At 46.7% G+C, this 57,558-nt stretch overlaps 2 protein-coding genes across 2 annotated transcripts; one reads left to right on the top strand and one right to left on the bottom strand.

The window, feature by feature from the left end:
- Positions 1 to 329: 329 nt before the first annotated feature.
- Positions 330 to 21,240, bottom strand: LOC116984393 (endoplasmic reticulum-Golgi intermediate compartment protein 2-like). The gene is made up of 12 exons (XM_033038549.1): positions 21,132 to 21,240; positions 20,150 to 20,258; positions 19,015 to 19,061; positions 17,159 to 17,229; positions 15,870 to 15,910; positions 15,675 to 15,776; positions 13,364 to 13,459; positions 11,932 to 11,987; positions 10,563 to 10,661; positions 5,387 to 5,484; positions 2,040 to 2,208; positions 330 to 504 (listed from the first exon to the last, which is right to left on the bottom strand). Exons 1-12 carry the CDS (start codon positions 21,238 to 21,240, stop codon positions 359 to 361), a joined length of 1,143 nt encoding a protein of 380 aa, XP_032894440.1. The 3' UTR covers positions 330 to 358.
- Positions 21,241 to 28,466: 7,226 nt separating this feature from the next.
- On the top strand, positions 28,467 to 56,928 carry ovch2 (ovochymase 2). Its single transcript, XM_033038818.1, has 11 exons — positions 28,467 to 28,692; positions 35,640 to 35,749; positions 38,793 to 38,884; positions 42,318 to 42,490; positions 43,639 to 43,734; positions 45,854 to 46,005; positions 49,659 to 49,854; positions 51,093 to 51,125; positions 52,867 to 52,996; positions 54,349 to 54,488; positions 56,578 to 56,928. Exons 1-11 carry the CDS (start codon positions 28,599 to 28,601, stop codon positions 56,730 to 56,732), a joined length of 1,371 nt encoding a protein of 456 aa, XP_032894709.1. The 5' UTR covers positions 28,467 to 28,598; the 3' UTR covers positions 56,733 to 56,928.
- The last annotated feature ends 630 nt before the right edge of the window (positions 56,929 to 57,558 follow it).

The following is a 57,558-nucleotide window of genomic DNA, read 5'->3' as shown; positions in this document are numbered from 1 at the left end:
AACGGACGGAGTGTCACCACAGTAATCTGACACCACTGATTCTTTCTGCACACAGGCTGCCAGTTACATTGCGGGAGGCTATTGAAATTGACAAGCAGTTGCTTCGATCAATACTTGTGCAATGATAGTCTGTTAAACAAGGTAACAAACGGCCTTTAGTACTCTTAGTTTGCAGTAACAAAAATACATATTTATCTGTTAAAAAGGACTTCGAAAACAATTTGTTTCTTTACAGAGTGACCTCTAGGTGGTTGAAGTGAATCCCTTACTTGGTTATAGTGGACAATGGGCAAAAACGAACATAATTTCCCCTCCATCTTCTGTAATAACGAGGATTATATGGACTTCCATTGGGTTCTTAGTTTAATTTAACATGATTGAGGTTGCTCGAACAGAACTGCAAGAAATTTGAATCTGTTTTCAACTCACCATTGTATTCGTTTCTGGATTTGCACTGGCAGCAAAGAAGATTGATAATAAATCCACAAATATTGTGCAGAAGCCCTGGAAGGACAAGTGCAAAAGTATTGAGATATGTTGCCCCTTTTATCCGATTGAGCCCACCACACGTATCGACCTGAGATCAGTAGTAGCGGTCTCACTCAAGTCAAATCTGTGGGTTCAGTTCTTGAAGCTTGTGCATAAAACACCTGGTTTACAGTGGCATTGCAGGCAGTGAGGGAGTGCAGCATGGTTGATGTAGTCTAATGCACCCACCTTGGTGTGCACACAATGACATTCAACTCCTTGCTTCACTCATCCTTTCCCACCCAGCCTCTCCCCAGGTACTTTCCGTGACAACTGTAGGAGATGTCACCCCTGGCCCTACGGGCGGCATGGTGGCACAGCGATAGACTGGCTGTCTTACAGCGACTGAGATTGGTTCGATCCTGACTACGGGTGCTGCTTGTCCGTTCTCCCTGTGACCGCATGGTTTTCTCCGGGTGCTCTAGTTTCCTCCCACATTCCAAAGAAGTACATGTTTGTAGGTTTATTGGCTTCAGTAAAATTGTAAATTGTCCCTAGTGTGTAGGATAGTACTAGTGTGCTGGTTGATGCGGACTCGGTGGGTGAAGGGGGCAGTTTCTGCGCTGTATCTCTAAAGTCTACACCAGCTCCCTCAATGCCATCCAGGGATCTCAGCAGCACTTCTAGATGAGACAGAGGTTCACAGTGGTGCAGCTGGTACAGCCGTTGCTTCTGCGCCAGGGACCCGGGTTTGATCCTGACCTTGGAACCTGTCTGTGGAGAGTGCACATTCTCCCAGTGACTACATGGGATTCCTCTGTGTGCTTCGGTTTGCACACACATCTCAAAAATATACTTTAAACGTTAGATTTTAGAGATATAATAAAGTGGAAACAGGCTCTTCAGCTACTGAATCTGCACCGACCAGCCATCAGCACTATCCTACACATTAGGGAGAATTTACAATTTTTTGGGAGTCCATTTAATGTACAAGACGTGCAAGTGTGTAGGTTAATTGGTCTCTGAAAATGTCCCGCAGTGTTTTGGGAGTGGATGAGAAAGTGGGATAACATAGAACTAGTGTGAACAGATGATTGATGGAAAGTGTGGACTTGGTGGGCTGATGGTTCTGTTTCTACACTATCTTTCGATCAATGAGGAGAGTGTACTAAAGTAGAACACTCACCTCCCATTCTCGAACCTCTCCCTTTCACCTATATCCCTCTGTCTTTACATGTCACCGCTCCTCTTTATACAACACCCTTTTGTCTCCTATTCCCCTCGAGCCTTTGTCATTATCTCCACCCACCTGCTAATCAACCCCCCCCCCCACCTCTTCACCTCTATCCACCTATCACTTGCTGGGCTGTGTCATACTCCACCCCTCTTTGCAAGCTTTCTTCCCCTGACCTGAGACGTGGACATTGCATTCCCTCCACAGACGCTGCATGACTCGCTGAGTTCCTCCAGCACTTTGTGTTTTGCATGGGGTTGAATGCTGTTAGATGCACCGGGAGCAGAGTGTGTGACATTTGTTTTTCACGTGTTCCAACTCTCGCACAGGCACCCACCTGCAGTTGAAAATATTCCACCTACGACACCGCAGAGGCGAATTAGAAACCGGCTGAGGGACATTCCTTCCTCGCAGATCAAAATCTTAAGACAGCTGAGATCATATTTCACCAGGATTCCTGGCACCTCGTGCTTCCTAATCATTCCCGTGAGGCTTTTTTCCTGCAATTATACAATAGACCAAAAGCTTGACAATTCCGACCTGTTGAACTACTATCTACCTCTTTGGTGACCCTCAGACTATTCTTGATCGAACTTTGCTTTATCTTGCACTAAATGTAATTCCCTTATCATGTATCTATACATTGTAAATGGCTCGATTGTAATCATGTATTGTTCACGGGGTGGAAGATTGCAACCTTCATGTGGTCTGCCCTGTTTCGACTAATGCAATCAACTCGACGTGCACACACAGAAGATCAAATAGAACAAGTTGTCCGACAACTTTAGGCTGTGCACGCCATACGCAAGAAGATGTATTGTCCACAACATTCATGCTGAGCATGATGCCAAGTTAAACTAATCTCTACCTGGATGTGATCCACATCCTTCCATTCCCTGCATACTTGTGCCTATCTAAAAGCCTCTTAAATCTCACTATTGTATTTGCCTCCACCAGCACCCCTGGCAGCGTGTTCCAGGCACCCACCATTCTCTGTAAAAACAAAATTTGCCCCGCACATCTCTTTTGCCCATCTCATCTTAAAGTCTTTGATATTTCCCTCCTGTGATTTGTGTGTCTATTCTGTATGTGAATTTCCATCATCTAAATGGCCTTAACATGGGGCTGCCCGCATTACATTGTACACCAATTTCCGTCTCATGCAGTGCATGACAAGCTTTCATATCATTTCCACTCCCACTCTTGAACTATGAGTCTATAGCTTCTTGCACGACGCTTGACAAACCGTGCTTCAATTCTATGGACATGCTGCACCCTTCAGGATTTAATTGAATTTTAGTTACAATTTGTTGTTTAGTATTGGAATGTTATTGCCACGTGCACCGAGATGCAGTGAAAAGCTCTTTTGTTTGTGCGTTTCAGCCAAATAAATTGGATAATACTAATAATGAAACCATATGCAAGCACAGGAGGTAGAGAAAGGAGAAAGATACCAGAGTGCGGAATATAGCTTTTCAACACAGTAGCATGACAGTACCAGTGGAAAAAATCCAATGCTTGCTATGAGTTAGGTTGGAAGATTCGGACTACACCCTATCTTATGGGGGAACCATGCAGAAGATAACAGAGGGGAAGGTGTTTCTGGGTCTGGTGTTATGTTCTATCAAGCTTTTGACTGGGGAGGGGAGAGAGGGAACGACCCCTGGAGTCAAAAAAATCCTTGATTATGTTGGCTGCTTTCCTGAGGTAGCATGAAGTGTAGTTGGAGTCGGAGATTCCAGATATTATTATTATTATTATTATTATTAGATGGGGAGTCTGGTCTGTGTGATGGACTGGGCCACATCCACAACTCTGCAGTTTCTCGTAGTCTTGGGCAGAGCTCTTCTCAAATCAAGCTGTGATGCAACCTGATATGCTGTTTGTATACAGTTTGTGTTCTGGTATGTTCAACAGTAAGGTTATGGATCGGTAATGTTAGCCCAGCTTTTCGTCCTGCTGCTTATGCACTGGGCCTTTCCAGCATTCTTGTGGTTTCAGGTTTCAATAACCCTAGACTCTCCCTAGAGATTTTTTTGGCAAATTTTTTTTTTCTGCTTAGCAATTTCCAAGTAACATTAAAGTGATTCTCCAGCTCTCAATCAAATTGCAATGTAACTAATGCAAACTGCATAATACAGAGAGTGTTTCCTCATTCATCAATCACGTTATGTCCAATCCTAACTGAGCCTTCCCGACATGTCATGGGCCTAACAACGAAACACCAGTGAAGGGAGGTGCCCACTTGCTGACCCCAATGATATACTTGCATCTACATGATGAGTTTATATGTGCATGTTAACCTGTCGATAGCATATTGCAAATAGAGTTAGTTATTGTCCTTAGCAGAAGTGTGTATAAGCAGTTTAGATACTGCTTTGGGCTTTGGGTTTTCTTGGTTGAGCACTTCTCCTGTTTTTTATAGCACAAGTACTTTGTGTTTTAATAGTAATTTATGGAAATATGGGTTATGGCAGAACCCCCTGTATACAGTTCAGACCAATGTTGAAAGGACAGGTTAGATCATCTTCTTGCGTTTGGCGTGCACAGCCTAAAGTTGTAGGACAACTTGTTCTATTTGATTGTGCACGCCAGGTTGATTGCATTTGTCGAAACAGGGTTGACCACGTGAAGGTTGCAATCTCCCACCCCACAGGTTAGATGAACTTGACCATGCACCCATTCCAGCACAGTAATAATAATAATAATACATTTTATTTATGGGCGCCTTTCAAGAGTATCAAGGACACCTTACAAAAATTGAGCATGTAGAGGAAAAACATGTAAGGGGAATGAAATAAATAGTAGAGACATGACTAGTACACAAAGTAAAGACAGAATTCAATACAAAACACAGTACGAGGCAATTAATGCACAGATGAAAAGGGACGGGGACGTGGGGCTAAGGATAGGCAGAGGTGAAGAGATGGGTCTTGAGGCGGGACTGGAAGATGGTGAGGGACACGGAATTGCGGATCAGTTGGGGGAGGGAGTTCCAGAGCCTGGGAGCTGCCCTGGAGAAGGCTCTGTCCCCAAAACTGCGGAGGTTGGACTTGTGGATGGAGAGGAGACTGGCTGATGTGGATCTGAGGGACCGTGAGGGTTGGTAGGGGGAGAGGAGGTCAGTGAGATATGGGGGGGCCAGATGGTGGAGGGCTTTGTAGGTGAGGACCAGGATTTTGTAGGTGATCCGGTGGGAGATGGGAAGCCAGTGAAGTTTTTTGAGGACTGGAGTGATGTGATGCCAGGATTTGGTGTGGGTGATGAGTCGGGCGGCTGCGTTCTGGACCAGTTGGAGTCGGTTGATGTAGGTGGAGTTGATGCCAAGGAGAAGTGAGCTGCAATAGTCCAGTCGGGAGGAGATGAAGGCATGGATGAGTCTTTCAGCAGCGGGAGGTGTGAGAGAGGGTCTGAGTTTGGCGATGTTGCGGAGATGAAAGAAGGAGGTTTTAATGACATGGCGGATGTGAGGCTCAAGGGAGAGGGTGGAATTAAAGATCACGCCAAGGTTGCGGGCCTGGGGAGATGTGGGGAGTAGTGCTTCAGCGACCCAGGTCTCACTCTTGGACTCTGGTGCTGAATTGCACTGTGCGCTAAATGAAAGAAGCCCTGGATGTGAGTGCGTGACGTTTCCCCAACGTGCTGAGGTGTGAGATGGTGAAGACCCATTAACATTTTGCTCACGTGCTCCGAGACCGAGAATTGGTGGGTGCTGGTGGAGAACTTGTAGGTGCTGATCTCAGTGGGCACCACGATCAAGAAGTATTGGAACATGTACAGATCTGTGAAAGGAAACAAGACCAGTGTCATGCCTGTGCACCAGGACTTCAGAAGCAAAGCGTTCTGAACAGTTAAAATGACAAACACAGAAAACGGAATCATTTAAACTAATTTGTGGGATGTGTGAGTTAGTGGCCAGCATTTATTTTTTATCATCCCTCATTTCCCTGGGAAACATGGTAATGGGGCAATGTCACCTGCATGCTTGAGTTTTAAGGAGTTTGGATAAGCTAGAATAATTTTCTTTGGATGAGGGGGAAACCTCATTGAAACTTACCGAATAGTGGCGTGAACGTGGAGAGGATGTTTCCACTAGTGGGAGAGTCTAGGACCAGAGGCCACAGCCTCAGAATAAAAGGATGTACCTTTGAAAAGGAGATGAGGAGGTATTTCTTTTGTCAGAGGATGGTGAATCTGTGGAATTCATTGCCATAGACGACTGTGGAGGCCAAGTCAATGGATATTTATAAGGTGGAGATTGGCAGATTCTTGATTAGTAAGGGTGTCAGGGATTATGGGGACCAGGCGGGAGAATGGTTGAGAGGGAACGATAGATCAGCCATGATTGAATGGCGGAATGGCGGAGTAGATTTGATGGACTGGATGGCCTAATTTTGTTCCATGATCTGATGAGAGTAGGAAGCTGAGGGGTGACTTTATTGAGGCGCACAAGATAATGAGGGGAATAGATAAAGTGAACACTCAGTCTTTTTTTCCCCAGGGTAGAGAATTCTAAAACTGGAGTGCATCGGCTTAATGTGAGAGGGGAGAGATTTAATGGGCAACGTTTAGTATGTATCAGGTACAGGCTGCCGGAGGAAGCTTTAGAAGTGGATACAATTAGGACTTCTAAATGACATTTGGTCAGGTATATGGATAGGAAGAGATGAAGGGGATATGGGGCAAATGCAGGTAAATAGGACTAACCCAATATGCCAACTTCGGTTAGCGTTGACAAAGTGGGCCGAAGGGCCTGTTTACATGCTATAGCTAGCTCTTAGACTCTTGAGTTGCTTGTTGGGGTTTGAAATCTCTCTCTCATCCCACCATACTAGGTTGTTTGGGATGTGGGAGAGAGCTGGAACCCTCTCGGTCATGGGGAGAACGTGCAAACTTCACACAGGCAGTGCCAGAAGTTGGGGTCAAGCCCAGATCTCTGAGCTGTGAGGCAGCAGAACTACCTGCTGTCCTACAGCAGATGCCAAAAACCTGAAATAAAGGAGAAATACTCAGCAGGTCAGGTAGCATCTATGGAGAGAATTGCAAAATTCACCTGTCAGGCCAATAGCCTTGCTTCATTGGTTAGGCCACACTTGGAGTATTGTATTCTGTTTCTGTCAGTCACCCTGCTATAGGCAGGACATTATTACGTTGGAAACAGTACAGAGAAGATTTTACAAGGGTGTTGCCCGGGACTTGAGGTTGGGCAGAGTAGGACTCTTCTTTGAAGTGCAGAAGGCTGAGGGGTATGATCTAAAAGAGGTGTATAAAATCATGAAGAGAATTAATGCCCAGAGCCTTTTTCGCCCAAGGTAGAAGAATCAAGAATGAGAGGCTATAGCTTTAAGGTGAGAGGGGGAAAGATTCAATTGGAACGTGATGGGCAACATTTTCCACACAAAGGGTGGTGGATATATGGAACAGGCTGTCGGAGGAAGTGCCTGAGGCAGGTACAATAATAATATTTAAAAGATATTTGGACAAATATTTGTGAAGGAAAGGTTTAGAGGGATATGGGCCAAACACGGGCAAATGGGCAACTTGGTCTGCATGGATGAGTTGGAACAAAGAGCCTGTTTCTGTGTTTATCACTATGACCATCATAGCTCAGTGGTGACTTGGTGAAAGACAATGAACTTGAAACATTAACTCTCTCTCTTCACAGATGCTGCTTGACCGGTTGAGCGTTTCCATTTGTACTCTTAGTCCATAAGGGCTTTTACATCGGTGATGCAAGCTCTTTATTCCAATTTTATTTTAATTAAAATGAAAGGAGAGATTACTTATTTATATGATGCATTCAAGTTCCCCATCTGTCACAATGGGATTTAAGTTGATGTTTCTGGTACATTCCAATCACTATTACATCCTGTGTGGGTCAATGAGCAGACAAGAGATGAAGGAATGAAGTTTCATCTTGTACGTGGTCTTTATCACATTGTCAAAGTACTCAAATTCTCTGCACAGCCGCTGATTTTGTTTTTAATAATAGTTTAAGAATGTACACACGCATACATTCTTAAACTATCTCTCTCTATCTCACACACACACACACACACATCTATACACACACTATGTCTCCATCACACACTCAAATATACGCACACTTAAGGGGCTGTCCCACTTGGGCAACCTAATTGGCGAGTTTAGAAGAGTTTGAAAAAAATGACATGTTGAAGACCTCTTTCGACTATGAAGAAGACCTCCTTCGACCTCGTTGAAGACCAGCTTCGACTAGCTACGACTAAATTCGGGAAAATTGGACACCGAATAGTGGAGAGTGAAGACGACCTTTTCATTTCACTGCACATCTCGTACGTGTATGTGACGAATAAACTTGACTTGACTTGATCTCCTTCGATCTCCTTCAACCTCCCTTCGACTATGATGAAGACTATCCACGACTACCTTCGACTACCCTCGATTACCTACGACTAACATGACGACCTGCTACGACCTACTATGACTAAACCTATGAGTAAAAAAAGTATCGATTTTTTCCATGGCAACCTTTTTTTACTCGTGGGCATTTTTTAACATATTGAAAATAACGCCGCGACCTAGCTGAGGCCTCGAGTACGCGGAGATCACTCTCGAGCTGAAGGAAAGTTATGAAGACCTCCTATGACCTTGTGACGACCATGCTGTAAGTACGAGTCGAAGGCAAACTCGCCAGAACTCTCGGATTAGGTCACCCAAGTGGGACAATTTACACTATCTTCCCCTCTATCATGCACACGTATGTAAACATATACATTTGCATTCTCTCTAACTCACACATTACATAGAATCAAATAGTTTAGGGTGGCACGGTGGAGCAGTGGTAGAGTTGTTGCCTTACAGCACCAGAGACCCAGGTTCAATCCTGGCTACAGGTGCTGTCAGTACAGTATTTGTACGTTCTCCCTGTGACCTGCGTGGGTTTTCTCCGAGAACTTTGGTTTCCTCCCACAGTCCAAAGACGTACAGGTTTGTAGGTTAATTGGCTTGGTATAAATGCTTTAAAAAAAATTGTCTCTGGTGTAGGATGGTGTTAATGTGCGGTGATCACTGGTCGGTGTGGACTTGGTGGGCCGAAGGACCCGTTTCCGTGCTGTATCTCGAAACTAAACAAAATAAATTAAAGTTGGTAGGTTAATTGACTACCATAAATTGCCCCGAGTGTGCAGATGGGTTTTAAAATCTGGGGGGGTGTTGGTGTGAATGTGTGGAGCATAAAAAATGGGTAGGATGGGTGTTAATGGGTCTATCTTTGATATAAACCAGCACCTTCCTATACAGCTACTGTATGTATGAGACTTACATCAAAAGCCATGTTGCTCATTGGAACGTTGAATTCTCATTCCCAACAAACTTCAGAAATATAGGAAACAATATTTCCTATATGTCAAAGAATGATTCCAGGAATGAGTGGGTTAGCGTGTGATGAGCGTTTGATGCCACTGGGCCTCTACTCGCTGGAGTTTAGAAGGTTGAGGGGGGACCTGGTTGAAAGTTACAGAATAGTGAAAGGCATAGATAGAGTGGATGTGGAAAGGATGTTTCCACCGGTGAGAGAATAGGACCAGAGGTCATAGCCTCAGAATTAAAGGGCGCTCTTTTAGAAAGGAGGTGAGGAGGAACTTCTTCAGTCAGAGGGTAGTCTGCAATCACAGGAGGCCAAGTCAGTGGATATGTTTAAGGAAGAGATGGACAAATTCTTGATTAGAACCAGTGTCAAGGGTTATGGGAAGGTAGAAAAATGGGATTAGGAGGCAGAGATCAGCCATGATTGAATAGTAGGCTCGATGGGCTGAATGGCCTACTCCACCTATTTTCTATGAATAGCGGAGTAGGCTCGATGGGCCGAATGGCCTAATTCCACTCCTATAACTTGTGAACGTGAAAATAGAACCCATCCCCGATCGTGGCTGATAAAACTGAATTGGACTAACTTGTCGTTATAACTCACTGGTATCAGCTTTAAATTTTTAATCACGCTGCTGAATATGTGGCAGTATCAGTCTTTATAAAGGCCGTAAATCTGAAGGATATGAAGTGTTTGTTCTTTCACAGAGCCACACGGATGCACAGGGCAGGGAGGGATATGGATCTTATGCAGGCAGAGGAGATTCCTTCACCTTAGCATCGTGTTTGGACACAGATATTGTGGGCCATAGGGCTGTTCCTGTGCTGTATGTTCTGTTTTGTATCAACATAAAATTCCACACTGTCCCAAATTCTGGGGGGGGAAAAACTATATAGGGCTTGTAATAATCACTTAAAAATAGAACAAAAACACACATAACAAGAAAAGAGAATCCAGGGAGAACAAAGGTGAACAACAAAGTGTAGGATCTGCAATTTAATGTAAAGCGTGCCACGTTCTATACAAGCAAGGAATCAACTTGCACCACTCCTCAGGGATGCTAGAAGAGAACATCAATATAGTTGATCAATAGAGACCTGTTACTAGGGTGGCGCAGCAGTAGAGTTGCTGCCTTACAGCGCTCCGAGACTCAGGTTCGATCCTGACTATGGGTGCTGTCTGTACGGAGTTTGTATGTTCTCCCCGTGACTTGCGTGGGTTTTCTCGGAGATCTGCGGTTTCCCCCCACACTACAAAGATATGTAGTGTTTGAATGTTAATTGGCTCGGTGTAAATGTTTTAAAAAAATCGTCCCTAGTGTGTGTATGTATGGTGGTGTTACTGCGGTGTGGACTCGGTGGGCTGAAGGGCCTGTTTCCGTGGTATATCTCTAAACTAAGCTAAACGAGATACTTCCAGCAGCACAGTTTCCTGAGTCGGGAAACGAACATGAATTGGACAACCCTTTCAGAGGAAGAGAGCAGGAAATTCCTTGTACACTTGTTAACTCACTTGACTCTGTTATCTTCTCACTGCCATCTAGTGGTTGTATTAATCCTGCGCTTGGCATTCCGAAGGAGAAATGGTCGATCCGATGGGAAAAATTGTACACTGCAAAGGAAGGGAAGAGTCGTGCGTTTTATCGATTCACAGGATAGTGATGAGACCGTCTGAGGCTATTCAAGGGGCGGCACGGTGGCACTGCAGTAGAGTTGCAGCCTCACAGCACCAGAGCCCTGGGTTCGATCCTGACTATGGGTGCTGTCTGCGCTGAGTTCGTACGTTCTCCCAGTGAATTTGTGGGTTTTCTCCGGGTGCTCCGGTTTTCTCCCACACGCCAAAGAAGTACAAAAACCCCTGCCCTTATGATTGAGACGCAAGAAACGGCAAATGCTGGGATGCCGAGCTAAAAACAAACTTCTGGGTAAAAACAAAAAGACACAAGGTGCTGGAGTAACTCAGCTGGTCGGGCAGCATTTCTGGAGAACATGGAGAGATGGTGTTTTGGGTTGGGATCCTTCTCCAGGCTGTTGGGTCTTTCACCGGCCTCCCTGACCTCCCCCTGTAAAACCCGAGCAGTCCATCCTCAGTGGAGGCCTTGCCTTCCCTGTACCCCTTTGCCCACGCCTCACGAGTTCCAAGCCCGCCATGATGTTGAGCTGTTCTTCCATTGGCACATCATCCAAGCCCAGCAACGACGCCTTCTCCTTTCTCCAACGTTCCTCCACCTCTTGGGGTCTGAGAAAAGCTTGACGCAATGGGTCACCTTTCCACGTTCTCCAGAGATGCTGCCTGACCCGCTGAGTTACTCCAGCGCTTTTTGTGTGTCCTTTTTTTTGTAAACTAACATCTCCACAGTCGTTTGTTTCTGAACCTCTGGGATAACTCAGCAGGTCAGGCAGCATCTGCGGAGGGAAATAGACAGACGACGTTCTGGGTTTGGGATCTTTCCTCAGTGCCTGAACAGTACAACACAGAAACAGGCCCTTCAGCCCGCAACGTCTGTGCCGAACATGATATCGGGTTAAAATAATCTCTGCCTGCACCTGATCCATATGCCTCCAGACCTTGCATATGCAGTATCACATCTGCAGCCACCACCCTTGGCAGCACATTGCAGGCCCCCACCACTCTCTGTGTAAAAATGAACTTACCCCGCACGGCTCCTTTAAACTTTCCACCTCTCTCTAATGGGTGCAGTCTCTAACAATGGGATTGTAATTAGGGTCCTGATCCTAAACGTCACATTCCTTTTCTCCAGAGATGCTGTCTGACCCGCTGAGCGACCACAGCTTTTTATGTCTGTCTGCCTGTAGTTATCCTGGGATCAGTCAGCTTCACTGCGAGCTGGGTCAAGAAATTACATCTTGCACTAAAATACCTTCAAGGTTCTTCACTGCAAGCACATGTGCGTGACCCATTGGGAGTTGCTGTGATCTGAAAAATAACGAGGGTGGAGATGTCAGGAGCTAGAGCGAGTGTGAAGATCAGCGAAGTTTCAGTCGTAGCGTCATAGAGCACGGAAACAGCCCCTTCGGCCCAACCCGTCCATACTGACCGAGATATCCCATCTAACCTGGCCCCAATTGCCCCCGTCCCCAGGATTGAAGGAGGCCACAGGGAATGGTAGACACTGCTCGGTCCATCACATGTTCCAGTTTCCTCCCGCATCCCAAAAAACATGTTGTGTAGGTAGGTCAATTGACCTCTGTAAATTGTCCCTTCTTTGTAGGTGAGTGGTAGAATCTGGGGGGGGGATGGAAGAGAATGTGGAGAGAATACAACGTGGGACTGGTGTAGGATTTGTGAAGGTACAAAGTATTACACATGCTGGACTTTTAACCAAACGCAGATGACCTGAGAGGTTTGGTTTTAGTTTAGACATACAGCGTGGAAACAGGCCCTTCTGCTCACCGACCTGCAATACCCATGTACTCGTTCTATCCTGTGCACCAGAAACTACTTTTAAAAGTCAGTTAACCTACAAACCTGCACGTCCTTGGAATGTGGGGGGAAACTAGAGCACCTGGAGAAAACCCACGCGGTCACAGGGAGAACGTATAAACTCCATACAGACAAGCACTCGTAGTCAGGATCGAAAACGGGTCTCTGGGTGTGTAACCCCTGTCCCACTTAGGAAACCTGAATGGAAACCTCTGGAGACTTTGTGCCCCACCCGTGCAGTTCCCAGAGGTTCCCGGAGGTTTTTGTCAGTCTCCCTACCTGCTTCCACTACCTGCAACCTCCGGCAACCACCTGCAACCTCCGGGAACCACACGGAAACCTTGGGTGAGGCGCAAAGCCTCCAGAGGTTTCCGTTCAGGTTTCCTAAGTGGGACAGGGGCAATAAGGCAGCAACTCTACCACTGTGCCACCGTGCCGCTCTGCTCTGTTCTGGTCACCCAACTTCAGGAAGGGTGACATTAGGTTTGAAAGGGTGCAGAAGGGATTTACCAGGATGTTAGCTGGGCATAGGCAGGGACTTTTTTCTTTGGAGCGCAGGAGGCTGAGGGGTGACCCGAGTAATGTACAACATCATCAGGGGCTTGGATAAAGTGAATGCTCAGCACTTTTTCCCAGGGTAGAGAACTCTAAAACTAGAGAACATAGGGTTAAGGTGAAGGTATTTTAGGAAGGACTTTTAAGAACTTAGTTGGCATGAACAAGATGGGCCGAAGGGTCTGTTTTCATGCTGTACAGCTATATGATCCATGACGAGTTTGCTCAACACGGTTGCGAGGCTGATTTGCACCAGAATACATGTTCAAATTATCACCCCAAACCTTATAGCCACAGAACACAATCATATTCACTTTCCGGCTAGAATGTGGAAATTTCCCGATGCTTTGTTGACCTCTGTTGATCCGTGGATCCTGCAGGCGTCAGGAGGCTCGCCGGTGCCAACGCCTCTGAAAGAAAACCATAAAGACATTTCCTCAGACTGTGTATAGGAAGGAACTGCGGACGCTGGTTTAAAGAAGGGTCTCGACCTGAACGCCACCCGCTCCTTCTCTCCAGAGATGCTGCCTGTCCCGCTGAGTCACTCCTGCATTTTGTGTCCATCTTCAGACTGTGTGTCTGTGGACTTCTCCTGCCTGAGGAGACTAAAGTTCACAAGCTACAACACTTCAAATAATGGGGCCAGCCTCATTAATAGGCACTTTACTGTTTTTAAGGGCTGGGTGAGATAAGGAGGGAGGGGTGAGACTGGTAAAGAGCATAAGCACCAACACCTGAACAACCTGGCGGTTGCTGCCTTACAGCGCCAGGGACACGGGTTCCATCCTGACTACGAGTGCTGTCTGTATGTTCTCCCCGTGACCACGTGGGTTTTCCCTGGGTGCTCCAGATTCTTCCCACACTCCAAACACATAACAGCTTTGTAGGTTAATTGGCTTTTGTAAAGATTGTTCATTGTCCCCAGTGTGCAGGGTAGTGCTGGTGTAGGGGGGGTTGCTCTTTGGAGGGGACTCGGTGGACCAAAGGGCCCGTTTCCACGCTGTATCTCTAATCTAAATCAAACTGGGCTAGCCTCCGACTAATTTGAGACAATTATTATGTAGAGACGAGGAGCTGCAGATACTGATTATTACACAAAAGGACAGAAAGTGCTGGAGTAACCCTGCAGGTCAAGCTGCATCTCTGGAGAACATAGATAGGTGACGCTTAGGGTCGAGCCCCTTCTTCAAACTGGAGAAGGGTCTCCATATAACCATATAACCATATAACAATTACAGCACGGAAACAGGCCATCTCGGCCCTACAAGTCCGTGCCGAACAACTTTTTTCCCTTAGTCCCACCTGCCTGCACTCATACCATAACCCTCCATTCCCTTCTCATCCATATGCCTATCCAATTTATTTTTAAATGATACCAACGAACCTGCCGCAACCACTTCCACTGGAAGCTCATTCCAGACCGCTACCACTCTCTGAGTAAAGAAGTTCCCCCTCATGTTACCCCTAAACTTCTGTCCCTTAATTCTGAAGTCATGTCCTCTTGTTTGAATCTTCCCTATTCTCAAAGGGAAAAGCTTGTCCACATCTCATCTCGACCCAAAACCTTACCTATTTGTTTTCTCCAGAGATGCTGTCTGACCTACTGAGTTACTCCAGCACTTACTGCCCTTTTGAGATCATTATTATCGATCGGGATTCTTAACCATTCAAGAAAGCAAATAGATCAGGTGACAATTTGTTGTGGTCTGCACAATAATAGGAACAATCTCAAATGCTAGAGGCTAGATGATCAGGATATAGGAGCAGCAGTAGACCATTCAGCCCCTCGAGCCTGCCATGCCGTGCAGGTGATACTTTAGGATGGGAACCTTCTGCCTGTCGAAGGGTCCTGACCCCAAATGCTGTCTGCCCATCCCTCCACAGATGGTGCCTGACACACAGAATTCCTCAAGCAGTTTGGTTTTCTTAATCTGCCATTCAACATGATCATTCCTCACTCTCCTTTTCTGCATGTTCGCCATGACCCTCAGTTCATTAATTTAAAAACAAATCTTTAAATCCCTCCAGTGATCCAGCGTCCAGAATCCTCCAGGATCGAGAATCCCAGATATTCACAAGACGTCCACATGCACCTTAGTTCTACGTGACTACCCTCTTATCTTGGAACTTCGCCATAGAAAGCATTTTATCCGGATGAATCACAGCACGGTTTGGGATCAGCTCTGACCAAGATTGCAAGAAATCGCAGAGAATTGTGGACGCAGCCCAGACCATCACACAAACGAACCTCCCTTCCGTTGACTCCATCTACACTTCACGCTGCCTCGGCAAGGCCACCAGCATAATCAAGGATGAGTCTCACCATGGCCACTCCCTCTTCTCCCCTCTCCCATCAGGCAAGAGGTACAGAAGTGTGAAAACGCACACCTCCAAATTCAGGGACAGTTTCTTCCTAGCTGTTATCGGGCAATTGAACCATCTTATCAATAAATAGAGAGTGGTCCTGAACCACTATCGACCTCACAAGAGACCCTCGGACTATATTTAATCGTATTTACTGGGCTTTATCTTGCACTAAACGTTATTCCCTTTATCATGTACGTATCTGTACACTGGACGGCTCGATTATAATCATGGAATAGTCTTTATTCCCAAACACCTCACCTTGGATGTTCTGTTGGAGATGTCCTGTTAAACGGTGACTTGATGAGAGAGCCCAGGAGGTTGTGTTCCTTCTGCAAACGTTGATTTATATTTTGCATCGTTCTATAAGGAAATGTAAGCCTTTGTGAAGATTAGTGAGCACAAACAGGCAGCTGAATGTCAAACTGGTAAAAGAAAATCCTTCCCCAGTCTTACCTCTGCCAGGCTCTGTCCTCGGCTGAGAGTTCAAAATAGGTCTAGATATTACAACAAAAATAGATAAAATGCATTTAGAGTATTGCGTTCAGTTTTGGTCACTCTGCTGTAAGATGCCATTAAGGTGGAAAGAAAGCAGAGAAAATCTACAAAGATGTTGCCAGGACTCGAGGACCTGACCTCATAGGGAGAAATTGACCAGGCTTGGACTTTATCCCTTGGAGCGCAGGGGGCTGAGGGGTGATCCTAGAGTGGTGTACAAAATCACGAGGGGAATAGACAGGGTGAATGCACACACACTCCTATTCTCAGTGTGGAGGATTCAAGAACAAGAGAGTAAGACGAGAGAGAAAAGATTTAATAGGAACCTGAGGTGGGTGTGTGGAACTCGCTGCCAGAAGAGGTGGTTGGTTCAAGTACAATAACAACATTTAAAAGACATTTGGACAGCAACATGGATATAGAATAGAATAGAATAGAATACGTTTATTGTCATTGCACAATACTGTGCAACAAAATTCCATTGCATCTCCTTCGGTTTAAAAAGAACAAAACACAACAGCCATTGACTCACATATACCCAAATCAGTAAAAAAAATAATAAATAGGTATTAAAAATATTTTAAAAGAATATTGCGCATTATCTTGCACCCCGAATTATATTGTGCTTCCCCAGTGTTCTCTGTTAGAATTAAGTTCTTTTATCGCACATGGGTAGAAACAATTTTTTAGTCTACCGGTGCATATGAATGATTTAGAGGGATGTGGGTCAAACACAGGTAAATGAGTTGTTGTAGGTCTCCCCTAATGTGTAGGGTGGGAGTGAGGAAGTGGAATAACAGAGAAATTGTGTGAATGGGTGATCGATGGTCAACGTAGACTCGATGGGTCGAAGGGCCTGTTTCCGTGCTGTATCTCTAAAACTAAAATTAGGCTAAAACTAAAGGAAGACACAAAATGCTGGAGTAACTCAGCAGGACAGGCAGCATCTCTGGAGAGAAGGAATGGGCAACGTTTCGGGTCGAGACCCTTCTTCAGACTAGGAGATTAGACTAAAACTGTTGGTTTCCTGCCTGCCATGTGTGTGACGGATTGTGTTCACGAACCCCTCGGATAGCTCAATGAATTGAGGCACGGACAGATCAATGTGACTTTTAGTTTTGTAACCAAGGACAACATAGAGATGTCTAACATTGCCCAGTGCCTGCACCGACGTCCTGCAGTAATGCAGAGCCAACCCACAGTCTAGTTGCAAAAAATCAGTGATAACCAAGGAGAAAGTATCTTACCGGCTCGTAATGAAAATCCTCAGACTCGCTGACGGCCATATCCATCCGATCAGTGATATCTGCTCCAATATCTTTGGACAACAAAGAAAAACAGTGTGGAATGATCTAATGCCCATTTTTGTTCAGTTTTTCTTTCCGCTTTGATCATTTCAATTTTTAAGAGAAAAAGTACAGCACAAAAAGAGGGCCATTCAGCCCAACGGGCAACTTCTATGGTCAGCGCTTAGCCTGAGCATCCAACCAAGATCAGCCTCTTCCCCACTGTTATCAGACTTGTGAATGGACTTCATGACGCCATTCAGCCCATTAAGTCTACCTCTCGACCCCATTCTCCTGCCTTCTCCCCATAACCCCTGACAACCTGTACAAATCAAGAATCTATTAATCTGCCTTAAACATATCCATTGACTTGGCCTCCACAGCAGTCAGTGGCAATGAATTCCACAGATTCACCACCCTCTGACGAAAGATATTCCTCCTCATCTCCTTCCCAATGGTACATCCTTTTATTCTGAGACCTCGTCTAGGGATGAATTTCCCGATCTTCCAATCTACCTAGTTTTGGCCGTTGCTCTTTGTTTTATGCTGCACTTACTCAATGACTGTAATACTATATTCTGCACTCTGTTTAATTTCCCTTTTGCACTCTGATGTACTCATGTGTGGTATGATTTGACTGGACATCATGCAAAACAATGTTTCTCACTGAATCTTGGTACACCTTGCAATAATAAACCAATACCATTCACTCTTACTTTGTTCCAACTAGTACGTGTGGCCATGAAATAGGAAATAGTGACAGGAGCAGGCCATTCAGCCCCTCATTCCTGCCCTGCTGTTCAATTAAGTCCAGGCTGATCCTTTACCTCAGCTCCACCTTCCTGCACAAACACCATATCTCTTGATTTCTCAAATATCCAGAATAAATGTCTTCAATGTCTTGTCTTATTTTTTTCTAGTTTTGTTTTGCAGATTTTTTACTTTTCGTTGCTTTCAAGTTATGTTCCGTGCGTAGTCTGAGTCTCTGTGCCCAGCGATGCTGCTGCTGGCAAGATTTCCATGATATCAGTACCTCACCATAACCGTGTATATGACAATAAACACAACCTGGCTTGAAGGACTCAGTGCCTCCACAGTCCTCCTGTGTAGAGAGTGCCAAATGAGTCAAGGCCAACACCGACCGACCAGTTAAGGAAAGTCCGTATTGTCTGTCGTTTTAATTACATTTTGGAAGAGACTCAGAGGTAGTTAAGGGGAAGTCGTTAAAGCTATAAAATTCAATTCAATGATTCAATGCCACTTTATTGTCACATGTACAGTGAAATTCTTTGTTTTGCTTGCAACCTGGTAACATCATACAGCAGACATTATTTGGACAGTACATGTTGTCGCCATGTTTCTGATGTTGACAAAGTTACAAAAGTTCACCGGACAGTTGTATCTACTGCCTGCCGCTGCACGTGGCAGCTGCCCAAATCCCTACCGCCTCCCCCCGCTGGGACCCCTTTGTTCTCAACAGTTGTATCCCCCCCCCCCTCCTTTCTGGGTCTCCCCATCATTATCTATGCCCCTCCTCATTCTTGACGACCATACACATAACACAGACGTGGAACTGCACTGCACGGAAACAGACTCTTTGGCCCATGTGGTCCTTGTTGACCTAGTTGGCACTCTGGGCTTGATCCACTTGCCTGCATTCGACCAAATATCCCTCTAATGCTTCCTTATTCATACAGTATATCTGTGTAAATGTCTTTAGTGGAAGTGAGCAGTGTAATCTTTACAGGTGGCAGGTCAGAAGGGATTGGGTCCTATCTTTGCTGGAACCAGCCAACACAACAGCAGCACATACTTACAGTCACATTCCATGGCCACCGTAATGTCGATATTTACTTGTAGTTTGCTAGAATAATAAGACAAACTGCGTTAGGAACTTGAAACATCAAAGCAGGATTAGTACCACGGCTGTTCGCTTATCTCGGAACCATTTCCCTGCACTAACACAATCTCCTCTTGTTATTTTAAAATCTCCAAGTGGTCGACACACTTCACCACATAGAACATAGCAGCACAGGAACAGGCCATTCAGCCCACAACGTCTGTGCCAGATTAAACTAATCTCTACTGCATGCATGTGATCCATACGCCTCCATTCCCAGCAAATTGAAGGAGCAACATCTCAGGCTTTGCTTCGGCAGCTTACAGCCCAGTGGTATGAATATTGATTCCTCTAACTTCAGGTAGCCCCGGCATTGCCTCTCTCTCTATCACTCCCCCACCCAAGTCGGACTAGCTTCGCGTTTTCACCCAACAAACAGCTACCAATGGCCTGTTTCCTTTATCATCGGTATTTTTGTGCATATCTTTCACTCATTGTTCTTTATCTCTCAACATCTCTCATCATCTATATCTCTCATTTCCCTTATCCCTGATCAGTCTGAAGAAGGGTCTCGACACAAAATGTCACCCACTCCTTCTCTCCAGAGATGCTGCCTGTCCTGCTGAGTTACTCCAGCTTTTTGTGTCTATCATCGGTTTGAACCAGCATCTGCAGTTCCTTCCTACTCCCTGGACACCCATGCGCCTATCCAAAAGCCTCTTACATGCCACTAGTATATTTGTTTAGTAAGGAACTGCAGATGCTGGTTTGTACCAAAGATAGACACAAAATGCTGGAGTATTGCATCCGGCAACGTCTCTGGAGAAAAATAATAGATGATATTTTGGGTCGGAACCTTTCTTCAGACTGAAATTCTGCCTCTCCCTTCCCCTAAAACACTGCACGAGTAGTCACACTGACTGCCTGGGGTTGATGAAAGCACGGGCAATAAATACTGAACCAACCAGTCATGCCAACATCCCCTCGATGAATATCAAGGCAGACAAAGGGGATAGGAATGAGGGGTGAGGTTCTGTTGTGAGAGGTAATTGCCTGTATCATTCCCAGCTCTCTAACCACATCAAACCTTTATGATTGTCTGTAAAAGGTACCTGGAAATATCTGTGTCAACTTGATAACTGTATTTGATCCAAGTGTCCCGATAATAACAGTACTCCCCAATGGTTAGGATGGCCATCAGTGTGAAAGTAAGCAGTGTAACTGCAAAGAAAGAGTTCAAGTTAAATTAATGCACTTTCTGTACAATGTATCCGTTGTGCAGCCCTCAACTTATCCACAGGGTCTTTTGATAGCTTAGAACGCAGAACCTGGAACAGTGCAGCACAAGAGCAAGCCCTTCGGCCATAAACCATTCATTGTAAATGTTTCCGCCTATTTGACCTCTCAATGTGCAATACCTCACACCTGCTCAGAATAAAGTCTAACAGTAATTTCTCCACACATTTCTGCAGCTGATTTATATCCCACTGTATACATTGACAGTCTTCCCCTCAGTCTGCAATCTTTGCGACCCTGGTGTAATCTGCAAACTTACTAACCAACACGTCTGCATTGACGTCCAAGTCATTCATGTGTCTGCCTAAGTGCCCCTTATTATAGAACATAGAAAAAAGGACACAGAACAACAGTGCATCACAGGAACCGGTCTTTCAGGCCACGGTGTGTATACAACGCATGATGCCAAAGTAAACTAAAAGCCTTTTACACATCATTATTGTATGTGATTCCACCCCCACCCTGGCAGTGTGTTCCACGCATCCACTACATAGCAGAGACCATCATGTTTTTTTAGTATTAGTGCCTCAAAGAAAATTGATCACCTCCCGGGTGCTCAATTGATCACCTATTACTGTCGCTCCATGTTATCCCACTTTCTCACCCACCCTACACGCTCGGAGCACCCGGGAGGAAACCCACGCGGTCACAGGGAGAACGTACAAACTCCACACGGACAGCACCCAAGGTCAGGATCGAACCTGTGTCTCTGGCGCTGTAAGGCTATTACAATTTTAAAAATGGCCTGAAAAGCTAAGGCTTAGAACAGTAAAGCTGGTTTGATATGTATTTGTTCACCTGTGCCCCCAGTTATGGAGGTTTTAACGCAGACTTCAGCAACCTTTGGGAAAGCATCCAACTTGTTGATATTGCTTGAAGATATCTTCCCAATGAATCTTCTCCTCATCTTCCAAGTCTTCTTCTGAAGTCTCTTGTCTCCCCCTTTCGATTAGCTTTCTTGGTCAGATTCTGCTTGAGTGTTATTTTGGTAACACCGAGAAGTGCCGAGCGGAGGCTTTCTCCCAGCCAACAGACCTTACAATGCTAAGTGCTGTTTTGGCCCGTTCATAACCACCAGATTTTTATTGATCTAAGCTTTCAGGAGATTTCTTCATCCGGGAGAAACGGATCTGGCAATTCAGATTATAAAGTACACTCCTGCTTAGTCAATGAACTAGAGATAAAACGCGTTAGAGTAAATAAGTTTAGATTAGTTTATTATTGTCGTGTGTACAGAGATATATTGAAATGCTTGTTCTGTATACGATCCAGTCATACGTGAACACAATAGTGTTCATGGAACAGCAAGAACAGCATGCCGAGAGACACAATCTTGCAGATCCCTTGAAAAGTCCGATCATAGCCCAAGGATGGATCAATGGATATTTTTAAGGCAGAGATAGATAAATTCTTGATTAGTACGGATGTCAGGGGTTATGGGGAGAAGGCAGGAGAATGGGGTTAGGAGAGAGAGGTTGATCAGCCATGATTGAATGGCGGAGTAGTCTTGATGGGCCGAACGGCCCAATTCTGCTCCTATCACTTATGAACTTAGGAAGGAGATGTGGATTTTAAAATGTTCTCACTTTAAGGCCTGGCGTTCTAGTGGCACTGGATCGATGAAGTAGGGGTCGGTCTGGCCCAGCGCGGTGCTGTTGACTCCTTCCACCACTGCTTCTTGCAGCTGCCGCGGGCTGCGCTTGATCCACTCGCTCAGCCGGCTGCAGTCGGGCCAACCCACTGCTTCCATGCGCTGGGGTCACCATGTCCAGTCTCCTGAGCTGGTCGCAGATCTGTAGGATGCTTTCTGAAGACATGGGAGGTGAGTTTGCAGGCTGTTCTCAGGCACCAAATTCCCCCTTTGCCACCATCTTGGAAGCCTGGACAGTCTCGAAGCTGTCGTGAAGGCAGCTGGCTCCATCTTCACTTTGACAATTAAATAGTTTGTAAATCTACTCGTGTTAACTGTTTATACTCAAAGTGCACTGTTCAGCACACAGTTCAATGTGAGGTGGTGCTTTTTGGGAAGTCAAACACGGGCAGGACCTACACACGGAATGGTAGGGCTCTGAGCAGTGTTGTAGAGGAGAGGGATCTAGGAGTGCAGCTACATAGATTGTTGAAAGTGGCACCACAGGTAGATAGGGTGGTCAAAAAGGTTTTTGACACAGTGGCCTTCATCAGGTGCAATATTGGGTATAGAAGTTAGGAGGTAATGTTGCAGTTGTATAAGACGTTGGTGAGGCCGCATTTAGAGTATCAGTGATCAGTTCTGGGCATCGTGTTATAGGGAAGATGTTGTCAAGCTGGAAAGGGTACAGAGAAGATTTATGAGGATGTTGCCAGGACTCGAGGGCCTGAGCTATAGGGAAGATTGAGCAGGCTAGGACTCTATTCCTTGGAGCGCAGGAGGATGAGGGGCGATCTTACAGAGATGTACAAAATCATGAGAGGAATAGATCGGGTAAATGCACAGAGTCTCTTGCCCCGAGTCGGAGAATAGAGAACCAGAGGACATAGGTTTAAGGTGAGGGGGGAAAGATTTAATAGGAACCTGAGGGGTAACCTTTTCACTCAGACGGTGGTGGTGGGTGTATGGAACGAGCTGCTGGAGGAGGTAGTTGAGGCAGGTAGTATCGCAACGTTTAAGAAACATTTGGACAGGTGCATGGATAGGACAGGTTTAGAGGGATATGGGCCAAACGCAGGCAGGTAGGACTAGTGAAGATGGGATATGTTGATAGGTGTGGACAAATTGAGCAGGAGGTCCTGTTTCCATGCTGTATGATTCTATGACATTACACTGACCATAGATTGTTTTGTGGAGCAGCTAATGGAGAAAGTTACTGAACATGGCAACAGGAGTGTGGTTACTACAGTTTAAACAAGGAGTGGCAGAGTAACCTCTGTACTTTTCATGGTTTACTTCTGACTGGCAAGAGCCTTTATCTGTGTTACTAGGTGTGTTAAAAACTTGGGCACATTAAGGAAAGTGTTAGGTATAACTGTAAAGTTCAGCATATGGTGCATTTTAAGTGAAGTTTATTGTCATATGCACATGTACGGTGAGATACAATGAGAATCTTGGGCACAATGACAGACAGCGCACAAAAACATAACATGCATAAGGTGCATCAGTACTTCAAAAAAGAAATGGTGTCAGGATCTGGTAAGGGGGGAGGAAAAATATGAAGTTGGTATATCCCTTTTGCGCGGTTTTTATAATAGAGCTTTGTTTTTTTTTGTTTTTTTTTCCTTTTTCCTCCTTTCTTTTCTAGGGTCTATCTCTTAATTCTTTTCTCTAACCAATGGGTCTCTTTTTTTTTTCTCTCATTGATCACTCTTTTACACAAACACAACTTTCTCTCTCTCACTTTCTCAACTTTCTTTATCTATATCTTTCCTTAAAGCTTAAAAAATGAAGGGGTACAACAAATGTAATAAGATATATCTGGCTTGTACTATTGTAATTTACTGTACTTCTAATAAATAAAAATATTTTTAAAAAATAAAAAAAATAACCTAGACATAAGAAAAGATACACTATGCTGGAGTAACTCAACGGGTCTGAAGAAGGACCCCGATCTGAAATGTCTGTCTATTCCCTCCACAGATGCTGCCTGACCTGTTGAGTTCCTCCAGCACTTTCTGTTTTGCTCAGGATTCCACTTGCTTTTTTTGCTCAAGTTCAAGATTCCAGGGTCAGCACTTCCTTGTGTCTCCTGCACCTCACACCCTGACCGATGGAAGCATGCGTGCCACAGGTACGACAGAGGGAGAACACGGGAGTTTCACCGGATCCATTCCAGGGATTCTCCTGTGCCAACTTAATATCTGCAAGCTTAAAAGGTGCGGCAGGGTAGTGCAGCGGGCGGGTTGCTGCCTTACAGCGCCAGCGGGTCCGATCATCAGGTTCTATCCTGACTACAGGTGCTGTTTGCACGGAGTTTGTATGTACTCCCTGACACGCCGTGGGTTTTCTCCGGGTGCTCCGGTTTCCTCCCACACTCCAAAGGCGTGCAGGCTCGTAGGTTAAATATACTTCTAATTCTAAAGGCACATCATTTTATTCTGAGGCCTGGTGTCCCTGGTGTGAAGGATAGAACTATTGTACAGGTGATCGCTGGTCGGCGTGGACTCGGTGCTCCACATTGTAAACTAAACACTAAAGGTGGTGCGATCGGGGGGTTCCGGACAACTGAGTTACCTATGGTTTCCCTTCCCCATTGACTTTCAGTCTGAAGAAAGGTCTTGACCCAAACGTCACCTATTCGTTTGCTCCAGAGATGCTGCTTGACCCACTGAGATACTCCAGCACTTTGTGTCTATTTTCAGTTTAAACCAGCATCTGCAGTTCCTTCCTACACAAAGCGAGTTTCTGATTTGTGCAGAGTTTAAAAGGCGAACCCAACATTATAAAATAAATTTATAGTGTCTTGCTGGATGCCTGTATAATCGTGGCTTTCCGCGGGATGTGTTCTGTGACCACCGTGGACTTGGGAGGGTGGGTTGCAGTCAGATGCTACCACGAGGCTATAAGGACAGTCTACTGATCCATGAGCCATTCAGTGAAGGTGCACCTGTGGATATGGCCCAAAGCCAACCCTTGGTGACCATGGGTACGCGCTTGGCTTGCAAACACTACAGAGTCACCATGGAAAAGCTTTGTGCTCTGAAATCCCCGTTCACGGCCCCCGTAAACGAGGATGGTATTTGGTCCGATGAGTCAGCTCCTTGTCAGCAATTAGAACAATGTTTCTAGTTCCACAAACCACTGAGATCGCAGTCATCTGTGCAAATGTTTTTTGTACTAATAAAATGTGCTTTTATATGCTACCTTAGTACATTCCAGCGTGCTTTATAGCTGATTAACGATGCCAGTCTGGTGATGCAGGAGAGATGGCAAGTCATTTGCAAGTTGCTAAAGAGACGAGGAGAATGTCGCGCTCCAATAAGAAAAGGGCTCAGGTGTAACTGCATCTTATTGCAACATTTGCCTCATTGGGCCCCATACTGGGACCCAGTTGAGAATGTAGAACAAAGCACAGTACAACGCAGGAACAGGCCCTTCAGCCCACAATGTCTGTGCTCGACATGACACCGAGATAAAGGCCTGTTTCCATGCTGTATCTCTAAAGACTCTTGACTCTTTAAAGACAGTTGCCCTTTAGTGAGTTAATAGTTGCCTCTCCGCCCACAGGGTGGCTCAGTTAACAAGGACAAACTTAAAGGTGGTTGGGAATAGATGGACAGGGTGCATTACACAAGGAGAAATGCTTATATTGTTTGGATGAAGTTCAGGCATCAAGCTGTGACTCTTTCAGTTTGAATAAAAGAACTTTACAGTTTCCTGATGTGAAGCTATTTCAGATTTCATGCAACAATTAAACTCCCCAGGGGTGAGCGAGGGAACTTGAACCCTCTCTCCGTCAGACTCACTCGGAGCTCCATGGCGACGTTTCCATTCAAAGGTGAATCACTGACCTGATGTCTCGGAAATCCCCACTCCATTGTACCTACACCCATTGTTGCTCACCGCTTTTATTGCAGTTTACTTTAGTTTAGTTTAGAGGTACTGCGCAGAAACAGGCCCTTCGGCCCACCGAGTCCGCGCCGACCAGCGATCCCCGTACACGGGCACTATCCTACACACACTAGGGACAATTTACAATTTTACCAAGCCAATGAACATACAAACCTGCACGTGTTTAGAATGTGGAAGGAAACCGGAGCACCCAGAGAAAACCCACACTGTCACGGGGAGAACGTGCAAACTCCGTACCGACAGCACCAGCAGTCAGGATTGAACCCGCAGCTGATAAGGCTGAATTATCACAGCCACCCCATGTTTTGGAGATTAAGATTTAAATTTTCTTACAGTTGTAGAGTTATCGAACTATGCAGCATGGAAACAGGCCCTTCGGCCCAGCTTGCCGTGCTGACCATGTCCGTCTGTGTTAGTCTCACTTGCCTGCATTTGATTGACATCCCTCCAAACCTTTCCTACCCAGTTTAGTTTAGTTTTTGTCACGTGTACCGAGGTACAGAGACAAGCTTTCTTGAGTCATGGGTTGATTGACTGCAACTGTGATTTATTCTGTACCTTTTCGCAACTCTAGTTTCCATCTCCCCTGACTCTCAGTCTGAAGAAGGGTCTCCACCCGAAACGTCACCTATTCCTTTTCTCTTTCGAGATGCTGCCTGACCCGCTGAGTTACTTCAACATTTTGTGTCTATCTACAGTGAAAACCTTTTTGGTTGCGTGCTATCCGGGCCAGTCAGCGGAAAGCCATTCACAGTGTACAGATACAAGATGCATCTTCTAAATGTTATACTTGCCTCTCCCACTCCCCCTCACAGCTTGTTACATGTATGGACCACCCTCTGTGTGTGAAAGTTGCCTTTCAAACCTTTCCTTTCTCACCATAAATGTGTATTTCCGGCCGCCCCCGCGTTGGACAAAAGGCTGTGACCATCAATCGTATCTATACCTATCATGATTTCATATGTACCTCTATAAGGTCACCATATTATCATCGGTGGTCACTCGAAACTAGTATTATTGTCCTCTCATGGAGGACGCCTGTGCGTGACTTTGTTTAACGTGGGGAGACTGGTGCACAGACAGCCACCTTGACAGATCTGGGTCAGAATCCAGTGGCATGGATGACTGGGGACCCTTTTCTGCTGCAGCCTTCATTCCCCTTCCCAGTAGTTGTGACACTCCACTATTGAGTCAGCCATCATCCTCCACCGCCTGTTCAACCGTTGAGGTCTTGGTTGGATTGCTCTTTGTCGGAGACCTCCCCCTCGACCTTACCGCCATGGGTGGCCCTGGATAGCATAGCTCCAGACGGCATCGCTCTCAGGATCTCAGGACCACACAAGCTTCTCCACCACGACAAGGTGACAATCCACGGAGAAGAGTATAAGAGGGAACTACAGATTCTGGAAAATCGAAGGTAGACAAAAATGCTGGAGAAACTCAGAGGGTGAGGCAGCATCTATGGAGCGAAGGAAATAGGCAACGTTTCGGGTCGGTTTCTGAAGAAGGGTCTCGACCCGAAACGTTGCCTATTTCCTTTGCTCTATAGTTGCTGCCGCACCCACTGAGTTTCTTCAGCATTTTTGTCTGCCATCCACGAAGAAGTGGTCACCATATAGCTGCAACATGACTTCCTGACTCTCAAGTCAAGAATAAAGAATCAAGTTTTAATTCTCACATGTATCAGCAGTGGAACAATGAAATTCTGACTCGCTGCAGCTTAACAGGCCCATCGATGCAATAGCACACAGATAAATATATAATAATCAATAATACAAAAAATAATACCAAGAGTACTGGCTAACCCAAATGATGCAAAACTGCAGTCATAGGGTTCATAGAGTCTTGCAGCGTAGAAACAGACCCTTCGGCCCAACTTGCCCACACCGGCCAACATGTCCCATCTACACTAGTCCCACCTGCCTGCATTTGGCCCATATCCCTCTGAACCTGTCCTACCCATGTATCTGTCTAAATGTTTCTTAAACATTTAAGCCCTAGTACAACTAGAGACATAGTCCTGAGGAGATCATAGTTGCTGAGGTTAGTGTTGTGCAGTGTTCAAGTGCTTGATGGCTACTGGGGAGCAGCTGTTCTTGAACCTGGTGGTCACGGTTTTCAGGCTTCTGTACCTTCTTCCCGATGGTAGCAGCGGGTTGACGGTGTGGCCAGGATGGTGCGGGCCGTTGATGATATTTGTTGCTTTACTGAGGCATAGATCCCTGCGATGGTGGGGAGGTCATGGATGGACCTGTGATGGACTGGCTTGTGTACACACTCTCTATTGCCTGCTTCGTGAATACTCTTGCTTGTATGTAGAGGACATGTACCATTGGTATATATATGGGTGGTCGGCCTATTCACAAGTGTCCATTTCCGTTCCCCCTCTCACACTGGGACAAGAGAGATTGGCCACCACCTGTGATCACCGCAGACCCCCGTGAATGTGAAGTGTTTTACAGGAGACGTGTAAAAATCAGTGATGCGATTTATAGCTGTTTGTGCAACCTTTGCCATGAATCATCGTCCACTATAAACGCAGGCAAGGAGCCTCCTGCTCCCGATCAGTTGTAACCAGCCTGGTTAAACAGTAACTGGACACTGCCTGTTGGTATCTCTGCTCTACCCCTCTTGCCTACGGAACGGTACATCTCTCTCTCTCTGTCTATCTCTATCTCTCCATCTCTCTCCCCGTCTCCCTCCCAATCTCCACTCTGGCCATGAAGCCTCCGACCTCCGCTCAGATCTTCCTCATTGTACTGATGTTTCATTCCAGTCCTGGGACTGATTCGAAGGCAATGGACAATCCAAAAGGTAAGACTGGGTTTATTTCTACAATAATTGTTTTTATAAATGAATGGACTAACACTAACACGGTGGTATAAAAAGATAACTTAATCTCAACCCACAAATTACCCTTGGCAGATGTAACTGCAGGAACTGAATGTATGAGTGAGAGTTGCCTTTGACAACGATTTGAATAGGGTATTGGAGTCAGTTTATTATTGTCACGTGTATCGAGATACAGTGCTATCCCGGCAAATCAAACCATACGTGGGTCTGACTGGAAGTGCAAAACAGCAAGGAAACAGAATGCAGATTATGGGGTTACATCTGCTCAGTAAGTGCAGTTTTTAAAAAAAAAGTGCAAGGGTTGTAAGGAGGTAGATTGAGAGATCAGACTTAACATATGAGAGGCCATGATGACGGTGGGGAAAAAACTTTTAGAGTCTGTCGGTTCGTGCTTTCAAGCTTCTGTATCCATTCCTGACTGGAGAGGAGAGAAGAGAGAATAATCCTTGATTATGTTGGTTGCTTTGCCAAGGCAGTGTGAAATATAGATGGAGTCGATGGTGGGGAACCTGGTCACTGTTAAGGACTGGACTGCATCCACAACTCTCTGCAATTCCTTGCAGTCCTGGGCAGAGCAGTTGCCAAACCATGCTGTGATGCATCTCAATAGGATGCTATCAACAGCTCACTTGCAAATGTTGATCATGAATTGTTGGAGACTTGCTAAATGTTCTTATCTCCTGAGGAAGGGGAGTCGTTGGTATGCTAACCCAATCAAGGCAAACAATGGGCTGAATGGCCTCCTTCGCTCCCCTTTATTCTGGCCCGAGTCCCGGTCCTGAGACTGCAGCATAAAAAGTTGATTCAGAGAATGAAATAGAAGCAGAAAATGATTGATTGATTGATTGGGTGATATTTTATTATCACAAGTGACATGTCAGTGAAATTGTTTGTTTTGCACACATTACACAAAGTATGCAAAGAGTGGCCACGGAAAGGGCGTTGACATAGTTACAACATGTTCAATGTAGTCCCCAATGGTCCCTCTTTGTTCTTGAAGTAGAAGCAATAATATCATGTTGGAAATACTCACAGGAATTTTACTTAAATTCTGGAAAAACGCCCCTATACCAACAATAAATATGTGGATTTCAAATATGTTTGAAACATTACACCTGGAAGATATGAGACTCCTTCTTGCAGGCAAATCAGACCACTTCCAAAAGACGTGATCTGCATTTATCGACTTACTACAAGTATAAGGTGCAACAGTACTTTAAAAAGAAATGGTGTCAGGATCTGGTAAGGGGGGATGAAAAATACGAAGTTGGTATATCCCCCTCTGCTCGGTCTCCATAATAGAGCTTTTGTTTCTTTTTCCCTTTTTTCTTTTCTATGGCCTATTTCTTAACTTTTTTCACTAACTCTTTGCTCAATGGGTCTTTCTTTTTGATCACTCTTTCACAATATCACGACTTTCTCTCACTTTCTTTACTTTCTTTACTTATCTCTCTTTTTAAAGCTTAAAAAATGAAGTGGTACAATAAATGTAATAAGATATATTTGGCTTGTATTATTGTAATGTACTGTACTTCTAATAAATAAAATTATTTAAAAAAATACTCACAGGTTAGGCAGCAACTATGGAGAGAGAATTGGTGAAATCTGGTCAATGGCCTTGCACCATGAATCCAGTTCTGACAACCATAATCATAATAGTACTTAATTAGCCAAGTATGTTTTGCAACATACGAGGAATTTGATTTGTCCGGGTGCTGGACTGCATACAAAGCCCAACCGGTGGGCCAGCTGAGGAGTTTTGTCCCAGGCACTGGACTTTGCCCGGGCCAAAACTCCTCAGCTGGCCTGCCGGCTGGGCTTTGTGTTCTACTGCACGCAATGTCCGGCACCCCATCCCCAAACACATGAACTGATGATCGGCCATGAGAAGGAGGGGTAGTGGTGTCGGCGGTAAGCGTAGGTCCGAAGGTCGGACAGCTGGACAGGCTGCTGACCGACGGGGCCATGGACGATGCGCTGCTGCTGCACTCCATGGGCTGCACCACATCAGAATGAGTGAGGCGGGGCCGGGACGCGTCGCTCCGACCCGACAGTCCCCTCGACCCGAGTAGTAGCAGTCAAATACGGACAAGGGCGGTCCCGTATGGGACAAATCAATTTAGCCCACTATACGGGATGTCCTGGCTAATACCGGACAGTTGGCAACCCTACTTAGGTATGAAGTGTTAACCGTGTTTCACTTTGCATAGATGTGGCCTCACTTGCTGAATGTTCCTTGCAGGGTCAGGCCCACCATCCTGTCATCTAGGAATCATGGCCCCTATGATAGGGTGGCAAAAACAGGAAAGCAGACTATTATCTAAATGGTGGCCGACTAGGAAAATGGGAGATGCAGCGAGACCTGGGTGTCATGGTACACCAGTCATTGAAAGTAGGCATGCAGGTGCAGCAGGCAGTGAAGAAAGCGAATGGTATGTTAGCTTTCATAGCAAAAGGATTTGAGTATAGGAGCAGGGAGGTTCTACTGCAGTTGTACAGGGTCTTGGTGAGACCACACCTGGAGTATTGCGTACAGTTTTGGTCTCCAAATCTGAGGAAGGACATTCTTGCCATAGAGGGAGTGCAGAGAAGGTTCACCAGACTGATTCCTGGGATGTCAGGACTGTCTTATGAAGAAAGACTGGATAGACTTGGTTTATACTCTCTAGAATTTAGGAGATTGAGAGGGGATCTTATAGAAACTTACAAAATTCTTAAGGGGTTGGACAGGCTAGATGCAGGAAGATTGCTCCCGATGTTGGGGAAGTCCAGGACAAGGGGTCACAGCTTAAGGATAAGGGGGAAATCCTTTAAAACCGAGATGAGAAGAACTTTTTTCACACAGAGAGTGGTGAATCTCTGGAACTCTCTGCCACAGAGGGTAGTCGAGGCCAGTTCATTGGCTATATTTAAGAGGGAGTTAGATGTGGCCCTTGTGGCTAAGGGGATCAGAGGGTATGGAGAGAAGGCAGGTACGGGATACTGAGTTGGATGATCAGCCATGATCATATTGAATGGCGGTGCAGGCTCGAAGGGCCGAATGGCCTACTCCTGCACCTAATTTCTATGTTTCTATGTTTCTATGACACAGTGGCAGAGCGATATGGTGCTGCCTCACAGCACCAGAGACCCGGGTTCGATCCTGACTGCAGGTGCTGTCTGTACGGAGTTTGTACACTCTCCCAGTGACCGCATGGGTTTTCTCCGGGTGCTCCGGTTTCCTCCCACACTCCAAAGGCATGCAGGTTTGTAGGTTAATTGGCTTCGGTAAAAATTGTTAATTGTCCCTAGCGTGTAGGATAGTGCTAGTGTACAGGGTGATTGCTGGTTGGTGCTGACTCAGTGGGCATGAAGGGCCTGTTTCCTAAGTGCTCTGTATCTCTAAACTAAACTAAACTAAACTAAACTAAACTAAACTAAACTAAACTAAATTGAACTAAATTAAACTAAGCTAAATTAAACTAAACTAATTTAACTTATTAAAACAGTTAAAGATTAAAAAAAAAGATTTACCAAGAGACAAATTTACCTGATATAATTTAATAAAAGTAATAATATGAATGGAAATTTTATTAGGCAATATCTCATCTGCACTTACCTTTTCAATGTGAGAAGCCAGATGCAAAGTGGCTGCTGGGGATCAGATAGACAGGCATATGGCCTCCAGTGCCTTGCTGGCTTCAGTGTTGCAATGCAAAGTTGCAGAGGCCAGGCAGGGAGCTCCCTGCTAGCTGCCTTCCACGCAGATGGTAGGTTTCAGCCCTGAGACGTCCTCTGTTCCTTATTGACATCACACAGATGTACCATATTTCGGGCATTAGAGCATAAAATCTTCTTGCAGTGAATTTTCAATTTGGCTTTAGTTTGACGTGGTAAGCAAAATTGCTTTTGCCTCCTTTATGCAAATACTCAGGGCTGCACAGTAGCGCAGCGGTAGAGTTGCTGCCTCACAGCGCCAGAGACCCAAGTCAAACAAGTAGGGAGTGTGAAAGCCCTGAGTATCGGCCACCATATTATCTGAATGGTGGCCGATTAGGAAAAGGGGAGATGCAACGAGACCTGGGTGTCATGGTACACCAGTCATTGAAAGTAGGCATGCAGGTACAGCAGGAAGAAAGCGAATGGTATGTTACCATTCATAGCAAAAGGATTTGAGTATAGGAGCAGGGAGGTCCTACTGCAATTGTACAGGGTCTTGGTGAGACCACACCTGGAGTATTGTGTACAGTTTTGGTCTCCTAATCTGAGTAAAGGCATTCTTGCCATAGAGGGAGTACAGAGAAGGTTCACCAGACTGATTCCTGGGATGTCAGGACTTTCATATGAAAAAAGACTGGATAGACTCGGCTTGTACTCGCTAGAATTTAGAAGATTGACGGGGGATCTTATAGAAACTTACAAAATTCTTACGCGGTTGGACAGGTTAGATCAGTGGTTCCCAACCTTTTTTTGGCCATGCCCCACCTAATCACCTCTAAAATCCTGATGCCTTCCCCCCATATTTTAGCACGAGCAGACAAAGAAATAATTCTCAGAAAATGGAATTTACTCAAAATAACATCTGAAACATAAACTACATATTTTATCTGATGCCCCCCTTAAAAATCAAATTGCCCCCCTGTGGGGCGTACGCCCCACGTTGGGAACCACTGGGTTAGATGCAGGAAGATTGTTCCCGATGTTGGGGAAGTCCAGAACAAGGGGTCATAGTTTAAGGATAAGGGGGAAATCTTTTAGGACCGAGATGAGAAAAAAAAATTTCACACAGAGAGTGGTGCATCTCTGGAATTCTCTGCCAGAAGGTAGTTGAGGCCAGTTCATTGGCTATATTTAAGAGGGAGTTAGATGTGGCCCTTGTGGCTAAAGGTATCAGGGGGTATGGAGAGAAGGCAGGTACAGGATACTGAGTTGGATGATCAGCCATGATCATATTGAATGGCGGTGCAGGCGCGATGGGCCGAATGGCCTACTCCTGCACCTATTTTCTATGTTTCTATGTTTCTATGTTCGATCCTGACTGCGGGTGCTGTCTGTATAGAGTTTGTACATTGGCCCTGTGACCGGGTGCTCCGCTTTCCTCCCACATAGACGTACAGGTTTGTTGGTTAATCGGCTTTGGTAAGTTGTAGAAATTGTTCCTAAATTGTGTGTAGGTTAGTGTGCAGGGTGATCGCTGGTCAGCACGGACTCGGTGGTCCGAAGGGCCTGTTTCGTGCTGTATCTCTCAAGTATAAAGTTTAAAACTCAGTGCTTTCACACTCCCTACTAGTTTGACCTGTGATTTTTTTTTAATGTTCTTGGCACTGACATTTCTCAAATTTAAGGACAAACTGTCCTAGGCAGGTGGTAAATAGAATCCCACATTATCAGCAGTCATTTCACAATGACAGTGGGAGGTATTTATATGGCCTGAAATGGTGCATGGGCATAATCAAACAAGATAAGACATGACGCTATATAAAGAGATTTTAGAAAATCAAAAACAAAGGTTTGAAGTCTCACAATAACAAGATAGAGAGGTGAATGGATTAGGGAGGGAACTCCTGAGCATAGGTAAGCAATGAGCTTCTTTCGGCCATTCTGGCTTCCTCCCACCTCACAAATACGTGCAGGTTTGCAAGTGGAGGCAGGTTCTCTGGATGCTTTCAAGAGAGATAGGGCTCTTAAAGATAGTGGAGTCAGGGGATATGGGGAGAAGGCAGTAACGGGGATGATCAGCCATGATCACATTGAATGGCGGTGCTGGCCCGAAGGGCCGAATGGCCTACTCCTGCACCTATTGTCTATTGTCTATTAATTGCCCCCTGTAAATTGAAGTGTGAGGGGAGTGGGTGAGAAAGTGGGATGACGTAGAACTGGTGTGCGCGGCTGATAGACGGCCGGCATGGACTCGGTGGGCCGAAGGGCCTGTTGCCATGTTGTATTTTTCAGTCAATTTCAAAATAAAACCAACCAAGTGCTGGAGGAACTCAGTGGGTCAGGCAGCACCTGTGGAGGGAATGGACAGATGATGTCTCGGGTCGGGACCCTTCTTCAGACTGATTGAGTGGAGGGGGGGGAGGAAGTTGAAAAAGAGAGGTGGGGGTTGGACAAACCCCCGGGGTTGATTGGCAGAGGGGTGGAGTAAGACTAGAGGTGACAAGGGTGTGGAATAAGGAGAGAAGAAGGGTGTAATGGGAAAGGATGTAATTAATCCTCCAGATTCAGGGACAGTTTCTTCCCAGCTGTTATCAGGCAACTGAACCATCCTATCACCAACCAGATAGTGGTCCTGAGTCACCATCTATCTCATCGGAAACCCTCCCTCAATTCTTGCTCACTCGCACTGTGCTGGGATTTTGATGCTTTCGAGATGCGGGGACAAGCTCCAAGATGGAACTGTCTTTTGGAGACACAAGGAACTGCAGAAGATGTAATCATGAACAACAAACAAGGTTTAGTTTAGTTTAGTTAAGAGATACAGAGCGGAAACAAGTCCTTCGGCCCACCAGGTCTGCGCCGACCAGCGATACTTACACCACCATCCTACACACACTAGGGATAATTTACATTTTTACCAAGCCAATTAAACTGCAAACCTGTATGTCTTTGGAGTATGGGAGGAAGCCGGAGATCCCGGAGAAAACCCACGTAGGTCACGGGGACAATGTACAAACTCCGTACAGACAGCACCCGTAGTCAGGGTCGAACTCTACCACTGCGCCACCATGCCACCCATTCTGGAGGTACTCAATGGGTCAGGCAGCATCTGGGGAGGGAATGTACAACGACGTTTCGGGTCAGGTCCCAACATCAGGTCTTGACCCAAAACGTCCACCATTTTGCTGCCTGCACGGATGCTGCCTGAGATCCTCCGGCATTGGTTTTATTTGCATGAAACTAACTTTCTTGATTGTTCTCTGCCCAAGTTGTGAAGTGTGGCGTTCGCCCTGAGCAGGGAGGTGTCCAGTACTTGCTGGGCTTGTGGAAGCGTATCGTTGGGGGCAAGGAGTCGAAGGCTGGAGCCCACCCTTGGCAGGTAGGTGAGACTGGGTCCATGTGCATTCCTCCACTGTGGCTTATAGGGCAGATAGTCAGAACCTCACTCCCTATGTGGAAATGTCAAAGACTAGAGGGCATAGCATTAAGGGGAGATGGGCAAAGTTTAAAAGAGATGTGCAGGGCAGGAATCTTATACAGAGAGTGGTGGGTGTCCAGAATGCATTACTAGGGTTGGTGGGTGAGGCAGATAGGATAGTGGCGTTTAAGAGGCTTTTGGATAGGCACATGGATATGCAGGGAATGGAGGGACATGGGTCACATGCAGGCAGAGGAGATTAGTTTAACTTGGCATCATGTTCGGCTCGGACATTTGGGCCAAACAGCCTGTCGCTGTGTTGTGTAGGAAGGAACTGCAGATGTTGGTTTACACCGAAGGTAGACACAAAATGCTGGAGTAACTCAGCGGGACAGGCTGCATCTCTGGAGAAAAGGAATGGGTGACGTTTCGGGCCGAGACCCTTCTTCAGACTGAGAGTCAGGGGAGAGAGAATCTAGAGATATGAAAAGATACAGAACAAATCACAGCCGGCACCAATGACTCAAGAAAGATGGAGCCCACAATGGTCCATTGTTGGTACACAAAAATGCTGGAGAAACTCAGCGGGTGCAGCAGCATCTATGGAGCGAAGGAAATAGGCAACGTTTGGGGCTGAAACCCTTCTTCAGACTGATGGGGGGGGGGGGGGGGGGGGGGGGAGAAGAAAGGAAAAAGGAGGAGGAGGAGACTTTGTTGGCTGTGGATGATGTGATAATGAAGGGATACGAACTGTGAAACTAGCAAGACGACTGGGATGGGGGAGGGACGAAGAGAGACGGAATGCAAGGGCTACTTGAAATTAGAGAAATTAATATTCAGTAGCTGTGCTGTACTGTTCGATGTTCTATGGGAATCTTGACATGGTTCTGTAGCTGTGTCCGAACCTGTGTCAACATTAGTGGCTAAGATATCATGAGAGGCTTTTAATAGATGCTGCAGAAACAATCATACAGTTAAAGGTACAGTGAACCCATAGAGAAGGAAAGCTGGACACTACTCAATTACTTTGCTTCAGCATGTTGAATTATTCATTGATAATGAATCTATATTTAGAATTCGTGTTGAATAGATTGTGGAGCGAGTATGCTTGGGGAAAGCACAAAGAGAGTTAGGTTAAGCAAAGAAAAGGTTTACTCAAGGGGCTGTCCCACTTGGGCGACCTAATTGGCGAGTTTAGAAGATTTTGAAAAAATGACATGTTGAAGACCTCCTTCGACTATGTTGAAGACCAGCTTCGACTAGCTACAACTAGCTACGACTAACTTCGGTAAAATTGGACACCGAATAGTGGAGAGTGAAGACGACCTTCGATCTCCTTCGACCTCCCTTCGACTATGATGAAGACTATCTACGACTACCTTCGACTACCTTCGATTACCTACGACTAACATGCTGACCTACTACGACCTACTACGACTAAACCCACGAGTAAAAAAAGTATCGATTTTTTTCCATGGCGACCTTTTTTTACTCGCTGGCATTTTTTAACATATTGAAAAAAGCACCGCGACCTAGCTGAGGCCTCGAGTACGCGGAGACCACTCTCGAGCATGAAGGAGTTACGAAGACTTCGTGTCAACCATGCTGCAAGTATGAGTCGAGGGCAAACTCGCCAGAACTCGCGGATTAGGTCGCCCAAGTGGGACAAGCCATTTAGATCAGGGAAGCATGGCCTTTCAAACCTGATTGTGATATTCCAAAATTAATGGAAATTCTATCATTCTAACTGGGGGTTTTGATAAAGGAGTCACGGAGTTTTGGACAGTATCAAAATAGGCCCTTCAGCCCACCCTGGCAATACTACCTGTCAAGTGCCCATCTTTACTAACCTTATTACCAGATGCCAGTGTATTCAGCATATGACACCATTAAATGGGACAGATAAATATATACTGCTTGTTACTTAGCAGTGTAATATTGTACATGGAACAGTACAGGAGTAGGCTCCTTAATCCAGTGTCTTCATCAAACATGGTTCAGTTCAACTGAATTCATATTTGATAAGAGCAGAATTGGCCGTTCGGCCCATCAAGTCTACTCCGCCATTTAACCATGGCTGATCTGTCTCTCCTAATTCCATTCTCCTGCCTTCTCCCCATAACCCCTGACACTAAACTAATATCCTTAGCCTGCACGTGACCCATATCCCTCCACTCCCTGCATACCCTTGTGCCTATCTAAAAGCCTCTTAAACGCAACTATAGTATTTGCTTCCACCAACACCCCTGGCAGTGCGTTCCAGGCACCTACCACTCTCCTTGTGAAAAAAACCATGCCATGCACATCTCCTTTATACTTTTTTCCTCTCATTTTAAAGATATGCCTTCTAGTCTTTGACATTTCCGCCCTGGGAGAAAGGTTCTGACTGTCCAGCCTATATATGCCTCTCATCATTTTATACACTTCTATCAGGTCTCCCCAAAACCTTTTGACACTCCAGAGAAACCAATCCAAGTTTTCCCAACCTCTCCTTATAGCTAACATCAAAGGGCGGCACGGTGGCGCAGCGGTAGAGTTGCTGCCTTACAGCGCCTGAGACCTGGGTTCGATCCTGACTACGGGTGCTGTCTGTACGGAGCTTGTACGTTCTCCCTGTGACCTGTGTGGCTTTTCTCCGGGATCTCCGGTTTCCTCTACACACTCCAAAGATGCACAGGTTTGTAGGTTGATTGGCTTGATAGAATTGTAAACTGTCCTTTGTGTGTGTAGGATAGTGCTAGCATGCGGGGATCGCTGGTCGGCGCGGACCCGTTGGGTCGAAGGGCCTGTTTCTGCGCTGTATTTCTAAGCTAAAACCTAACCCAAAAAAAACCCCTTGTTTGGAGCTCATGACACGAATGTAATTGTTTGTCATATAGATTTTAAATGGTGATAAGGGAGAACATATGGCCAGTGCGGTGAGTCTCAGTGACCTGGCGTTGAGTGTGTTGTGCTGTATCAGAGAGGTCTCCCTAAATTCACTCACTTACATTTTCTTTGTCAGGTGTCCTTGAAACGGCGTAACGTACACTACTGTGGAGGGACCATCATCAGCGCAAAATGGGTGCTAACGGCAGCTCACTGCCTGCGGGACAGGTACAGAGCCAGGGACCGTCAACCCTCCCGTCACCGTTCTTTGTTGGACCATATTTTTAAACTAAGCAGTTTCAATTTCAACTCTAGTTTATTGTCACGTTTACCGAGGTAGAGTGAAAAGCTTTTGTTGCGTGCTAAAACCAGTCAGCGGAAAGACAATACATGATTACAATCCAGTCAGTCACAGTGTAAATAACATTTAGAGCAAGATAAAGCCAGTAAAGCCCGATCAAAGGTAGTCCGAGGGTCACCAATGAGGTAGATAGTAGTTCAGGACCGCTCTCTGGTTCCCAATGGATGATTCAGTTGCCTGATAACAGCTGGGAAGAAACAAGTCTTCCCTTGTCACTCTATTTATGCCTCATGGTCTCTTGTTTCAAGAGAAGGGGTCATCGACTTCAAACTGGATGTTGGGCCGAAGGGCCTGTTTCCATACTCTACAGCTGAGCTGAGCAAAACATCTGCATGGAGGCTGATGAGGTTTTGGAATTCTCTATCCCAGTATCTCTGCGGTCTCATTCTTTGTGCTTACTCGAGGATGAGTTGGTTAATAGACAATAGACAATAGACAATAGGTACAGGAGTAGCCAGCACCGCCATTCACAGTGATCATGGCCGATCATCCCCAATCAGTACCCCATTCCTGCCTTCTTCCCATATCCCCTGACTCCGCTATCTTTAAGAGCTCTATCTAACTCTCTCTTGAAAGCATCCAGAGAATTGGTCTCCACTGCCTACTGAGGCAGAGAATTCCACAGATTCACAACCCTCTGTTTTTCTTCATCTCCGTTCTAAATGGCCTACCCCTTATTCTTAAACTGTGGCCCCTGGTTCTGCACTCCCCCAACATCGAAGTTCCTGCCTCTAGTGTGTCTAAACCCTTAATAATCTTATATGTTTCAATAAGATATCCTCTCATCCTTGTAAACTTCTGTCTTTTCCCTATTCAATGATTTATGGACCTTTCCACCATTTGAGTTGTCCCAGCCACATTGAGTCAGGGAGTCACACAGCACGGATACATTCCCTTTGACTCAACGCCTATGACTGCCAAGAGGCCCCATTTAACCTCATTACACTTACCCACGTTTGGCCCAAATCCCTCTCTAGCTCTCCCACCCATGCACCTAATTGTCCTTTAAATGTTGTTATTAGCCTCAACCACTTCCTCTTTTCCAGCTTTCTCACCCCTACTGCAATCAGTCTGATAAGGGTCACAACCCGAATCGTTACCTATTCTTTTTCGCCCGAAATGCTGCCTGACATGCTGAGTTAATCCAGCATTTTGTGTCTACTTTCTCTGGAAGCTCGTTCCAATTATAGAGAGATGGGAAGGTAATGTTTCAGTCATATGTAGCATTGGTGGAACACTGTGTAGGATAGATTTAAGGTGAAGAGGAAAAGATTTAATAGGAATCTAAGGGATAACTTTTTCACACAAAGGGTGGTGGGTGTGTGGAACGAGCTGCCAGAAGAGGCAAGTATTATCCCAAAGTTTAAGAAACAGTTAGACAGGTACATGGATAGGACAGGTTTGGAGGGATATGGGCCAAGCGTAGGCAAGCGGGGCTAGTGTAGCTGGGACATGTTGGCCGGTGTGGGAAAGTTGGGCTGAAGGGCCTGTTTCCACACTGTATCACTCGATGATTCTACGACTCCATATCAGTCTCCTTATCTAAGGAAGGATTGATTAATAGGTTTATTGAAAGATTAAGGACCTGCCTCAACTATTTCCTCTGGCAGCTCGTTCCACATACCCACCACACTCCTCTGCGTGAAACAGTTGTCCCTCGGGTTCCTAATGGCCTGAAACGGTCACTGGTTTCTCTTTCCGCAGATGCTGCTTCACAGGCTGAGTCCTTCCTGCATTTCTCTTCTTGTTTTCACTTCCAGCAGCTGCAGTTTTGTTTGCCCGCTACAGTACTTCAAGTTTGACGAGGGTCCCTGTCTCTGCCAACATTTCAGGCTGAGGCAGTGAGTTTGGGGCCTCTTCACCCTCTGGGTTGCGGAAATCTTTCCTCCCCTCCCCTCTCCTCTCATCCTTCTGAAACTAGCTTTAAAATCTCTTCCACTTGGTTTGTGTTCCCTCTGCTGGAAGCATTAGGTCCTGCCTTCATCAAGAATTCTATACAGTGTTCTCTCTTCAATCTCCTTTGGTGCAAAGTATATTTTCACTAAATTGTTTACAAATTTGAGAGATGTGTTTGACTGTGTTGTTAGCTATGTTCATAGAGACATATAGCACAGAACCAGGCCTTCAGCCTAACTCATCCATGCTGAACAAGATGCCCCATCTAAGCTAGTTACATTTGCCCACGTTTCTCATGGGAACATATCCCACTAAACCTTTCCTGTCCATGTACCTGTCTAAATGTCTTTTAAATGTTGTTATTGTTCCTGCCTCAAATACTTTAGTTTAGTTTAAAGATACAGCCCGGAAACAGGCCCTTCGGCCCACCGGGTCCGTGCTGGCCAGCGAACCCCGCACAGTAACACTGTCCTACACCCGCAAGAGACTATTTTTACATTTACCAGGCCAATTAACCTACAAACCTGCACGTCTTTGGAGAGGGGACGGGAACCGAAGATCTCAGAGAAAACCCACGCAGGTCACGGGGAGAACGTACAGACTCCGTACAGACAGCACCCGTAGTCAGGATTGAACCCGGCTCTCCGGCACTACATTCGCTGTAAGGCAGCAACTCTACCGCTGCGCCACCGTGACCAGAGAGATATGCTTCCTCTGGCTGCTTGTTCCATGTACCTACCACGCTCGGCAGCACAGTGGCACAGCGGTAGAGTTGCTGCCTTACAGCGCGGAGACTTGAGTTTGATCCTGACTGCGGGTGCTGTCTCGTAAAGCTTCTCCGCACTCTTTGCAGTTTAATGGCATCTTTCCTAAAGAAGGGTGATGAAAAGGGAACACAATACTCCAACATCTTGTACAGCTGTCACATAACATCCCAACAAGAGCAGCATGGTGGCACAGCGGGAGAGTTGCTACCTTACAGTTGCAGAGATTCCCAAAGTCACAGGGAGAAGGTACAAACTCCGTACAGACAACCCCTGTAGTCAGGATCGAACCTGAGTCTCTGCTGCTGTAAGGCAGCAACTCTACCATTGTGCCCACCCTATGTCATCCCACATTTTGATCCATTAATCCCTACATAGTATAGGCAATTTTATAGGCTAATTCACCTAAAAACCTGCACGTTTTTTGTAAGATGTGGGAGGAAACCGGAGCACCCGGATCAAAGCCATGAGATCACAGGCTGAATGTGCAAACTCCATTCAGACTGCACCCGAGGTCAGGATCGAACCCTGGCCTCTGGCGCCGTGAGGCAGCCGCTGCACCACGTTTGCGCCACTGTTTGCCGCCCGTGAGCGTGCGCCTCCTGTGCTGTTACTCTTTGCTTGTTCCTGTCGTCCTCAGCAACATCTTGACCGTGTTGAGGGTGACGGCTGGTGAGCACAACCTGAAGGGCAAGGATAGCGGGGAGCAGAGACAGACGGTCAGACGCTTCATCATCCACCCCAAGTTCAAGCCCGCCTTCCCTGTGGAGTACGACATCGCTCTGCTGGAACTCAACGGCAACTTCAACTTTGGTAACGTCTGTCGAAACAAACTTTGCTTTATTGACTGGTTTTCCTTCAAGACTTCTAACGTGTACACCTTCCTAGTGTTGGTAGTCCATTAGATGTGGATATGCCCTTGCAACTTGATAGATCTCAATTATACAGGCACTAAAACTAAGTAGAACATGGAACATAGAACAGTGCAGGGCTTGATCAATGCAAAATCAAACTAATTTATATCCCACTATTTCCTAGGTATCCATGTACCTTTCTAAAAACCTCAAAACTGCAGAACATGATGCCAAGATTAAATGATTTTATCTGTTTCAACATGATCATTTTCCCTCCACTCCCTGCCGATGCATGAGTCTACTGTATCTTAAATGCCACCATCATATCTGCTTCCACCACCACCCCAGGCAGCGCGTTCCAGGCACCCACAGCTATCTTTGTAAAGAAAATTGCCCCACACATCTCTTTTAAACTCTCCCCTCTCGCTTCTTAAAGCTGTGTACTTTGGCCTTTGGCATTTCCACCCGGGGAAAATGGTTCACCATATCTATGTCTCTCATAACTTTCTAAACTGGTACAAGGGTCTCCTCCTCAGCTTCCGACGTTCCAGGGAGACCAATCCAAGTTTTCCCAACCACTCCTCGTAGATAATATTCCATAATCCCGGCAGCTTTCTGGTTCATGAACTAAACTAAACTCTTCTGCTCTCTCTCCAAAGCCTATACATTTTTCCTGTAATGGGGCAACTGGAATTGCAGACAATAAGTCTTCGGCTTCCCAAAGTGGGAAGACTATCCCAGAGTCTGGACTGTCAGGGCAGAGTAGTTTGGTTTGGTTTAGAGATACGGCGCGGAAACAGGCCCTTTGGCCCACTGAGTCCGTACTGACCTGCAATCCCTGCACATTCTATCCAGCACACTAGGGACAATTTACAATGATACCAAGCCATTAACCTACGAACCTGTGCGTCCTTGGAGTGTGGGAGGAAAATGAAGATCTCGGGGAAAACCTATGCGGTCACAGGGAGAACATACAAAATCCGTACAGACAGCACCCGTAGTCAGGATCGAACCCAGGTCTCTGCCGCTGTAAGTCAGCAACTCTACCTCTGCGCCACCGTGCCACCCCTGAGAAATAGTGACGATGCTGGTGCTTTTCCATTCCAGGATCGACTGTTTATCCGGCTTGCCTTCCCGGAGAGGAGGATAGCTTCGGCAAAGGAACCGTCTGCACCACCACTGGCTGGGGCCGGCTGTCTGAGGGTAAGGCCTGTGTGTGTGTGAGGGGGTGGTGTAGCAGACCCAAAGCAATGCAGATCCAGTCCTCTTCCCCAAAAGGAAGGCAGGAACCATCCGTGATTAGACTTTGTGGCCACTCGGTCTAACCTGCACAGAGCCGTCCCTGATCGTAACTACCCGGTGCCTTAGCTCCATGTCTCAACCATCACTGAGAGCACAGGAACCGTACAGCACAGGAACAGGCCCTTCAGCCCACAATGTCCCTGCTGTACATGATGTCAAGTGAAACTAACTTCATCTGCCTGCACGTCATCCAAATTCTCCCAGTACCCATCTATCTACAGTATGTGTCTATCTCAAAGTCTCTTCAACACCAAAATCATAACTGCCTCCACCACCTCCCACGGCAGCACCCATTCCTCTCAACATGAAAAAAACCTCCACCCCCCAATTCTCCTTTAAAATTTCCCCCCTCTCATCTTAACGCTATGCCCTCTAGTCTTCGACATTCCCACCCTGGGAGGAAGATTCCTAAGCCTTCCCTTCGATCTTCCCGTGTCTTGCCCATCACTGTGAATCATTGAAGATGGACACAAAAAGCTGGAGTAACTCAGCGGGAAAGACAGCATCTCTGGAGAAAAAAAAGCAGGTGACGTTCAGATCGGGGACCCTTCTCTCACGCTGGGAGTCAGGGAAAAGGGAAACAAGAGATATAGATGGTGGATGTGGAGAGATGGAGAACATTGTCTAGTAACACCAGCAAATGGGAACAGCTTCCCTCTCTCTGCTCTTCAAATCCAGTACCACCCTGTCCGTCTCCATCCAATCTCTCCCCCCCCCCTCCACCCCAACTTCCCTGCAATGCTCCAACCTTCTTTGATCCAAAGAGAGTAATCCCACTATAGTGACCTGGTCTTTTATTCCTTCACAGTATGTGGGATACACAAGGTGAGTCAGCATTTATTGCCCTCCTCTCATGGCACTGGAGAAGGTAGTGGTGAGTTGGCTCTTAAACTGCTACAGGTCCTTGAGTTGTGGCTACACCCACATGGTATTAGTGGGAGAGAGGTGGTGCAGAAGCCTAAAGTCCCACACCAACAAGTTCAGGAACAAAGAAAGACACAAAAGTGCTGGAGTAACTCTTCGGGCCAGGCAGCATGTCTGGAGAACATTGATAGGTGACGTTTCGGGTTGGGACCCTGTGCAAAGTACTTATGATGCAGAGTCATTATATATCATAACAGGTACTTTAATTTGTATACATACAGAGGCCATCGAGATGAGTACTGTAGCTCCGAATAGCAACATGCCTGCCCGCATGCCGCAAGGTGGTGGTGGGTGTGGAAAACCTGACATGGATTACGGATCAGGTCATCAACAGCAAAACCAGCAGCAAAATTCTCTGCCTCAGAGGACGGTGAAGGCCGGTTCTCTGGATGCTTTCAAGAGAGAGCTAGATAGGACTCTTAAGATGGTGGAGTCAGGGGATATGGGGAGAAGGCAGGAACGGGGTACTGATTGTGGATGATCAGCCATGATCACATTGAATGGCGGTGCTGGGCTCGAAGGGCCGAATGGCCTACTGCTGCACCTATTGTCTATTGTCTATTGTCAGACACGGATCAAATCAGCAATACTGTTTGATCTAACCGACTACCCCACTGATTTTCGAACCTGAGGCTTCAGTCCTGAAGTAGGGTCCTGACCCGAAATGTCACTCGTCCAAGTTCTCCAAGATGCTGCCTGACCCGCTGAGTTACTCCAGCACTTTTTTTTTTGTCAACCGATATCTGCAGTTCACCGTTTCTAGGTCGAGCGACAACCATCAGTTTCCTGAACCAACTTGTACAACTCTATTCCCACATCAGCAACAGAACACTGTGGGCAACCTCCTGGGCAACCTCCTGTGTTACCGTGGGCTTGTTTTTTTCTAATTGTGTTTTGGCACAAATATCGTGAAGTTTTTGCACGTTCTTTCTTCTCACTGTCTTGCCCAAAATGTACGTTTTTTATGTGTTTGCCTGAGTCAATGTCCCCGTGAATGCCGCTGCAAGTAAGATTTTCACCGTCGCTGTACCTCATGTGTCCGTAATAATCTATAACCTCGAGTCCATTTGACTTGACTTTCTGTGCTGCCCTCAAGGTGGAATGCTGCCGAACACTCCGCAAGAAGTCGACCTTCCCATCCTGGACCTCAAGACCTGCTTAAAGGTGATGAAGCTGGTGATAAAACAATTCAAGGGGGACACACTCCTGTGTGCGGGCTTCCCCAACGGGGGAAAGGATGCCTGTCAGGTAAGGAAGACTTGCATGTATAGGGCACTCTGCCCGATCTCTCAAAGTGCTTTGCAGCCACATGATCCTGGCTGGTGGGCAACATAGCAGCCGATTGACATGCAACAAGATCCACAACGGACAACAATGTTGGTTAATTTCAGATTTTAGTTTTAGAGATACGGCGTGGAAACAGGCCCTTCGGCATACCGAGACTGTGTCGACCAGCGATCGCCGGTCCACTAGTTCCGTCCGACACTAGGGACAATTTACAGAGGCCAGTTAACCTACAAACCTGTACGTCTTAGGCGTGTGGGGGGAAACCGCAGCACCCGGAGAAAACCCACGCAGGTCACGGGGAGAACGTACAAACTCCGTACAGACAGCGCCCATAGTCAGGAGCAAACCCGGGTCTCTGGTGCTGCAAGGCTGCAACTCTACCGCTGCGCCACCGTGCCACCCCAATGGCTGAGGCATTAATGTTGGTTAATGTTTTATAATCGCCTTGAGATAGAAGGGGGATTACCCACTCCTTCTGTAAATTAGTACCAGGTGTTCATTTGTATTCATAGTTCACAAGTTATAGGTGCAGAATTGGGCCCATTCACCATTCGGCCCATCCGCCATTCAATCCAGGCTGATCTATCTCTTCCTCCTAACCCTATTCTCCTGCCTTCTCCCCACCTATAACCCCTGACACCCGTACTAATCAAGAATCTGTCAATCTGCACCTTAAAAGTATCCATTGACTTGGCCTCCACAGCCGTCTGTGGCGATGAATTCCACCGATTCACCACCCTCTGAATAACAAAATTCCTCCTCATCTCCTTTCTAAAAGTACGTCCATTTATTCTGAGGCTGTGGCCTCTGGTCCTGGACTCTCCCACGAGTGGAAACATCCTCTCCCTATCCACTCTATCCAGGCCTTTCACTGTTTGATAAGTTGAGTGGGCAGGCAGCTCCGCTGGCAGTGTGGTGCTCATTCAGCCCTGCATTGGGAGGCTCAGCCTAGAGATTGTGCTAACTGTCCCAAATTGGTCTGTGAAGCCAATGCCTCTGCCTCAGAGCGATTGAAGTAAAGATTGGGAAATAAAGTCACATCCACAACTGCCACAGTCATCCATGATGTTCCTCAGGGATCAGTGCTGGGGCCACTGCTTTTTATCATCTATATTCAACCTCTTGGCAATATTCTCCGTCATTTTGGAATCAATTTTCACTGCTACGCCGATGATACACAACTTTACCTCTCCACAAAACCAAACACCTCCCTTCCCCAACTGCCCTCACCACCTGTCTTCAAGCTATCAGCAACTGGATGTCACTCAACCTTCTAAAACTCAATGGAAATAAAACAGAAATCATGCTAATTGGCTCAAAGTCCACACTCTCCAAAACCCACCCGTTCACCATTTCAGTTGATGGCTCACCCATACCCACCTCCTCCCATGTCAAAGGTCTCGGCGTCATTCTGGACAGTACACTTTCCTTTGGCCCCCACACCAGCAATATCACACGCTCTGCATACTTTCATCTCCGCAACATCTCCAGACTCCGCCCCTCCCTCTCCAAAGACAATACAAAAGTCCTCATCCACGCTCTGGTCACATCCCGCATCGATTACTGCAACGCCCTCCTCACTTGCACCTCCAATAAACTTCTTCATCGCCTCCAATGCATTCAGAACTCTGCAGCCCGGATCATCACCCGCACCAGATCATCGGACCACATCACACCCATCCTCACTCAGCTCCACTGGCTCCCTGTGCACCACCGGATTAACGACAAGATTTTACTGCTGACCTTCAAAGCCCTACACCACCTTGCTCCCCAATACCTCTCTGACCTGCTGCTACCATACACTCCTTCCCGGTCACTTCGTTCCTCCTCAGCTGCAATTTTAACTGTCCCCACATTTAGACTCAGCACCATGGGTGCAGAGCCTTCAGCTGCTCTGCCCCCACGTCTCTGGAACACTCTCCCACCTCCCATCCGTCACCTGGACACTATCGATCAATTCAAATCACAACTCAAAACACACCTGTTTAGATTAGCATACCCGACATAACTTCCACCATGTTCACCCTGATTTTAATGACTTAAAATGTTTTGTGTATTTTTTTGTTTTTGTTTTTTGTTTTTAATCAACTTGATTTTAATATTGATAAATGTATTGTGATTTTATGTCCTGTAAGGTGTCCTTGGGTGTCCAGAAAGGCGCCAGCAAATAAAATGCATTATTATTATTATTATTATGCTTCCACCACCATCCCTGGCACTTTGTCCCAGGCACTCACCATCCTCTGTAATAACTTGCCCCTCTTAACCTAAAGCTATACCCTTGCGGGAGTTTCCTCCGCCAGGAGTACCATGTAATCCCGAGCGACCTGCTCCATGGTTGGATAGTCGACGACTAAACCGTCCCTCCCCCACCTGGTTTGCCAGGTGAAGAGGGGGCTGTGGACCCCCAGCAGGACCAAAAACAAGACCTGTCAAAGGATGGATGAGCTCCTAGCGAGCCAACGGCCATGCACACTTCAGTAGAAGTTGTGATCACTGTCGTACATAGCGTTGTAAGGAATGATGATAAAGCACTCACACCAAAACCCTATACTTCCAGTGGCGGACGTCCGCAGGAACTGGAGGACGGAGATGTGTGGTGCGTCCGTCACCGTTCCTGTTGGAAACCAGCACCAATGTGACGTTAATGTTTTCAACGAAGATGAATGAATGAATGAATGAATGAATGAATGAATGAATGAATGAATGAATGAATATGCCTTCTAGTCTTTGATAATTTTATACACCAATCTGCAGTTGTATAAGACGTTGGTGAGGCCACATTTAAGAGTGTTGTGTTCAGTTCTGGCACCATGTTATAGGAAAGATGTTGTCAAGCTGGAAGGGGTACAGAGAAGATTTACGAGGATGTTGCCCAGGACTAGAGGGTCCTGAACCATAGGGAGAGATTGAGCAGATGGGACTGTATTCCTGGAACACAGGAGGATGAGGAGTGATCTTATAGAAGTGTATAAAATCATGAGAGGAATAGATCAGGTAGATGATGCTCAGAGTCTCTTGCCCAGAGTAGGTGGATCGAGGACCGGAGGACGTAGGATTAAGTTGAAGGGAAAAGATTTAATAGGAATCTGAGGGGTACTTTTTCACACAAAGGGTGGTGGGTGTATTGAACGAGTTGCCGGAGGCGACAGTTGAGGCATACCTGTTTAAGAAATATAGAAACATAGAAAATAGGTGCAGGATGAGGCCATTCGGCCCTTTGAGCCAGCACCGCCATTTATTATGATCGTCCCCTATCAATAACCCGTGCCTGCCTTCTCCCCATATCCCTCGACTCCACTAGCCCCTAGAGCTCTATCTACTCTCTCTTAAATCCATCCAGTGACTTGGCCTCCACTGCCCTCTGTGGCAGGGAATTCCATAAATTCACAGTTAGACAGGAACATGGATAGGACAGGTTTGGAGGGATATGGACCAAACAATGTGGGACTAATGTAGCTGGGACATTGTTGGCCGGTGTGGGCAAGTTGGGCCGAAGGGCCTTTTTCCGTGCTCTGTGACTCTATGACTCAGTGGGGCATCTTGGTTGGCATGGTTTTGCCACCCGTACATTGGTTGTGTTGACTTGGTCCACCACTGTTTTTTTCTCGGAGGGTGATTCAGGAGGTCCCCTGATGTGCCGGGGGAAGGGTGGCGCCTGGACCGTGGCCGGTGTCACCTCGTGGGGGATGGGCTGCGGCCGCAACTGGAAGGACAACGGAAAGAAATCGCCCAACGCCCGTGGAACCCCAGGGGTCTTCACACAGGTGAAGGCTCTGAAGTCCTGGATTCAGAAGAACACAAAGAGCGGTGAGTGACCAACACCAACGGGATCGGCTGAATGTTTCAAACCAATGCACATGGACAGGGAAGACCATTTGAGCAGAAGAGCTTGCCCCAAGTGTATATGGACACAAAATGCTGGAGCTACTCAGTGGGTCAGGCAGCATCTCTGGAGAAAAGGAATAGGTGACGTTTCGGGTCGAGATCCGGCCAACAGACTGAGGGAGAGGGAAACTAGAGGTAAGAGAAGGTACAGAACAGGTAGCAGAGCCTGCATTGATGACTCAGTAAAGGTGGAGCCCACAATGGTCCATTGTTGGCTGGGAACGGGGTGTTACGAAGGGATACAACGGTGAAATTAGCAAGAAGTCCAGAGTGGAGAGGGCACGGAGAAAGAGGGAATGAAAGGGTTACTCGATGTTAGAGAAATCAATATTCATGCCGCTGGGTATGAGGTGCAGTTCCTCCAATTTGCATGTGGCCTCAATCTGACAGTGGAGGAGGCCTAGGACAAAATGTTTGCCCACGGGGAGATCGCGTGGGCCAAGGCGGACTGTGCGTGGGTGTTCAGCGAAACGCTTGCCCAGTCTGCCCCCACTGTGAGTGATTGTCTCCACTTTGCTTCATAAAATAAGGCCATTCAGCCCATCACAGCCGTGCTAGAACTTTGTAGAGCAGTCCCATCATTTCCATTCCCCCACGGATTTTCGAACCTCTACCTTTGTCCTTTCTCCTCAACTGAGGCTTAGTATAGTTTAGTTTAGAGATATAGCACAGAAACAGCTCCTTCGGCCCACAGAGATCCCCTTACACTAACACTATCCTACACACTAGGACAAGTTACAATTTTATATGAAAGCTAATTAACTTACAAACCTGAATGTCTTTGGAGTGTGGGAGGAATCCGCAGCACCCGGGGAAAACTTTCGCAGTCACAGAGAGAACATACAAACTCTGTACAGACAGCACCCGTAGTCAGGATCGAACCCGGGTCTCTGGCACTGTAAGGCAGCAACTCTACTGCTGCGCTGCCATGCCGCCATGCCGCCCCAAGTATAGTTTTACAATGTTCCAGCTTTCCAGAGAAAAAGTTCAATGTCTGCAATGGGGTAGGTTGGAAGATCAAGACTACACCCTTGTTTATGGAAGGACCATTCAATAATCTGATGACAGGGGGGAAGAAGCTGTTACTGAGTCTTTTTCAGCTTGTTATGGTGAAAATAAAGTGGTGCAGGAGGACTAAACATGTTCACTTCTCATTGCAGCATTTAAAGGACGCAACAGATCGATTTTATCTGGTACGTTAGGATTTAAGTTGTTCATAAATCTTTCAGCTCTAGATATCCTTTCCTAAGAACCTCCATATATATACATATATTTCTCTCTCTCTCTCTCTCTCTCTCTCTCTCTATCTCTATCTCTCTATCTCTATCTCTCTATTGCTCTCTATCTCTCTCTATCGCTCTCTCTCTCTCTCTCTCTCTCTCTCTCTATCTCCTGATTAAATATTACACATGCAACGTTATCACCTTCCCCTCAGCTAACAATGAACCATTCTACATTTCCTTATCACCCTATGCTTTGATCTGTCATTTTCACACCTTACCCTTCTATATATCTGGACTCCCTCTCCTCTGACTCTCAGTCTGAAAAAGGATCTCGACCCTAAACGTCACCCATTCCTTCTTTCCAGAGATGCCGCATCCCGCTGAGTTACTCCAGCATTTTGCATCTATCTTTGTTGTAAACCAGCATCTGCAGTTCCTCTCTACACCTCTCTCTTGGGCTGAAGATGGACACAAAAAGCTGGAGTAACTCAGCAGAACAAGCAGCATCTCTGGAGAGAAGGCTGGGTGACGTTTTGGGTCGAGACCCTTCTTCAAACTGGTTAGGGATAAGGGAAACAAGAGTTATAGACGGTGATGTAGAGAGATAAAGAACAATGAATGAACGATATGCAAAAAAGTAACAATGATAAAGGGAACAGGCCTTGGTGAGCTATTTGTAGGGTGAAAATGACTCACGTCCTAATTTCCCTTTCATAGATTGCTCATAGAGTCGTAGAGGGATACAGTGTGGAAACAGGCCCTTCGGCCCAACTTGCCCACACCGGCCAACATGTCCCAGCTACACTAGTCCCACCTTCCTGCGTTTGGTCCATACTATATCCCTCCAAACCTGTCCTATCCACGTACCTGTCTAACTGTTTCTTAAATGTTGGGATAGTCCCAGCCTCAACTACCTCCTCTGGCAGCTTGTTCCATACACCCACAATCCTTTGTGTGATAATGTTACCCCTCAGATTCCTATTAAATCTTTTCCCCGTCACCTTAAACCTATGTCCTCTGGTCCTCAATTCACCTACTCTGGGCAAGAGACTCTGTGCATCTAACCGATCTCGGAGAAAATCCACAAGGTCATGGGGAGAAACTCCGTACAGCAACTCCTTTACAGACAGCACCCGTATTCAGGATCGAACCCGGGTCTCTGGCGCTGTGAGGCAGCAACTCTAGTCTCCCGCTGCGCCACCGTGCCACCCTCTCTCTTTGAAGTAATTTTTTTGAAAGAGTCCAGAGATAAGAGATGAGATAGATAATAATAATAATGGACGGGATTTATATAGCGCCTTTCTAATACTCAAGGCGCTTTACATCGCATTATTCATTCACTCCTCAGTCACACTCGGTGGTGGTAAGCTACTTCTGTAGCCACAGCTGCCCTGGGGCAGACTGACGGAAGCGTGGCTGCCAATCTGCGCCTACGGCCCCTCCGACCACCACCAATCACTCACACACATTCACACACATTCACACACAGGCAAAGGTGGGTGAAGTGTCTTGCCCAAGGACACAACGACAGTATGCACTCCAAGCGGGATTCGAACCGGCTACCTTCCGGTTGCCAGCCGAACACTTAGCCCATTGTGCCATCTGTCGTCCCAATGGATAGATGGTGTCCCATCACGTGGCTCCGAAGCTGTACCCCTCCCATGAATGATGACTTCCTCACACAGGCTCTTTCTGTTGTTCCTCCAAATAGGAGTTGAGCCGGAGACTTCAGAGGACACACAACCTACCGAGGCGATTCATTACTCCCCTGAATGCGGAGACCTGCTGTTGACCAGAGCCCAGGGAGAGATCCAAGCGGCCAGTTCCATGAACCAGTCTAAGTATGTTGTGGTACCGGTACTGTAACCCTGCCTTTCCCAGTGACAACCTCCACAGCTAGAGGCCAAGCGGCTGAGATGGTGAGGGTCAGAATTCAACAAGTCAGAACACTCAGCATGTCCCTGCACACTCCACCACAACCTGCAGTAATCCCAGTACAAATACTGACACACTTTGTCCCAGTACAAATACTGACACACTTCCCATCCCAGTACAAGTATTGACACGGTCCCTATCTCAGTTCTACACATATTTGGCCACATTGGTGATGAACCGGATGAGGGGGAACCTTATTGAAACTTACCGAACAGTGAAAGGCCTGGATAGAGTGGATGTGGAGAGGATGTTTCCAGCAGTAGGAGAGTCTGGGACCAGAGGCCATAGCGAAGGAAAGATAGATCAGCCATGATTGAATGGTGGAGTGGACTTGATGGGCCGAATGGCCTAATTCTGCTCCTAGAACTTATGAATTTGTGCACTTACATTGACAGGATCATTCCCAACTCTGGGATAAAATGTGAGAAATCCCGACGGATGTTCAGAGGTCATTTTGGGAGAATCCTATGAGTTTCATCCCAGGCAACAGCATCTCAATGGTGCCCCTATCCTTCATGTGGTGGACCCTCATGTGAGAGTAGGAATGTACTGCCTGTGGCATTTTTGGACTTAATCACAACTTTCAAAAGAATCTTGCCTCACCAGGACATGCTAGATAGTTTGGGCCTGTATTCACTGGAGGCTAGAATAATTAGGGGTGGCCTTATTCAAACATATAAGATTCCAAAATGGCTTGACAGGTTAAATGTTGGGCTGTTTCCACCAGTGGGAGGGTTATGAACAAGAGAGGCAGAGTTACAAAATGAGGGGGTGGTCATTTAAATCTAAGGCGTGTAGATATTTCTTCTCACAGAGGGTGGTGGATCTCTGGAATTCTCTGACCCTGAGGGCGATGGAGGCTGTTAAGAGAGACAAAATTATTAGATGTGCTTAAGGTGGCGATGGGCAAACATGTGAACGATCGAGGAAGTGAGGGCGAAAGGGAATCAGCACAGTTGAGTAATTGAGGCCAGCATACAGCCATGACCATATTGAATGGTGGGGCAGGCTTGAGGGGCCGAGTGGCCTACTGTTGCTCCAATTTTCTTTGCATAGGAAAGACCTGCAGACGCTGGTTCAAATCGAAGATAGACACAAAATGCCGGAGTAACTCAGCGGGACTGGCAGCATCTCTGGAAAAAGGGTCTCGACCTGTAACGTCACCCATTCCTCCTCTCCAGAGATGCTGCCTGTCCCGTTGAGTTACTCCTGCATTTTGTGTCCAAATCTCCAATTTTCTTACATTCTTGTGTTCCAGTTGCCTGTGGAGGATCATAGCACCAAACAACAGAATTGTTAAACTGGACGTCAAAGCCTTTAATGGCAGCGTGGAGAGTGAGGGTTGTGCGTCTTCTCTTTCCGTCTTTGATGGAGAAACTGCCGGCAAAAACATGAAGGGTAAGTGGATGGCCCCTGCCCTTGTTTCCTCTTCCGCCTGTCCTCTGGAACGTCCTGAACTCTCCAGGTGGGGTAAAAATCACCGAGGCTCACAGAGCTACAGACGCAGAACCCTCTCAAAAGTTTAATGACACAGAATAAATGCCATGAGTGAAATGGAAGACATGCCTCCTGTGGAACATGAGCTCGCCACCTGAATTCAGGCCAATGTCTCCCATTCCTCTTTGTGCAGTTCTGGTCATCTACCTACAGGAAGGACCATATTCTGTTGTGCTGTTGCAAGTAAGAATGTCAATGTTCTATCGGAGACATATGACAATAAAACACTCTTGACTCTTGATGTTATTACGTTGGGAAGGGTGCCCAAGATTCTCCTCCTCTCTCTGACGGGTTTTCTGCTACACCCTCTCACACTATGATTCCTCCTGCTCTCTGGCTCTGCGACCACGTTTTAACCTGGCCTCTCTACCAGAGCCACATGAGTTTCCTGCCAGTTCCATTGTTCGCATCCCTGTGTCCCTTCGTTATCACCTCTTCCCCAGCCAACAATGGGGCATTGTGGGCTCCACCTTTTCTTGGTCATCTGTTGCCGGCCCTGTTTTGTTCTGGCCTTTTCCTACCTCCAGTCGCTCCCCCCCCCCCCCCGCCCCCCTCTCTACTTTCAGTCTGAAGAAGGATTCTGACCCAAAACGTCACCTATTCCTTTTCTCCAGAGATGGTGCCTGACCTGCTGAGTTACTCCAGCCCTTTGTCTCCATCGCCAGGATGTTACCTGGGCTTGCTGGCTTGAGTTTCATGGAGAGGTTGGATAGGCTGGGACTTTTTTCATTGGAACATAGGAGGCTGAGGGGTAGGGTTGCCAACTGTCCCGTATTAGCCGGGACATCTCCCGTATATCGGGCTAAATTGGTTTGTCCCTACGGGACCGCCCTTGTCCCATATTTGACGGCTACTACTCGGGCCGAGGGGACTGTCGGGTCGGAGCGCCGCGTCTGGCCCCGCCTCACCCGCCCCGATGTAGTGCAGCCCATGGAGTGCAGCAGCAGTGCCTCGCCCGTGGCCCCATCGGTCAGCAGCCCGGCCAGCTGTCCGACCTTTGGACCTTTGCTTACCGCCGACACCACCACACCTCCTCCTCATGGCTGATCATCGGCCATGTGTTGGATGGGGTGCCGGACTTTGCGTGCAGCAGAACACAAGGCCCAACCGGCAGGCCAACTGAGGAGTTTTAGCCCGGGCCGCGCGACGTCGCAGGCAAAGTCCGGCACCCGGGCCAAAAACTCCTCAGCTGGCCCGCCTGCTGGGCTTTGCGTGCAGTCCAGCACCCAGGCCAACTCATCATTCACCCAGCAACGGCCGAGTCTCTTATTTTGACCTTTTGCGCTTATTTGGGAGTGAGAGAGTTGGCAACCCTACTGAGGGGTGACCTTATTGAAGTGTACAAGATCATGAGGAGCATGGATGGATTGAAGGCATACAGTCTTTTTCCTTGAGGTAGAGGATTCTAAAACTAGAGGGCATATTCTTGAGCTGTGGGGGAGAGATGTAAGAGGGATCTCAGGGACAATATACTTACTCTCTCAGGGTAGTGTGAGCAGAGGAGATTAGTTTAATTTAGCATCATATTCAGCCAGTGGCGGACTGGGTCTAAAAAATATTGGTTACCAGGAGACAAAGGGGGCCCACTTCATCAGGGGCCCACTTGATATAGGGGTCCACTTCATCAGGGGCCCACTTGATATAGGGGGCCCACTTCATCAGGGGCCCACCTGCCATCGGGCAAGCTGACACCCTGGCCAGTCCGCCACTGTATTCAGCACTATGAGACATAAATATATAATAATCAACTGTGTGATATCGGGTTTACAGGCCTGTTAAGCTGCAGTAAGTAAGAATTTTATCGTTCTGTTGATGGTCCATATGACAATTAAACACACTGGACTCTTGACATTGTGGGACAAAAGGCATCTTTGTGTGCTGTGCTGTTCTATGTTCTACATGGTACAGTGCCGTGGTTGAATGGCCTTGTTCTGCACTCTTTAGTTTTACGTTTACACAACGCTAAGTGTTATTTCTTTGCTTCTTCCAGCGAGGTTGTGTGAGGGTCAAACATCTTCGCCCATCTGGTCCAGTGGGCCAGCACTAACGGTGGAATTCACTGGCAGGTTGAACAGCACTTCAGCTGGTGTCCAGTTGGCTTACACCACCCACACCTCGAAGAACGATCGACAACTCCTCGCGTGACAGGCGAGACGCACAAGAGAACGGAGTACCCGCAACTTACAGCTCAGATGGGGCGTTTGGCATCGATGTTCCAGCATACATACGAGCCTTCCAGGATGCACACCTTTCACCTCTCTCCAGCCCCCTAGTTCCGCTTCCATTTATTCACCTACTCTTTAAATGTGGTGGCGCAGCTGGTAGAGCTGCCACCTCACAGCGCCAGAGGCCCAGGTTCAATCCTGACCTCGGGTGCTGTCTGTGTGGAGCTTGCATGTTCTTCCTGTAACCACGCGGGTTTTCTCCGGGTGCTCCGGTTTCCTCCCACATCCGAAGGTCGTGCAAGTTTGTAGGTTAATTGGCCTCTGTATATTGCCCTTAGTGTGTAGGGAGTGGATGAGAAAGTGGGATCATATGGAACTAGTTTGAATGGGTGATCCTTGGTCGGCCTGGACTCAGTGGGCTGAAGGGCCTGTTTCAATGCTGCATCTTCCAATCAAAAACAAAATCCATCTCCCCTGGTCATCTCAAGCCTTTCCTGCCATCTCTCCACTTTTGGCACTTCCTTTTTAAAATTGAATTATTCTGTCGGGCTTACCACAGGGTTGAGTTAGGATTCTACAAAATGCAGTTGCTCATCCAGGCTATCCAACAACATGGTGTCAGCAACATTAGGGGGGCACTGTGGCGCAGTGGTAGAGTTACTACCTTACAGCGCCAGATTTCCGGGTTCAATCCTGACTACAGGTGCTACCTGTACAGAGTTCGTACGTCATCCCTGTGACTGCGTGGGTTTTCTCCGGGTGCTCCGGTTTCCTCCCACACTCCAAAGACGTACAAGTTTGTAGGT

This window comes from Amblyraja radiata, chromosome 20, assembly GCF_010909765.2.
Source record: "Amblyraja radiata isolate CabotCenter1 chromosome 20, sAmbRad1.1.pri, whole genome shotgun sequence".
Classification (NCBI taxonomy): Eukaryota; Metazoa; Chordata; class Chondrichthyes; order Rajiformes; family Rajidae; genus Amblyraja; species Amblyraja radiata.
Note: the sequence above shows the minus strand (reverse complement) of the source record. Positions and strands in the feature narration are given on the sequence as shown.

Coding starts and splice junctions, on each gene's coding strand:
- LOC116984393 (XM_033038549.1), bottom strand. CDS start 21,240: ATGAGGAGAAGATTCATTGGGAAGATATCTTCAAGCAATATCAACAAG. Junction 11,988..13,363: donor TTCCACATTCTAGCCGGAAA/GTGAATATGATT, acceptor GTTATTTTTCAG/ATCACAGCAACTCCCAATGG. Junction 505..2,039: donor TGGAATATTTTCAACTGCAG/GTGGGTGCCTGT, acceptor TTGTCCTTCCAG/GGCTTCTGCACAATATTTGT.
- ovch2 (XM_033038818.1), top strand. CDS start 28,599: ATGAAGCCTCCGACCTCCGCTCAGATCTTCCTCATTGTACTGATGTTT. Junction 52,997..54,348: donor AGTTCCATGAACCAGTCTAA/GTATGTTGTGGT, acceptor CTTGTGTTCCAG/TTGCCTGTGGAGGATCATAG. Junction 54,489..56,577: donor TGCCGGCAAAAACATGAAGG/GTAAGTGGATGG, acceptor TGCTTCTTCCAG/CGAGGTTGTGTGAGGGTCAA.